Below are 60,948 nucleotides of genomic sequence, written 5' to 3' on the forward strand. Positions count from 1 at the left end.
TGTTGAGGGGATCCACAAGAAGGAAAAAAGCAGGGTGTTCCACCAGGATCTGCTTAGTCCCTTGGGAACTGGGGAAGAGAGGCCACACCAGGTAGTCTGCTACGGAGCTGAGCATGAGACTGGGGGATTGGATTTGGAGGACAGGAGGGGGAGGTGAAGATCTCACGCTGGCCTACTTGCTTCTCTGGCAGGCTCCGCTGGTGTTGGGCACTGGGATAAAGCTTGAGTAGGAGGAAGGAAATTTGGAAGATCTGTGTGAGCCACTGAAGATGGGGGTCGGGACAGGAAGAGCAGAGCTGGTAGTCTCTAGAGAGCTGGGGGTGAGAGTGGGGAAATTGATTTGGAGGAGCAGGGGGAGAGGTGAGTCTGTGCAGTAAGCCTACCTGCTTCCCTGGCTTGAGTGGCTAGTGGGTTCCCAGGGAATGCATAGAGACCTGTTTTTAAAATGTGATTAGATACACAAACCACACGGCAAATGGTTACATTTTCGAATGAAGAGGTAAAATCAGAAACAGGATATTGGGCATTGTGATACACACCTATAATCCCAGTGCTTGGGAGCCAAAGGCAGGAGGAGCTGGAACTTGAAGCCAGCTTCAGTTACAAGTGAGTTCAAGACCAGCCTGGGCTACTTGAGTCCTGGTCTTAACAAACCAAGAGGGGGGGGAGGAAAAACAATGAAACTTACTGTATTCTCCAACTCAGTATATAAATGTATGGACTTGTCAAAGAATCGATCAGTCAATCAATCAGCCAGTAAAGGAACTCCAGCAGCCATTCCCTGGGAACCCACTAGCCACTCAAGCCAGGGAAGCAGGTAGGCTTACTGCACAGACTCACCTCTCCCCCTGCTCCTCCAAATCAATTTCCCCACTCTCACCCCCAGCTCTCTAGAGACTACTAGCTCTGCTCATCCTGTCCCTACCCCCATCTTCAGGGGCTCACACAGAAAAGAGGCAGACTCCCTTGGTTAAGTACTGAGCTGAACTCAAGAAAGCCAGTAACAGAGAGGGAGGACTGATGATCAAAGGGATTAAGACTGGGCTGGTTTAACCCCCAGAAACAGCTGACCAGACAAAGGTTAACTCTTGAATCCCAGGCCTCAGCCTGGGAATCCAGCAGGGGACTGATTAAGACCCCCTGAATCTGGGTGTCAGTGAGGAGGCCTAGGTAATCAATTGAGCCTTGGGCAGCAGATCAGTACCCATCCCAAGTATACACACGGACTTTGGACTCCCATAGAACAATGTGAGGTGCACTCTCACCCTGAACTCTTGGGGAAGGGTCTAAGCCCTGCCCTATATGAAATGACAGACTATGGACACCCCCATGGAGGGCCTCACCCTCCCTCCTTTTCTGTGTGTGTGTGTGTGTGTGTGTGTGTGTTTGTGCGCGTGCGCGTATGTGATTCCTCCATCCCAAAGGGCAGAGACCCTCTCTAAGCCCTGCCCTACCACTTCCTGTGTCTGTCAGTCCTCCAAAACCTCTATGGTGAATTTTGGTCAGTTAGTAGCTACCTCGGCCCTCTGATTCAAAACAGATTGTATTGGCAGCCTCAGGATCATCAGAATGCAATCAGAACACCACACAACATTTTCCCCGACAAAAGGGTTCAATTATGCATCTCAATTGAGGAGTCTTCTCCATCTATTTAGCCTGTGGGACATTTTCTAAACTTCGAATTGATGTAAGAGGGGCCGGCCCACTGTGCATGGTGCCATCCCTGGGCAGGAGAGCGTGGGCTTTAAGAAAGGTATCTAAGCACCTCTGGAAACAAAGCCATAAGCAGCCTTCCTCTGTCGGTGTTAAGCTCCTGCCTGAGGTTCTGCCTTTCGCTTGCATGGTCTTTGTCATAGTAACAGAGAAGCAGACTGGGACAGACCTCCACATTTGGTTTTCCTTCTTAGAAATTGTTTACATGAAAGCAAAAATTTTTATTGAAACTGAGAAGCCAAAGGGAGAGCCAGGCGGTGGTGGCACACACCTTTAATCCTATCACTTTGGAGGCAGAGGCAGGCAGACCTCTGTGGGTTCAAGGCCAGCTTGGTCTACAAAGCTACACAGAGAAACCCTGTATCAAAAAACAAAACAAGCCGGGCGGTGGTGGTGCACACCTTTAATCCCAGCACTCAGGAGGCAGAGGCAGGCAGATCTCTGTGAGTTCGAGGCCGGGCTGGAACGATAGCCTCCACAACAATACAGAGAAACCCTGTCTCGTAAAAACCAACCAACCAACCAAACAAACAAACAAAAAACACCAAAGGGAGGCAATCTACCTGTAAGTCCACTGGTGATCTTGGGCAAAATGTAATGTAACAGAGTAGAAAGGGACTGTTTTAGTTAGGGTTACTATTACTATGATGAAACACCACGACCCAAGCAACTTAGGGAGGAAAGGGTTTATTCGGCTCACACTTTCATACTACTGGAAATCGCTCTCTTCTCTGTGGCCTTTTATTATCTAGACCAATTAAGAACTCCATTACATATATGGACCCAATCTCTTAAGCAGAAGATTGAAACCTTCACCTGTGCCTTCTGACCATTGCCCAGGGTGCACACTGAGGCTCAGGGCCTGTCCAGCCCTGGTGGCAGTATATTTTGCCAAGAAACATTTCTGAAGCTCCTCTTGTATAAAAACTTTGCTTTTGCATTTTATTACTAAGGTTTTACTCATTTATTTAAAAAGCCAACTAACCTCTTCAAGAGTGTACGAGAGGAGAGACCCCTCCCGATTTCTTCCTTCTTGGCTTGACATTTATACCTTCAAAAGAGATGTCACAAGAACCCAATCACTAATCCAGAAAGAGCATGCATTTGCCAGGTGGTGGTGGCACACCCCTTTAATCTCAGCACTTGGGAGGCAAAGGCAGGGAGTGAATCTCTGTGAGCTTGAGGCCAGCTTGTTCTGCAGAAGGAGTTCCAGGACAGCCAGGGCTGTTACACAGAGAAACTCGGTGTTGAGAAACTAAAAAGAAAAAAAAATGTTCCTTTCTGTCACTTTATGGTCCGCCTTTTTTTTTTTTTTTTCTTTTTCGAGACAGGGTTTCTCTGTGGCTTTGGAGGCTGTCCTGGAACTCGCTTGGTAGTTCAGGCTGGTCTCAAACTCACAGAGATCCGCCTGCCTCTGCCTCCCGAGTGCTGGGATTAAAGGCATGCACCACCAACGCCCGGCCACAAGTCCCTTGCTTACTGAATAAGTCCTAACTTTCTTGCTTAAGGTCTGTCATGGGAAGCTTCCTTTTTTTGTCCTACATCAACCTTGAAGAACAAATCAAAACATACTCAAATCCCTTCAAAGGAAAATGTGCCTTTCAAATATTTATAAGCAATGCCCATTTTGCTGGAGAGTTTGTAAGGGAGCCAAGGAAGGACTGTAAACCACCCCACCCTCACACAACACCCTTGAGGATGCCTGCAACTTGTCTTTCCCTGGTTCTAGCAGAGGGGTGGGGCCCGTAGACAGTTTCCCACGGAGGGAGACTCTAGAGTTCTACTCTCTCCCAGTCACCCCTGGTCTCTCCTGTCTTCGCTGCAAACTACAGGCTCCTGGCCTGGGGCCAGCGCCTCTCCACCATCACAGCAGCCCATGTGGTCCTAAAGCTAGCAGATATTTGAACATATCATCACATAAGTTTGATATGGCCAGAAGTGGTGGCATACGCCTGTAATTACGGCATTCTGGAAGCCTGAGGAATGTCGATTGCTGGGAGCTCAAAGTCAGCATGGGAAACATAGCAAAACCTTGTTGAGAGAGAGAGAGACAGACATGAAACAGAGAGAGAGAGAGAGAGATTGGTTTGCTTGGGCTAGGGTTACAATTCAATGATAGAGCATTTGTTTGACGTGTTTGAGGCCCTGGGTTCTGTTTCTCTCTTACACACACACACAATTCTGTGCACATATCAGATATGGACAAAGACTGGAAAAGGACTAGAAATGGCTGAAAGTATTATGGTGTATGAGAAACATGAACTCTTAGGTGAGAAAATGAAGCATGGGCTTAAACTAGAGTTGCATTCAGAGGGAGTTTTGTATTTTTTTTTCTAGCATAAAAAATAAATTGAATCCAGGTGTTAGTGGCGCACGCCTTTAATCCCAGCACTCAGGAGGCAGAGGCAGGCGGATGTCTGTGAGTTCGAGGCCAGCCTGGACTACAGAGTGAGTTCCAGGACAGCCTCCAAAACAATACAGAGAAACCCTGTCTCAAAAAACCAAAAAATAAATTAATTAATTAAAAAAATAAATTGAAAGTTAAGAGAAGCAGAGAGCTGGGCATGAGAGCAGATGCCCATCATCCCAACATTTGATATGCAGAAACAAGAGGGTCTTAAGTTCAAGACCTTGTCCAAAATAAATAAATAGATAAATCCTATTTTAAAAGGTAGAAAAAATGGAGAACTCATAACTCATGCAGTAATGTGCATTGTTTAATTAGTCAGTTTGTTATAGTCTTTATCCAGATAAGATACCTCAACAAATACATGCGAAGTTCTAACCGTTCAACAGATTAATTAATTCAGTCAATATTTGTTGAATGTGTGTTACGTAGCAACAGCATTCCAGATGCTTGGGATTCATGAGTGAAGAAAACAAAGACCATTGGCCCTTGAGGGTGAATTGTTAATGGAGGAGACAGACTTACCTAAAGTGTAATAAGTAAGCCATCTAGTGATGCTATGGGGAAAATGAACACAGCGGGGAGCGCTAGGGATCCTGGGATATGGCAGGGCTGCGTGTGGCTTCAGATAAGGCTCACTGACAGAGCAACATTTGAGCGAAGGCTTTCATGAAGATAAGACCATTAGCTGAGCCGGTTTCTTGGGCAAAGACATTCCAAGCAGAGGGCAGAGGTCTCTGAGCTGACTGTACCTGGTGTGGTTAAGAAAAAGAAGCATGGGACTAGGTGGAAGGAGTGGGAGCCTGTGAGGCTTTGCGGGGGCCTTAAACGGGTTCTGGCATTTAGCTGAGCAAAACGGGAAGCCACTTAAGGAATTTAAGGTGAGAAGTGGCCTGAAGTGACAAATTTTAGGAGGTGCCCTTCGGCTGCTACATTGATAAAATTCTGCTGGTGCACGCCGTTAGTCCCAGCATTCAAGGAGCAGAGGCAGGCGGGTCTCTGAACTTGGGGCTCCTGTGCTCTACACAGTGACTTCCAGGAAGGCCAGGGCTACATAGTGAGTGCCCATCACCAGCAAAGGGTGCTGCCTAGAGCAGGTCTAGAAGGGAGGGAAAGGGGTTATTTAAATCATTTTGTCCGGAGACCACTGTGGCTTTGCCTGGGTGGTACTACAGGGCTGGAAAGAAGATGTCAGATTCTGAATATGTTTGTAGGAAAGAAAAAGAGGAACCAAGAGGAACTTGGTGCTGGGGCTTTTGCATAATCAAAGAGACCAGGGAAGCGGTTGCCTATGGTTACGGGAAAATCCTCACTCCAGAAGCAGCAGGAACACAGATGTGGACTCTCTGAGTACCTCGGAGATTAAATCTGGAAGCTAGGGTGCCAGGCAGGCACAGTCACCAAGGTACCTTGAACCAGTGGCTTCTAGGTCACTTGTCTCATGCCCAACAAGAATAAGGAAAGGCACACAAGTCAGAACTGAGGGAGACCGTTAAAGAAAAGCAAGAAGGAAGGACAGGCTCCAAGAGAGAAACAGTGTCAGCCACCCTGCTCGGTTGTCATTGACGGGTTTGACGGTGGGAGCAAAGTGGAGACTGAGGTCATCTATATTAGGATTGTTCATGTTTCAGGGAGAATCGCAGACCCAGCTGGGAAGGAGTCCATAAGCCTCAGGCAAGTTCTCTCAGCACCAGAGAGTTATTCATCCTTCAAGGGAGAGGTCACATGTGCTATATGACTAGCTCATGATCCACCTGGGGCCCCGCCCTGACTGCCTAAGGGGAGCTAGCTCCTGTCTCAACATCACAGGGTAGAGTTTACAAGAGATTATATAATGGAACAGACTATCTCTTTAAATCTCACCGCCTGCCCTAAATGTGTATGTGAGCGTATCTGTTTTTTGTTTTGTTTTGTTTTGTTTGTTTGTTTTGAGACAGGGTCTCATGTAGTCCAGTCTGGCCTTTGACTTACTGTATAGCCAAGGTTGACTTTGAACTTCTGATTCTCTTGGCTCTCCTTCCTAAGTGCTGGGATTACAGGCCTCTGTCACCACGCCAGGTTAAGCAATGCTGGGGTTGGAACCCTTTCTTGCTGTATACATACAAAACAAGAGAGGTATCCCAGCAACTGCAGCCCCAGCCCCAGGCTCTCCATTTTGTCACCAATCAAGTATATAGGTCGGAGGACAATTTGCAAGAGTCATTTCTGCTACCATGCGGCTTTCCAGCCTTGAACTCAGGCTGTCAGGCTTGGCAGCAAACACTTGTCCATGCTGAGCCATCTGGATGCCCCTGTTTGGGTTTTTGAAGCAGGGTCTCATGTGTAGGCCATGCTGGCCTTTCACTAACTACTTAGGAGCAGATGACCTTGATCCTGAGCCTCTTGATTTCCTGTTCTAAATGATGAGATTACCTTTAAAAATTTTTTTTACTGGGCGGTAGAGACCAGCCTGGTCTACACTGTTCCAGGACAGACTCCAACGCTACACAGAGAAACCCTGTCTCAAAAAACAAACAAACAAACAAACAACTAAAACAACAGCAGAAAAAAAATTTAGATAGGTATGGTGGCTCATGTCCATAAACCCAGAATTTGGGGTGCTGATGTGGGAGGATTGCCAGGAATTTGAGGTTAGCTTGGACGGCAAGTCAGCTGCTTACAGAATAAGACCTTGTCTGAAGAAAACAAAACAAAACAAAAAAGAAAGAAAGAAAAACAAAAGGGGGTGGGGGGCCTAGGGTGAAACACCCTGTGGGTAGAAGTAACTGCCACCCATTAGTGGAAGCCTAGCAACCCAATTTCTGTCTCCAGAACTCACATCAAAGTGGAGGAAGTAAACCACGATTCCACAAAGCTGAACTCTGACTTCTTCATGGACACGCATACACACGTATAAATACACAGCGACAATAAATAGCAGAAGTGAGGAGGAGGAGGAGGAGGAGGAAGAGGAGGGAAAACCTGCGCAGTGATTTACAAGGGTTAAGATATTCCTGCTGCCTCAAGGCGGGACACACACACACACAGACACACAGACACACAGACACACACACACACACACACACACACACACACACCATCATCATCATCATCATCACCCTCACCATGATGAAGGCAGTCATAAAACCAAGCCAAAAAGGGTGGTGAGCCGGGCGTTGGTGGCGCACGCCTTTAATCCCAGCACTCGGGAGGCAGAGGCAGGTGGATCTCTGTGAGTTCGAGACCAGCCTGGACTACCAAGCGAGTTCCAGGACAGCCTCCAAAGCCACAGAGAAACCCTGTCTCGAAAAACCAAAAAAAAAAAAAAAAGGGTGGTGTGTGTGTGAGTGTGTGAGTGTGTGTGTGAGTGTGTGTGTGTGAGTGTGTGTGTGAGTGTGTGTGAGTGTGTGTGTGTCTGTGTGTGTGTGTGAGTGTGTGTGTGTGTGTGTGATTGCCTGGACCCAAAGTGTTTTCTTTTCTACTTTTTCCCCCTCTCAATGCTAGTGATGGAAACCAAGATGCCTGGCACCCTAAGCAAGTGCTCTAATCCAGCCCTAGGTTCTGAAGACTGCCATTTGCTAGGTTCCTTGTGTTAGGATTTCCAAACTTCGTTCAGGGAAGGACACACGTGGAGATAAATCCCTGTGCTTTCCCCCTCTACAAATTGCCCCCGTTTCCATCCCACCACAGCAAGCCTACTTTATCTTTTTAGAATTGGAGTCCATGCCAGATTGAATTTGAAAATAGAAACGGCTGGGTGGTGGCGCGGCACAAGCCTTTAATCTCAGCATCTGGGAGGCGGAGGCAGAGGCAGGTGAATCTCTGTGAGTTTGAGGCCAGCCTGGTCTGCACAGCCAGTTCCAGGACAGCCAGGGCTGTTACACAGTGAAACCCTGTCTCGAAAAACCAAAATAAGTAAATACAATTTTAGGAAAAAGAAAAAAAAGACACTCAGAAGAAAATGAAGTAAAACAACTACTTTCATTTGGAGTAAAAAAATCACTGTGCACCTGGGAACTGTTTACGTTCTAGTATTTTCAGTCCCTCACGAAGGCCCTCTGTTTGGCCGACCCGCTTTCAACTCCCTCCCAGTCGTCATTCATTACTGTAAAATCAACTTTTAGCAAATAGCTCTACCAAGTCATTTTGGCCAGAACTCTTTGTCCTTGACACCTGGTTATCTCTAGCTCACAACTGGCTTTCTCATCTGCCCCCATCCCCTAGGCTGATGTCTGGCTGATACCTGTCTTCAGCAAGAATGCTGTTGGGTCAGTATAGCCAGAGTCCTCCCTTACCCCTGAGCTTTTCTCTGAGGAATTTTCCATCCTCTGATCTTCACCCTCCTATGTATTCCCACTCGCCCGGGGCTGCCAGTTTGGAACTGAGCCCACCCTCTGTCCCCTTGCTGCAAGGTGCCATTGCAGTGGTCCTTAGCACCTCCTGTGAAGTCTGCCTCACTATGCTGCAGTAAAAAAAATAAAACAAAAAACTACTGTTTGAGGCTGGCAAAATGGCTCTGCTGGTAAAGGCTCTTGTCACTGAGACTGATAACCAGAGTTCAGTCCTCCCTGGAATCCACATAGCAGAAGGAAAGAATGGACTCCTCCACCTTGTGGCATGCACACTTCTATGTATCTATCTCTCCACCTACTTATCTAGATACAGATTCAGGTAAATGTGTGTGTGTGTGTGTTTTGAGACACAGTTTCTCTGTGTAGTCCTACCCATCCTGGAACTCACTCTGTACATCAGGCTGGCCTCGGACTCACAGAGATCCACCTCCCTCTGCCTCCCGAGTGCTGGGATCAAAGGAATGTGTCATCACGCCCAGTTATATTTTTTAGAAGTATTGATTTCTTTTCCGTTACAGAATTACCCATGAGGTTTTATTGTTTTTGTTTGTTTGTTTTTAAAGAAGATTCTTATTCAGTGATTGGGAGCAGGACCTAAGATTATACATTTCCAGTAAAAGTCTTGGTGCCAAAGCAACTGAGTGTTTTTTGAGTAGCAAGAAACGGAAGGTTCTCCAAGGTTCTCAGAACTCTATTAGCTTTTCTATACACCCAACAGACTTCTGTTACCTGGGCTACACCTGGACCCAAAGTTTTGCTCTGTAGTTCATGTTGGCCATGGTCATCCCTCCCCTTGGCCTCCCATTATGAATAGGATTACGAGTGTGAGCCACCACATCCAACCAATTGTGTGATGCGTGTTTGTGTTTATGTGTGTACATACATGTGTGCTCATGGAGGCTGGAGGCATTGGATACCCCTGGAGCTGGAGCTGCAGTCAGTTAGGAGTCACCTGGCAGGATTCTGAGAATGGAATTTGGGTCCTCTGCAAGAGCAGCAAATGCTCTTCACCACTGAACCATCACTCCAGGCCCCTGAACAGACATTTGAATGAAATATTTCCCCCACAATGATGTTATGTCAAAAAAAAACTGATGAATTTATATTGTATCCCCCACTCTCAAGTCTTAGGCTTTCTTTACATCTGTTTGTCTCACTGTCTTTGTCTATCTCTGTCCCTCCAAGTAATATTTCAACTTTGGGCATTTAAGAACACTTCATGTAAGGCAAACCTTGTGCCTTGTCCAGTCCATCTTAGCAAAAGCCAACCACAGAGGTATTGCAAAATTTGCCATGAGTACATTATTTAAAGGTGGTTAAGGCGACAGGTTCCTCTAATATTAGCATCTTGATGAATATCTCCACGTTAGACCCTTCTACACTTTGTGTAAAATCTCAATTCTCACTTGAGATATTCTTCTTCCCCATGTTAGGACTTTTGAACAGCGCCTCTCTCAGAGCTGAGACTGCCCAGCCGACTTCCCCGAGTCTTTAAGTGTGTCCATTCATACCTCCACATTCAACTACCCTGAGGCAGGACTCAGCCAACTTGTATTGCAAAGGTCTAGGTAACCATTTTCGTCTGTGGTTTCTTTGTTGCAGTTACCCAGCTATGTCTCTGTAATATGCAAATAGCCTTAGACAACATGCAAATACATAAGCACAATGATGATCCATTAAAGTAATAGTTCCCAACCTTCCTAATGCTGTGACCCTTTAATACAGTTCCTCATGTTGTAGTGGCCCCCATAAAATCATTCTGTTGCTTCGTTGTAACTGTAATTATATTACTGTTATGAATCATAATGGAAATATCTGGTATTCAGGATATCTGATAGGAGACGCCTCTGAAAGGGTCATTCAACCCCCAAAGGGGTTGCAACCCACAGGTTGAGAACCGCTGCATTGAAGTTTCATTTGTAGTCCAGGGAGATGGCTCCGTGCATATAGACACTTGCTGCCAAGCCTGATGACTAACGAGAGTGTGGTCCTGGGGACTCACATCACAGAAGAGAGCTGACTTTTGCACTTACGAGTTGTTCCTTCGCTTCCATACTTGTACTGTGGCACATGCCTCCTCACCCCCACCCCAAGCAAATTTAAAAACATGTAAAAACTTTTGTAACTTAATTTACAGGAAACAGGCCAGGTGTAGCTATCAGGGCCTTTGTAAGTACTTAGATGTACAGCGGACTGATTGCAACTCCGGGTGGGCTGTGAGACCCAGCCAGGTAAGCAATGACTGGCAGACTGGCTAGGTAAGCTCGGTAGAAATGGAATGCCGAAGCTGGTATTGAGGGCAGCTCTATTAGGCCACGTGGAAGCTGATGGTGGGCAAAGACACCCGTCTGCAAGAGGGAAGCCAGCTCACAAAGAAATGTTAAGACTAACGGGATGAGGAAGGAGAAGAGAGAGAGAGGCAAGTTCTTGCAACTTTAGCTGAGCTTCCCGGGCTGACTCTCACATAATCCCTGCCTATTTTTGTACCAAATAGCTCTCTCAGAGCCAATTGGCTTGCATCTCTGTTTCTTGCCACCCGATAACTTGAGCAACCTTTTCTGTGCGACTTTGCAAATGACTGGCTGTTCTCCGCTGTAAGCTGCCGGGTACCCACACCGTTGGGTTTTGCTAGGTGTGGTTCCTTCGCGATTCTACTTTGCAGCCTCCAACCCTACCCCCATAGCCCCCACCCCACCCCATTTGTTTCCAATGGTTCTTTCTCTCTTTCCCTTTTTGTTTCTTTAAGAAGTATATTCGGAGATCTCATCAAGAGATATTTTTGTGTATGCTGAAGCATGAAGGTTAAGAGAAAAAGAGATGATTGGAAGACAGCAAGATGGAGCTGGAGGGGTTAAGAGCACTGGCTGCTCTCCCAGGGACCTGAGTTTGATTCCCAGCACCTCCAAGGTGGCTCACAGCTGTCTGTAACTCCAGTTTCAGGGTTCCAATGCCCATTTCTATTCTCTATGGACCCCAGGTACTCACACAGTGCACATACACAAAGACAAAGCACCCACATGCATAAAATTTAAAAAATGTATTAAAAATTAACACATATTTCCAATACCTGTCTCTATACCTGAATATGCTCTATTTTACATTACTGCAGCTATTATAGATTTGCTTTTCTGCTCTCTTTTCTATTGCTTTTTTTTTTTTTTTTTTTTTTTTTTTTTTTTTGAGACAGAGTTTCTCTGTGTTGCCCTAGCTGTCTGGAACTCTCTCTGTAGACCAGGCTGGTCTTGAACTCACAGAGATCCGCCTGCCTCTGCCTCCCGAGTGAGTGCTGGGGTTACAGGCCTGCACCACCACCACCACCTGGCAGATTTTGTTTTTTAAATACAAGACTTCCTGTGTTGTAGACCAGGCTAGCCTCAAACTTTTTGTTGTTGTTGTTTGTCTTTTGAGACAAGGTTTCTCTGTGTAGCCTTGGCTATGCTGGAACTGTCTCTGAGCATCAGCTGGCATAACTGTAATCCTCCTACTTTGGAGGCAGAGGCAGGAGGATGGAGAGTTCAAGGTTATCCTTGGCTATACAGAGAGTTCAGCTACACAGACCATGATGAGCAAACAAGACAAGAACTTTAGAAAAAGTGCATTGAGAAACATTCATTGACAATTCTAACATCTTAGCCCAAGTGCATTCCAGTCTCACGGGGGGGGGGTGTGGAGGGGTGGGGGTGTTGCTTTTATTCAAGTGCTATTGCTCACTATCTCTGAAACATATGCTGCTCTAAGAAACTGGATCACAATAATGAAAAAGATGAAGTTGAGGTCCTTGTTACTAAAAGTTATAAGGTCTACATCTTCTGTCAAAAACCTTTTAGAATCATTCGTCCTCGATTACAAAGACTTTTGTGGAATCCATGTAGTAACATGCTGATGAACACACCTTGGACAGAAATACCTATATTTCTATTTCTCCTACTCTTCAGCATAAATGTGAGGGTACATTTGTCATTTATTTAAAACATTGTATAAATGTTTGTCTGCATGTGTACTGTGTGTGCACCTCATGCTCTTGGAGATTGGATGACGTCAGCTCTCTTAGAACTGGAGTTACATGTGGTTGTGAGTCACCATGTGGGTGCTGGGAACTGAAACCAGGTCCTCTGCAAGATCAGCAAATGCTCTTATAACCACTGAGCCACCTCTCCAGCCTCTCATTTTATTTTACTGTTTTTTTTTCTTTTCCAGATAGTATCCCTCTATGTAGCCATTGGCTAGCCTGAACCTCGCCATGCAAACCAAGTCAGCCTTTTAAATTCATAGACATCTGCCTGCCTCTGCTCCCAAGTGCTGGGACTACAGGTATTACACCACCATGCTTGGTGCCTCTATTTATTTGATAATTTATTTATCCTTATTTTATGCACATTGGTGTTTTGTCTGCATGTGAGGGTGTCGGATCCCCTGGAACTGGAGTTACAGACAGCTGGTAGCTGCCATGTGGGTGCTGGGAACTGAGCCTGGTCCTGTCTTTATCTACATTTTGCCTTGGGGCTTTTTAGCTTTTCTTTCTGTATGTCCTGCTTTATTTCTGCTGACTGACAACTGCCTGGCTACCCCCACCCCCACCCCAGGGCACCTCCCTTTCTTTCTCCCTCATTTCCCTCCTCTCTTCTGTTTATTTTCTCTGCCAGCCAGCCCTGCCTATCCCTCTTCTGCCTAGCTACTGGCCATTCAGCTTTTTATTAGAGCAATTGGGTGCCTCAGGCAGGCAAGGTGAAACAATATCACAGCTTTTCATAATTAAAGGAACACAGCATAAACAAATTCAATACATACACAGTTAAGCAAATGTAGCACACCTTTACAGTTACAGTAATATCCCACAACATAAACAAATGTAGCACATCTTTGTATAGGTAAGTATTCCATGACACACTGCCCTACCTGAGGTGGGTGGTCCCAGGAGTCCAGACTTAGCACCTCAGCTGCCACCCAGGCCCACAGACGGCCTTGGGTTGGCCCACCCTAACTTCCTAAGTTCTACACCATCTAGGATCTGCTGGAGCTCATGAAGGGACTGGTCCCGTAAAACAATGCCTGAAATAGCTCCATGACTGGGGCAGCTGTGGGATTTCCCAGAGGAATTTCAGTGAGGATTCAGTGACAATGGTGGACCAGAAACCAGAGGCCTTGGACCAGGACAGTGACTCTTTGCAACATTTGTTAGTAAAACTGTCTGGACAAAAGGGTATACTATGTAACACACCACTTCCAATGCCACCAGGATGAATGAAGAGGTGTTAGGCAGAAAAGAAGGAGAAGCAAACAGGGTTTTGTTTTGTTTTTTTCCGAGACAGGGTTTCTCTGTGGCTTTGGAGGCTGTCCTGGAACTTGGCTGGTCTCAATCTCACAGAGATCCGCCTGCCTCGGCCTCCCGAGTGCTGGGATTGAAGGCGTGCGTGCGCTGCTGCCGCCGCCGCTGCCGCCGCCACCACCCTGTGCAAACAGGGTTTTTTGTTTGTTTTGTTCTTGTTTTTGCTTGTTGCTTGCTGGTTTGATTTTTAAAGATTTTCTTTTCTGGGGGAGCACGGCAGGGGCGTGGGGATGATATGAGGGACCAGGAGGTGAGTGGAATTAGGTGGGGATGCGAAATTCCCAAAGACTCAGTAAAGAAATTATGTTTAAAAAATGCACAGGAAAAAAATGTATTCTGGAGAAAGACTAAAGCTCCACAAATCTTGAGGCCCAGGGCTCTTTTTTTTGTAAAGAGTTAAAGTGCTGTTCTTTCAGACTGCTTATTTTGGTGAACTCAAGGGAAAAGCTGTTCCCTCTGGATCATCATTATCTTTAATCAGGGCTTTTCCTTGGTGAGTGTTCAAAGTCCTCTCAATTAGCCTCTCCATATACAAGCCTCCCCGGACTTTGAGCTGAGTGTAGCAGATTGTAACTGTCTTGAGCTTTCTGGCTGGGGTTGTGTAGATGTGCCAGCCTTCCTGGGTGGGACCAGTCCCTCCCTGCAGAGGACCAGCAGGAGGGCTTCATGGATAATGACGCACAAGATACATTACTTGACCTTGGACAAGGTGTATACTTTTGGGGGGGGCTTATTCTACAGTAGACTGACTTCTAGGATGATTTTTCTCTGATCTATCTTCTAGCTTTCAAATTCTATTTCAAATAGCTCCTAGCTTTCAAATTCAGGAAGAGTGTTTGGCTATGTGAGTTTAAAACAGGCACAGGAATGAATGAAAACAAAAAAACAACTAAAATTCATTCTATATATCAAATACCATATTAGTCCCTATTTGTCAGGGGCAGACCACCATGACTGAGGCACTGAAGTTGTGACTTTTTTTGTTTGTTTGTTTTGGTTTTTCGAGATAGGGTTTCTCTGTATTGTTTTGGAGGCTGTCCTGGAACTTGCTCTGCAGACCAGGCTGGCCTCGAACAGCCCTGGCTGTCAGGGAACTCACTCTGTTAGAAGGCTGGCCTCGAACTCAAAGAGATCCTCCTGCCTCTGCCTGCCAAGTGCTGGGGTTCAAGGCGTGCGCCACCACCGCTGGCTGAAGCTGTGGCTTTTAAAAAGGCACCTTTCCCAGCCTTCCCTTCCTTCTTCCCTATGTTTTCTCTCTTCTTTTTCCAGGGACTTCTCCCAGTGTGTCCACATGAGGGGGCAGCAGCGATGGCTATGAAAGGTTTGCAGTAAACGTTGCTCCAGCTGAAGCACATTTTACATTTGCCTTGTGGCTCATCTGAAAAAACCTGGGTCTCTCCAGGACACTGTAAGGGGTAGCGGGGGAGGAACTGGTAGATGACTCTAATCATACGAGGGAATGGAGGGGGGGTGTCAAATACTCCCGTTTTTGTTTTTCTGTATCAGGATGCCTGTATTTCTTCTGTTTCTCTGTCCACCCCACAGCTGCACATAAATGCGAAGCCTGAGACTCACTGAATATCTATCTAGTCAACATTCATTCATCGGGAACCAAGTGAAGTTCTATTGAGCATACACAGGCAGGCAATGTCTCCGTTTCTGATACTTTTTCTCTTCCACCACTGAGTATCTGCGTGAAATGGGAATCAGTAGTGAAGTTTTTGAAGAAGCAGATATTGAAATTGATCGATTTAATTCCCAGGTTCATAATAACAGTAAGTTGAAGTCACAGTTTTGCTTCTTCTTTTTTGTTTTTCGGGACAGGTTTTCTCTGCATAGCTTTGAAGTCTCTCCTATCACTGCTCTGTAGACCAGGTTAGCTGCGAACTCAGGGAGATATGCCTGCCTCTGCCTCCCAAGTGCGGGGATCAATAGCGTGCACCACCACCGTTCAGCTAGTTTTGCTGCTTTTTATTAAGGCATATATTTGACGTTAAATTTTTTCTTAAAAAAAAACAAAACCTTAGTTCTGTATAGATGGCCTTAAACATCTGACTATCCTATGTCCACCTTCCAAATTGTGGGATTACAGGTGTGAGGCACTATACACGGTTTTCTCTTTGAGGCAGAAGCTCCATCTGAAGCCCAGGCTGATCTGGAAATCATGGCAATCCTCCGGCCTCACCAGACCCCGGTACTGGAGTATAAAACTGCGCCTCCACGGGTGATTTGATAGGATACTTTTCTAGGCTTCAGTTTCCTTCTGTGTAAGTAGAATTCCTTACAAGTATAGAGTTGGCAGATTCACCAAAGATCCGAAACAACCAGGAAGTATATTCCAAAGTGAATGTCCTTAATGTTAAAAGTTATCCTACCGTTGTGTGAAATTCGGATTTAACTGAGCACTCCCATTTCACCTCACAGCACCGGACCCGTAAAGGCAACACATATACTATACAAGTTAAGTCCTCATTACGATCCAAAGCAATTAGTGAGGACTCTAAATTTTTTGCTTTGCTTTTTGTTACCGTTTCCTTATTATTTGCGAGACACGGCCCATAATAATGTTACCTTGGTAAGATTTGGATTAGATTCCAATGCCCAGGTTCCCCCTTCCCAAAACAAACAAACAAACACGCGCTCCAAGAGTTTGCACTGCGTTTCGGGCAGACGACGGTAGCGCTATCTCCAATAAAGCTTTACGGTCCCCGCAAGACTTTCAAAGCCCGGCCAATGGTGGCAAGCCTTCGGGGGATGGAACGATCCCAGGGCCGCGCTGGCCGTCGCGGCAGCCCCGGCACACGCCTCGCGGGAGGACACTCCGGCTCGTCCCGCGCCAGCTCGTCCACTCAGCAGCCGCGCCGCGCCTCCGCCGCCCTCCCATAGGTCCTTCCGGGGACAGGCGAGGGCTTTTCATTTTCCCGCCTGCTCGGCTGGGCTCCGAGGCCCTCGGCGTTCCCCCCCCCACACCCGGCCTTCCGAGCCCGCCCCGCCCTTCCGGACGCCACCTTCCCCCACCCGCCTCCGGGACAGCCCGGAGGGAGCGGCCGCCGCCCTGCGAGCCGGCGGGAGGGAGGCCTGGGCGAGCCGCGGGAGGCGGGGCGGAAGGAGGGGGCGGGGCCCAGCGCCTTGGCGCCGCGTTGCCATGGCAGCGGGGCGGGGAGGAGGAGGAGGAGGAGGAGGGAGGAAGCGGGCGAGCGGGAGGGGGATGTGGTGCTGCGGCGGCCGCCACCGCAGCTGCCGCTGCCTGCTCGCGGCTGGGTGTCCCGGAGGCGGCTGCTGGGAGCCGCGGGAGCAGCTGCGGTGCTCTGCCATATTGTGTGTGGCCCGGCTCCGGGCCCGGCCCTCGCCTCCCCTTCGCGGCGGCTGGAGCTGACGGTGAGTTCCCCGGGGCCGAGCGGCGCGGGCGCGGAGGGAGGCAGCGCGTGGGGCCGGCGGCGCAGGGAGGCGGCTGTCCCGTGACGCGGCGGGACATTTTTTTAAATTTTTTTTTTGTCCCGTGAAGAACTGCCTGGCTTCCCGGCGCGCGGCTCGGGCGGAGCGTGGGTTCCCCGGGGGTGTGGAACTGAGAGGCGAGCACGGCCCCCGTGAGGAGTTAGGAGTTTCTCCCGAGGTAATGACCGTCCCGAGGGGGCGTCGCGCGGCCCGAGCCTCGGTGGGCACGGCCCGGGGCGAGCTCGGCTGGAACCTGCGACCGGAGAGTTGCTCTTAAGCGCCCGGGGAGCCCGCGCCACGTCGCCGTTCGGGCTCCGATCCGAGCGGGACGCGCGTGGCGTGGAGTCCGGGTCCGGTCGGGTCCGGCCCCGGGCGAGCGGGGCGGGACGGCTGGGCCCGGAGAAGTAGTGCCCCGGAGGCGCCGCGCGCGACCCGCGGGAACTTCGGGCGCGGGGCCTGGATGTGGGGTGGTGGCCGACCCCGGCCCCGCTGCTCGCCGCTCCTCCGGCCGGCGCCCCCCGAGGGGAGCGGGCCACCGGCTGGGTTGGGACTCGGACTGCTTGCTGGAGCGTTGCAATATGGACACTTCCTGTTCGCCTTCTCCTCCGGGGCCGAGGCTGCTTCTGTCTGCCCCTGCCCTCGGGTCGTCGGCCCCGCCGGGAGGGGTCCGCGGTGGTCGACCGCCTTGAGCTTGGGAGCTGGCCCTTGCGCAGCGGCCGGCGGCCTGCAGCCCCGCGCCGGGTGGGAGTGGGGGGGGGAGGTAGTCCATGTGCGAGGTGCTCGCTCTTCACTCCAAACTCCGCCCCCGGCTACCCTCTTGCAAAAAAAAAAAAGCCACTGTCGCCACTGCACCTCACGCGACTTGGGGTGCTGTTTCCTTGGGGAGCCGCACTCCGCTTGCACTTCGTTTCTACTTTAAAACCTTCCTTTTCATCTAATAGGTGGGGCGGGGTGGGGCGCGGGGAGTCCCAGGTGCGGAGAAATGACAGACTTTTTTTTTTCTTCCCCCTACTCGAAACTCCGATGAGAGCGGTTAATTATTTCCAGGTTAGTTGGTGCTCTTTCTCCTGTCTTCTGATTGTGACAGCCACGTGGCCGGCTGAATGCAATAGAGTGCTCTAGCGGCCAGAGGACGGGAGGCTTCTCAGGTAGCCGGGGCTTTTAATGGTTTAGTCTTGGGTTCTGCTACAGGCAGACTTCTCTCTGACACGGGGTAGTGGAAAAAGCCGAACCGATCGAGTCTAGGAGTTTCACCTGAATCGTCTAGGGGCTTTGCTTGCGTTTTCTCTGGTAAGGTGTGTATTAACATTTCTGCCGTTCTCTGCAGCTCAGATGATTCGTCTTAAAATGTTAGTTAGGTATCATCAAAGAGTGATGGGGAGTTGGTAGAGCGGTGCCTTTATGGAATTACCTGACTCTCAAGTTGTTTGAATTTCAGAACCATTAGCTGGAGATTCTAATGAACGTGAAATGATCACATTCCGGTGTTTTGAGTTCGTGAAAAGACTCATTTTTCTTCTTTTTACACAGAGATTAGCGATGGAATACCTTTTTAGGGGTAAATACCAGTCTGCTTTGTATACAGTCAGATTTGAGATGTCAGTTAGTAGGAAAATAATTCATCTTGAGTGGAAAATTGCCTTTTAGAATGAATAAAGGTGAAAGGGAAAGTAAAGATAAAAAACTTTTGGAGAGTAAAACTTTAGAATGTCTACATTTCTAGATACCAATGAGTCAGTTTTGGATTGCTTTGACAGTTTGATTTGCTTCTGTAATACCTTTCTTTTATACTTAGTTTTACTTGATTGCTGAGCCATAGGAAGGAAACACCTTAGATTTGTGCAGGATTGTGGGGGGAAATCATTACAACTCCGCATACTGGAATTTCGATTATCCTGTAATGTTTGTACAAAGTGAAGTTAATGAAGGTATTGAAGAGGTTCTGTAGGGCTTGCTACTGTAGAAAAAATAGAATTGAAAACTGAATGTGTGCTGGCCTCTGAGAGCAGTGCTTAGTTTGAGAAAGAAAAGTAAATGAACTAAAGAGATGTAAAGCCAGAAGACCAAAAACATATGCTGCAAGATAGAACTTATGTCATTTGTAATGCGATCTAATAACAAACTGAAACTTAAAAGTATTTCTCAAACTGGAAGTGATCTGTGTGCGTGTGTTTTGAAAAGACTTGACTATATGGTCCGGTGTGGCTTTGAATTTGGAGTGACCCTCCTGCTTCTGCATCTTTTGTGTTGTTCTGAGACATGGTCTCAGTATGTGGCTCTGGCTGCCCTGGAACTTGCTATGTAGATCAGGCTGACACTCCACTTGCAGAGATCCATCTGCCTCTGTGTCTTGAATGCTGGGATTAATAGTGGGCACCACCAAGGATGGCTGCCTGTGGTTTTGTTTTGATTGTTTGAGACAGGATCTTATATAGCCCAGGCTAGCCTCAAGCCTGGTGTGTGGATGAGGATGACTTTAAACTCCCAGTCCACCTGCCTCTGTCTCCCCAGAGCTGCTATTACAGGTGTACACTACCACACTTGGCTTGTATGTGTTTTGTTGCTGTTTGTTTTGGCAATTAAAAAGAATAGTTATTTTTGAAATAATATTTTTATTCTTTAAGAATTTCATACAAGAAACCCCCCAAATCCAACCTCACCTCTATACATACCCAAATTCACATACTTTTTTTTTTTAACCCAAGAATGGTTTTAGGTTTGTCCGTTTTGGTTTCTCAGTGTCTAACTCAGAGTTCTGTCTCTGCCTCCAGAGTGCTGGGATTAAAGGCATGTGCCACCACATCCAGCAAGAATTTTTGCATGCTTGTTTTTTGTTTTTCAAGACAGGGTTTCTCTGTGGCTTTGGAGGCTGTCCTGGAACTCACTTTGTAGACCAGGCTGGTTTCGAACTCACAAAGATCCTCCTGCCTCTGCCTACGAATTTTTTTCTAATGTCTGTTTTGTTGTTGCTTTTAGATTGTGTAATTTAATAACTGGGTTTTATGTAAATGCAAAGGTCTTCCAAAAATAGCTTTGAGAGCTCAGGACTTTACTGATGTAGGGAAGAAAAAGATATAGATCTAATCTTTTTCTTGGGTTGAAATTGAACACAAGAGAGAAGTTGACAGCTGAGACAATGTAGGAGCTAAACTGGGTGTAAAGGTACAAGCTGTGAGAGGTGAGTGGAGAGGGAACTGTAGAAGGCTTGGGTGGGTAGGAGAGGCTTCCTGGAGAAGGAAGGCTGTGTCTTTTTAAAGGGGAACTTCATCTCCATAATCTTCCTGTAGATAATGCCACCCAAATGGCCACACCCCTTTTAAAAATCAACCATGAGTCTTTTCTTTCACACTTTGGTTCCAGTCTTTTTCCATCTTAGTCTTCCACTATGCTGTAGAAACGGTTAGTTCTTTACACCTCAGCACTGCAGTTTATGCTGTGCCTGTGTTGACAACACCTGTTTATCTGTTGGAAATATACTTGGACATTGGAGCTTTGGGCCTTGTTGAAACACTGATTGCTCAGTGCAATCACAGACTTTTAGGCTCACCTTTACTTTCAACTGTAGTTTCTTCTCCTTCCATGAGAGCATGTAATTCCATAGGTGGTGGCATTCTCTACTGCCTCGTGACTAAACAGAATAAATAAATACCAAGCACTTAGCCATGTGCCAGCCTGTGTTATAGGAGCAGCGTATAGTATTGAACAAGAGGAATTCCTTTGTATTTTACCACCCTAGTTAGAGTATATGCTTTGACCACTTATTCGGGCCTTATTTTAGATCTCTACTCTCTGCCCAGTTTGAATGAAGAAAAAGTAGGATTTGGGTGTGAGATGTGAAGATAAATAGATCTGTCTGTCTTATAAGTAAAGGTGGGAAAAGAACCACTTGTGAATTTCCTGCAGAAGGTTATGAAACCCTCCTGAGAAGGTTCATTTCACTGCAGTGTGGTGCAGCGCTCAGAGGAAATGGGAGGAGCTGGGAAGAGCATTATTGAAGGAAAAAGTAACAGTCAAGTTAGGGAGGGTGTTTATTGACAGAGAGCTCAAAGTAGAGGAGCAGGAGGTAGATGTCAGGGTGGACATGACCTGTAGGATGACGGTAGGGTGCGGGTAATGCAGAGGTGGCAGCTAGTGGTGGGTGAAGTGTTGAGGACTGTAATGGGCTTTGCACTGGTGACATGGAGGTCTGTAATGAGTACTGTCTCAAGACTTGTAAACTCCTATGGTACTACTTCACAGATACCTTCAGCTCCACTAGAACAGAGGCCAAAAGAACATTCATCCTCTTTAGTTTTTATTCAAACAGACTTTGTTTTAGAATAGTTTTTTGGTGGTTTTTGTTTTGTTCGGTTTTTCCGAGACAGTTTCTCTGTAGCTTTGGAGCCTGTCCTGGAACTCACAGAGATCCACCTGTCTGTCTCTCTGCCTCCCAAGTGCTGGGATTAAAGGCGGGCCCCACCAACGCCTGACCTTCTTAATTTATTTATTTATTTTCATAGAATAATATGTGCAGAAAACATGCAGAAACCTCACCCAGTTTCCCTGATTGTGTGTCTTCCTTACTCTGGTGCAGTGTCATAATTAAAGAAGCAGGATTCCTATATGACTGTTAAACTGTCATTCAGATTTCTCTAATTTTTCTCTGATGTCCCCTTTTATCCCAAAACTACAGTTTTTCAGACATTGATGACATGAGAGCTTCCAGGTCTAATCAGAAATTTTATAAAATGTCCCTCAGTTGAGATTTACCCGGTGTCTTTCTCATGATGAGACCTGGCTTGTAGGTCTAGGGAGGAAGGTAAAAGATAAAGTGTCTTCAGGTATATTAAGGGTACATGCCGACATACCATACAACAGATAACCTTCACCGTTGTGAATCTGTCTTGCCAGAGATATATATATATATATATATATATATATATATATATATATCTTATACACTTCTCCATACCAGATCTACTTTGGAAGAAAAGTATTAAGTACAGCTCATGGTCACAGGCATTGATCCAATTTTGATTGATTTATTTTTTAATTCCTTCAACCTAATTTTCTTTTAAAGCTTAAAAATTAAACCTACTGAATTTAGGGTTTTGAGCAAGAAAGACATTGTTCTGCCCCAGGAATAGTCCTGATTACTTCAGAAAGTAGGATCTGCTGCCTTACTGTGTGTTCTGATTTCATTAGCGTTTATAAATACAAAGTTACCGAAGCTGTAAAAGTCTAAATAAAGCTCTTTAAGTGGCCGTTTGTAAACTACTGTGCCATAAAAATAGCTGCCCTTTTGCTATCAGCAGGGCTTGCGATTCTTCCCAAGTAGTTACATTGCTGATAGGTTAGCAGAAACTATCCTGTTTCACAGCTTTGTTGTATGTGTTTGTAGTTTTGAAAAGGCTCTCACTGTGTGGTTCTGGCTGGCTTTGAAATTGGAGTGACCCGACTGTCTCTGCATCTTTTGTTGATGTTTTGAGACAAGGTGTCCCTGTGTAGCTCTGGCTGGAATTTGATATGTAGATCAGGCTGGCCTGGAACTCCTGGAGATCCTTTTTGTGTGGCTGAGATTGGCCTTGGGCTCCTGATCCTCCTGCCTCTGTATGCTAAGATTACAGGTGTATGTGCTACCATGCTAGATTAGAGTTTTCAGGTGTTAAAGAAGGTATAGTCTCGTGCCTTTTGAAATTGTATAAGATTTTATTGTGTATGTGTGTGTGTGTGTCTCCATGTCTGTGTCTGATCGTATGTGTGCACAGCACTTGTGTACAAGTGCCTGGGGAGGCCAGAAGAGGGTGTCAGATCACCTGGACCTGGAGTTAGAAGTAGTTGTGAGGTGCCCAATGTGGTTGCTGGTAATCGAAGCCTGCTCTTCTCTGCAAGAGTAGCAGACACTTTTAACCACTGAACCATCTCTCCAGCACCTCTTGCCTTCCTGGTAGATATTTCCTGGTATTATGCATTGGGTTCTTTTTGTCCCCAGAAGCCTGTTTGGTTTGTTTGAGAAGCACTTCTAAACGATGTGTGAAAATACAAGTCTAGGAAATCACTTTGGAAAGGACAGGAGCACATGTGTAGACGGAGGTCAGAGGACAACCTGTGGGAGTGGTTTTCAGTACTCAAACTCAGGGTACCAGGGTTAGATGGAGGGCAGAGGACAACCGGTGGGAGTGGGTTTTCAATACTCAAACTCAGGTTACCGGGCTGTGGCAGGCAGGTGCTTTAACACGATGAGCTGTCTTGCCGGCCCTCTTGATTTCTTAGGGCAAGATCTAGCTGTGACCAAACTGGCCTCAAATTTACTGTTTAGCTCTGGTCTCAAACTATTGGTTCTTGTCCTTCGGCCTTCTGAGTGTTGGGATCACAGGGGTGTAGCATCACAACCAGCTTGGAAGTTCTTTCTTCAAGCTGTGGATGTTGTTAAAATGTCTAGGTTTACCCAGTAACGAGTTACAAATTGTTAGTCAACGATCCCATGTGGAGTTTTATTGGTGGACAGGGAAGGGGTGGGGAGTGGGGGGTGTGTGAGGGATAACTAACCCATGCAGAGCTGAAAGAGAGAGAGAGGGAGAGGGAGAGAGGATGAGAGTAAGACAAGAGTAAAAGAGAGCAGGCAGGGGCCAGCCCTTAAGTTAAAGGGGTCCTTTGCACCTGCGTGGTTCTCACAGAACTCTGGGCTGGCCAGAGTGCTGCCTGAGTGCATCCTGCCAGGATAACAGGGCAGGCCAGCGTAATGTCTGAACCTTTCAGTGGATTCATTGAGTTGAATTTAGTCTTGGATTTTGCTGTGGTACAGTGCTAAAAGAGATTTACCCCACCCCGTCCCTGAGACAGGCTTTCTCTGCATAGCCCTGACTGTCCAGATTTTTGTTGTTTTGCTTTTGAGACAGGGTCTTACTGTAACTCTCTCTGGCCTGGAATTCTACCTTTACCTCCTAGGTACTAAGAGTAAAGGTGTGTGTTACCATGGGTGTCTAATATGGTTATTTTGAATTTCATACATAACCTTAGAGGTAAGGAATTTAGGAAACCGATAAAAACATACCTTTGTGGTTTATTTTAAAAGAATAAATAAAAATGGAAGAGGTTTCTTTTAAATTAAGATTTTACTGTAGTGTGGCTTTGTTTCATCTTAAAACGTTCACTTGAATGATATCTCCCAACCCTGACACGCACACACATTAAATCAGAATGTGAATGAATAGTCTGGGTCTGAATGAGCCACCTAACATGGGAATTGAACTTGTGTCATCTGGAAGAGAAGTATAAGCTCTTAACTACTGACTATCTCTCTCCAGTCTAAATGCTCCTTTATGCTGGTTGGACATTTATTAATAATCATAGCAAGGATTTCTACCTCGTATTAGTTGTCTGCTGTGTCCTGGTATGGTGTTATGCTACTAGACACATAAATATATAATTCTTAGCAACAACCCTGCAGAGAGCATTGTATTTTTGCATATGTAAGAAACAAATAATGAGAGATTAAGTAAATGTAGTGCTGGGTATTTGAACACAAATCTGTCATAGTAAAAATCCATGGTTTCTTTGTATTACAATCTGAAGTCTTCCAAGAAAATGGGTTATTTGTCAGAATGAAATGCTTACATATCGATCTGTTGCAAGCAGGAGCAGTAAAGAGTGCTTGCTACAGAAACTTTTTTACATGCCTGTTCTGGCTGGAATACTGCCCTTCTCTTGTTCCTGTGCGAATAATGGGCGCTGCTCCCTGGGATTCAGGTCTGTGCAACTATCTGTCAGGCAGTGTGGGTGAGTTGGTGGCTGGTGCGTTTGCTTGACTCCAGATCTCACTGTCCATTTAACTAGCACGACATTCTGCTTATAATTTTTTAATGTTTGCTCACTCTATGTTACAGTTTTTGATAGAGCATAAAAATGAATGCATTGTATCTTGCCTACAGTGATTTATAGCCTGATGTCTTGTCTGCCTGTCCACACACACTTCTCCCTCCCAGGTTCTGTATTTTTTGAGGGGAGGTGTCATGTAGCCCAGGCTGGCCTTGAAGTAGCCATGCAGGGAAGGGCTGACCTTATACTTGTGTTTTTCAGGTATTGCCTTGCACATGGTGTGATTCTAACATGAGACACACTCCCAGCCTCAGTTGCTGCCTCTATGTGATGACTGAAGAGTCAGAAATTTTCTGCACTGGGTGCTATCTTGTGATAGTTCTCTGGGATCATTTAACTTTTGGAATGATCACATCATTTTATCCCAAAATCTTAGTGAATCCTTTTTCCCTAAAATTATTACCGCTTAATTTTTTTTGCAGTAATTATATATATTTTAAAAAGCCCCAAATTGATTACTTTTCTGTTTCTTAGTGGAGAGAGCATTTGAGAATCTAGTAAAGGGTTCTTTGGAGAGTGACTCTAGGATTATTTCTTGTTTCAGATGTTCTCTTGACTGCCCTAGTTCTTTTTCTGTTTGTCTGTCCTGCTGTCCTGTAGCTCATGGTGGCTCCAAACTCTGCCTGCCTCCTGAGTGCTGGGGTTAAAGGTGTGCACCATTACTGCCCTGCTGCCCTAGCTATTCAGTAGCTAACCCTCATGGTATAGAGCTTGGCACATTCTAAACTTACACAGAAATAATTATATTTAAATAGCTCAATATAGATGGGGTAGTGTTTGAGGAACTTGTTGGATTTTATTTATTTGGAGATTATTTGATTTGTACATGCTTGGACATCCTCTTAATATTTGAGATGCTGAGGCAGGAAGATCACTTAAGTCCAACAGGTGGAGGCTAGCCAGAGCAGCACATTGAGACCCTATCTTAAAATGACTAGGGGCTGAGATAACTCAGTCATTAAGACCACTTACTGCTCTTGCAAAGGACCAAAGTTTGATTCCCAGCATCGACCTCAGGTGGCCCACAACTATCTGTAACTCCAGCATCCAAGGGTGTGATACTTGTGGCCTACATGGATCCCAGCACACATACACATAACTCATACACAGACACATAATTTAAAATGAGATAGATCCTTAAGGATAAATAGTAGCTTAAAAATGTAAATTAAATGATCAGAAAACTAATGGATAATTTTTTGATCTTCTCTTTGTGTAACTCTGGCTGTCTTGGAACTCTCTGTAGACCAGGCTGGCTTTTGAGCTCAGTGATCTGCCTGCCTCTGCCTCCCGAGTCCTAGGATTAAAGGTATGAACCATCACTGCCAGGTTGAGAAATGTAATTTAAAAAGAAAAAAATTCTTGCCTGGCAATGGTGACACACACCTTTAATCCCAGAATTCAGAGGCAGAGGTAGAGAAGTTGAGAACAACCTGGTATACAAGATGAGTTCCAGGACAGCCAGGGTTGTCACACAGAGAACAAATTATTTTTTGTGTGTGTGCACATGTCTGTGGGTACCTGCAGAAGCCAGAAGAGGAAGCTGGAGTCGTAGGTGTTGGTGAGCTACTTGATGTGGATGCTGGGAGCCACTCCTAAGAGCAGCATGTGCTCTTAACCATGGGATTGCCTTTCTAACCCAATGGAGAGTTCTTCTGTTCAGAAGAACATAGAGGTTAAATTGTGTACACATTACCTAACATGGCAGATGCTTGCTGTAGATTAGGAATGAGTTGCATGAAAGCAATTGTAGCATAAAACAGTCTCTGTACTCCATCCCCAGCACCACAATGGAAAAGGGTGAGCATAGATTCATGGTTACAGAGGGAATGTGGGGAGTAGGGTTTGGCTTTCCTCAGGAGGTAAAGGGATCTACTAACTCAAACCATGTGGCTTGGGGAAAAGTGCCCTTACCCCCTGAGCCATCTTGGGAGAACCCAGTTCTATTTGAAAATATGTTCCAATCAGTCGTCTACCTGTCTGCCTGCCTGCCCGGCTGCCCCCCCCATATGATTTTCTAAGTGTTACTTAGTAGTGCAGTGCAGTGCTGTGGTAGAGCACTTGAGTCGACAAGAAACCTTGACCAGAATTCCTCTTAAAGGAGAAGAGAAATTTAGCATGTGCCATCACAAAGCAGAATGGGGAGCAGTGCCAAGCATAATGTCCTGTACTTGGACGGCAAATTGCTCAGTAAATGTAGAGACTGTTTCAGCCTTGACTTTTGTTTCACAGTTTGATTAATATATCACCTTAGTTTAGCCGGAATAAAAGATAAAGTGACATAATCTGGGTATGCCTTTCCCTTTGTGCGTCTCATCTGGTTTGACAGCAAGTTAAGGCAGGTTACTCTTGAGGAATGTGCTTCGGGATGTTGAGTCTATTGTTTTCCGTTTTCTTTCTCTGGTTAGCAATTTGTCTGACTTTATCTGAATTAAGTACCTTGTAGTCATAGAGCTTAACTTTTTTATAAAACAACCCAGTGTCCGTTGTTTCTTTTGAACTACTTACACTAACAACTTGTAGGAGAATGGAAGAGATCTGTCATAGAAGTTGAGGTAGGGATTATAAGGAGGAGTTGTCATCGTTAGCTGCTGTGACGTACACATGTGTGTACTGGGCTCTACATCCAAAGGCCAAAGGAGGGCGTTGGGTATCTTGTTCTATCATTTCGTCCGTATTATTGTGAATCATCCTGGAACTAAGCTGGTAGCCAGAGAACCCTGTTGATTCTCTTGCCCCTTACAGTTCTGGGATTGTAGGTGTGTGTGTCCATACCAGCCTTTCTTTACAAGAAAGCTAGGGATTTGAACTCAGGCCATCATGTTTGCATCAAGAGTGATCACTCTTACCAATTGAGCTATCTCCCCGGAACCATGTCTCATGTTGCTCAGGCTGGTCTTGAACTACTAATCCTCCTGCCTCTACTTGAGTGCTGGATTACAGGTATGTGCCATAATGCCCAACTGTTAGGCTGGAGCGTTGAAGATGGTAGGGAAAGTGAACAACCCAGGTGTTAAAAGTTGCAGTCACAACCTTACAGAGAAGTGTAATATATACTTTGAATTTACTTCAGGAAGAGAGGAGCATTATCCTAAGGATGTAGATACTGAGTTGGTTATGTTGATGACAGCATGCACCTTTCCCAGCCTTTTGCACTGGCAGAGTAGTGAAGGCAGGACGGCCCCTAAAACGGAGTGGAGCACAGGCTCTGTGGTAGCACTTCAGTTCCACACTGCTTAATTGCCCTGTGTGTCTCCACCTGGAAGGCAGAGCCCAGTAATAGTTGCCTCTAGTAAGGTTGTCACAAAGCTCCTGAGGCTTTTGGGTTTGTTTGTTTGGTTTTTTCCTGAGACAGGGTTTCTCTGTGGCTTTGGAGGCTGTCCTGGAACTTGAACTCATAGAGATCCTCCTGCCTCTGCCTCCCAAGTACTGGGATTAAAGGCGTGCGCCACCAACGCCCGGAGTTTTAGTAAAGATTTTTAAATGATAACTGTTATTAATGAGCATCTATAAGTGTTCTTTATTCTCTCTCGTAGTACATACACATGTGTACATTTATCTACAGGAAAGTCAGTTGATACTTGAATTTGGGTGTGTGTTTAAAGACATCTTGCTTTGTTGTATAGGCCTGCTCTAAACTCTTATGTTCCCGTCTCTTTAAGTGCTGCAATAAAAGGTAGCATGTACCACCTGAATTTGTTTTTATTATTGTTCTAGAAAATTCATACCATTTCTCAGATATCAAAGTAACAAAATAGCAGAACTGTTGGAAAAATGTCTGTTAGACCATTTGGGTGTGGCAGGGTGTGTGTGTGTGTGTGTGTGTGTGTGTGTGTGTGTGTGTGTGTGTGTGTGTGTGTGTGTGTGTGTGTGTTGGGAGGTGTGTGAAGGGTCTTTTCCAAGTCTGGGAATTAGAATGTTCTCACAGTTTTTGCAGTGACATGTGAGTTTGAGGCCAGTCTGGTCTACAAGAGCAAGTTCCAGGACAGCCTCCAAAGCCACAGAGAAACCCTGTCTCGAAAAACAAAAAAAAGAAGATAAGGCTAGAGTTGGGTGTGTGTGCTGTGAACAGTTTAGAGCACAGAAATGCAGGGAAACTTAGTTTAGGGACGTTATCTCAGTTCCTGTGTATTGGAGTTTTCATTTAAATAGACTACATTTTTAATATCGGTCTAGGTAATAAACACTTAAATTACACATGCATTCAGGTGGTTGTGAGCTGCCATGTGGGTGTAGTGACCCAAACCCAGTCTTCAGCAAGAGCAGTAAATTCTCTTAACAACTGACCTGTCTCTCCCAGCACTAAGTTTGGTTGTTTTGGAATGGGCACTTTTTGTAATTGAGAACCTTAAAGAATATAAATCTGTAGGAAAAGTTGGGACATCTTGTAGTCCCTGTCTTAATCACCGTCCTGTTGCTGTGAAGAGACATCATGGCCAAGGCAACTATTACAAGAGAAAGCATTAATTGGGGGCTTAATTGGTTGTTTATCATCACTGTGGGGATCGTGGCTGCAGGCGGGCAGGGTGCTGGTTTAGAGTAGTTTAGAGCTACATCTTGATGCCCAGCAGAGAGAGCTAGCTTGAACTCACAGAAATCCTCCTGCCTCTGCCTTTTGAGTGCTGGGATTAAAGGTGTGCGCCACCACTACCTGGCTTTAAGTATCTTGATAATAGATGTGTAGTTGGTTGATTTTTTTTCTCTTTACTCTTTTGGGGATCCACCACCCAGCTCCTAAATACATCACACACAGAGGCTTATAAATTCTTAGGAATGCCTGGCCTTAGCTTGATTTATTTCTAGCCAGCTTTTCTTAAATTATCCCATCTACCTTTTGCCTATGGGCTTTTTCCTTTTCTTACTTCTGTAATCTTTAACATGTGGATGGATGGATGGATGGATGGATGGATGGATGGATGGATGGATGGATGGATGGATGGATGGATGGCCCCTAGTGTCCTCTTGTCCTTGTTCCCTTGCTCCATGAGCCCCCCCAACATTTCTCCTATTTGTTCTCTCTGCCTTCCAGCCCTGCCTATCTCTTCTCCTGCCTTGCTATTGGCCATTCAGTTCTTTATTAGATCAATCAGGTGTTTTAGACAGTCAAACTTACACAGCTTCACAAAGAAGAACAAATGCAAAATAAAAGAATACAACACATTTTTACATCGTTAAACAAGTGTTCTACAACATAAACAAATGTAACACAACTTAATATAGTATTTCATATTCTTTAATCCCAGCACTTGGGAGGCAGAGGCAGGTGGATTTCTGTGAGTTCGAGGCCAGCCTGGTCTACAGAGTTCCAGAACAGGCTTCAAAACTACACAGAGAAACTAAACAACTAAAAAAGCTCCACAACATAAATGGAATTTTATACTTGACACAAATTCAGAAAGAGGACAGTAGATTCTGAGTTGAATATGAATGACTAAAATTCTACACATTTTTATATGGCTGTTTTCATTATACCATCTATTGTATTTGTTGCTGTATCTTCTGAGATGTGCGCGTGTGTACACCTGTAGCTGGAGCTACCGGTGGTTGTGAGCCACCATGTATTTTCTAGAAACTAAACCTGATCTTCTGAAAAAGAAAAAACAGCAAGTGCTCTTCACCACTGAGCTGTCTCTCGAGCCTCTTTTTAAAAAATTCTTTTATGCTTGAGAGCGTTGACATTGGGCAGAGCTGTTAAGACATTGATAACAAAATACTGAAATTCTGAGATTTAAATTATTTTAAATTGCTTTATTCCTAGCGATCAGAAGGAGGATTCTGTTAAGTGATAGGATTGGCAGAGTCCAATCAAGAGCAGTAAATGAGACAAACAGAATCAGGAAGTTAATGTTGCATTATGAGGAAGATGGGGAAACAGTTGTTGCCGAACTCTCCTGAAAAGTCTTGTGGTCATGGCTGCCATGCCCAGTGGGGTCTGAGGGAGAGGCATACTTAGATGAATCTTTTTTAAAATTTCAAAACAAAAAAAAATCATCTATCAGTTGTGAACTAATTCATGTTATAGAAAAGCTTTGTGATAGAATAGACTAATCATGTAAGAGGTAGCTTTTGTTTTGTCCTTGAGTTTTGTGATAAGACCTTGAACTGACCCTGTGTGTGTGATGTAACTACTAAAAGTAAAAATAATCTAGCACAGCATTTTCCTCAAGAACTTTGAGCTTAAGTTTAAACAACAAAGATAGATACATTAAAGAAAAACTGGAAAGACCAACAAAGGCCAATACAAATTGTAATGTAAACAGTTTTTAAAGTGTCTCTCCAGTTTTTGTTAAGCTCTTTTGTTTATTTCAGTTATTATTTTAGACAGTCAGTTTTAGTGTCTACTGAATAGTAGACTGAATAGGTAACTTTGCAGTTTCTTTATTGCAGGATACACAGTAGTTTTCCAGTCTTTAATGATTCTTTGGATATTTGTGGGGAAGGAGGAGGGAGAAGGAAGGTTGTAGAAGGGTTATAGTTGTACATGATTTTATATATTTTGTGGCAGAAATAAATGTTGATTTTTAAAATTACAACATCTATGTTTACACATGCAGTGGATTCCACATAATATGACATTAGACTGTTTTCATTCCCTCGATTGTTAATGAAATTGAATATTTTCTCACGTATTTTTGCTATTGACACGTATCTGCTGTGGTAGACTTAGGGTAGAGAGTGTTGAGTACATAAATGACAGCTTACAATGACTGCCAACCTTGAAGAAAATGCCAGTCCTCAGTGCCGTCCGTGCCTCTTCTGCTTTGCGCAGCATTCTTCCTGTGCTGCTCTCCCGTATTTGCTGCCATGTAGACTCCATTCCAGGGTAAGGGTCCATGTGGTAATATGCCAGCACTGTAACAAGTCTGAGGGACACACATGTCACAACACAGACCCAGCTAACAGCAGCACACGGAGTTCTTTTCTGCTTGCCAACCTTCGCTCTCAGGTGAAGACTGGTTGATTGTGGTGGAGGAAAGGGTTTCAGGGAGATGAGACATGGGGTGTCACAGCTTATACCCCCTGAGTTTGATAAAAAAGTTCATTCAATACTAAGATAAGTGGGGTGAGGAAGAGCCAGTCAACTATCCCAAAACTTCTTGAAAGAGTCAACTTTTAGGTGTCTTTACAGTGCCTGTTCAGACGATCCCATGGCTCAAATGATGTAGTTTACAGTAAGGTTTAAAGATTAATCAACGTTCAGACTTGAGGCTTAAATATTGAGTAGAAAGTATGAGCTGATTTACTTTCTTTCAGAATTTTCTTTGTGAATGAAATTGTAAGTTGATTTTATCTTGTTCATGGGTACAGTTTTAAGAGTGAGAGCGTGACTTGGGGATGTGACTGGAGTGCCTGCCTTGGCTACCTAAAGCTCTGGACTAGTCTCCAGCTCCTCACAAGCTAGGCTTTACCACAGGCATAGATAAGCCTGTGAATTCCAGCACTCTCAGGTTGAGGCTGCATGTTCTAGCCTTGAGTGAGCAGAGTTCATTTAGTACTGTTAGCACTCTTGTTTGAGATGTTTGTAGGAAAACTTCCCATTCTCTCTATGTAAGTTTGGCTTTATTGGTTGTATTGAAATTTTTTTGGGGGGGGGTTTCGAGACAGGGTTTCTCTGTATTGCTTTGGACGCTGTCCTGGAACTCGCTCTGTAGATCAGGCTGACCTCAAACTCAGAGAGATCTTGCCTGCCTCTGCCTCCTGAGTGCTGGGATTAGAGGTGTAAGCCACCAACACCAGGCTTGTATTGAAATTTCTTAACTCTTGAGTCAGCTGGAAAGGCAAACTAGATACCAGGGTGAGAGAATTGGTACCCACAGGAGATGTTTATTTTCTGTTACATGGTACATTGTGGTTGGAGTTTTGGTTCTGAGTTTGCCTGCATGGGCATTAACTTTTTCCCACATTAACCAGAATGCTTAGCCCGAGCCCTTTTCCTCATCTACAAAGTAAGTTCACAATTGTCTCAACATTAATTGGTGGCTAGCTGACATGTAGTATGCAAGGTGTTTAGAATAACGTTTGGCCCCGAAAGTATCAGCTGGTATTATCACTAATGGAGGAATTTAGTAGCAGCTCCCTGGATTCAAACAGACAAGTTGTGTAATTCACTAGCCCGCCGACCGCTCTAAGCAGAATGAGCTCTGCACGTTGTTATCATCCCAGTCTCAGTTAACCAAGCATGAGTCAGTCGGATAGGTAATAGACTTCATTGGCTTTAAAAATAAGACCTCCCTGTGTACACTGAAGATGATTTAAACAGCACAGTAAGTAGTTCGTTTACTAACATCTGGTCATTTGTCCTTTGGGAGGAATAATCTTTTAAGTATATTTAAAAAGCAAAACAAAAAGTCATTTGAGGAACTAGAAATAAATGCAAGAGGATAGTTGAGAAGCAGCTTCATTAATCAATATAGTGGCAGTTCTAATTTCCTATGAGAGATGATGGGTAAGATGATTTGGAATGGAGAGTTAAAATACTGGAGATAGAAGAAGCCGCAAATGTTTACAAAATTTGACTTAGCTGATAGTGAATAAGAAATGTTATTCTGTTGAACTTGTAGAAGGAAATAAGTGGTTATCAGGTATTGTAGCGGGAAGGGGCAGGAATATCAGTCAGAAGGTGAAGAGTTGCAGTTACACAGGTTCTCTGTTATGCAGCGTTGTGACTATAGTTGACAAAAATGTCTCAAAACTCAAAATTGCTAAACCAGTAGTAAGTGTTAAATATGTTCTTACCATGGAGAGGAAGTACGTCAGGTGATTATTTATTGGGGGGGTATTTTGTGGCAGGGTTTTATTACATAGTCCTGGCTGTCTTAGTGACCATGGCAGATCTTATAAAGGAAAACATTTAATTGGAGTGGCGGCTCACTTACAGTTCAGAGGTCCAGTCCTTATCTTGGCGGGACATGGAGGCACGCAGGCAGACATGGTGCTGGAAAGGTAACTGAGAGTTCATGTCTTCTGCAGGCCACAGGAAGTGGTCTGAGATACCAGGCATGGCTTTAGCATGTATGAGATGCCAAAGCCTGCCTCCACAGTAACACATTTCCTCCAATAAGGCCATACCTACTCCAACAAAGCCACACTTCCTAATAGTACCACTCCCTGTGACCTTATGGGAACCAATTACATTTAAACTAACCACACTGGCTGATCTAGAACTTGCTATATAGACCAAGTTGTTCTTGAACCTGGAGTTATTGTCCTCCTACCTTCTGAATGGTGAGATTATGGGGATGTGCCACCATGCTCAACCAATTAGCCTATTTTGATCTTTCCATAATGTATACATATACAAATTATGTAATTATTCTTTGTCTATTAAAATAATTTGAAAAGAATTTTTTCTTTGTGATATATAAAAAGAAAACTAGTTTTTTAAATTTTACATGTTTTGCTTGAATGTATGCGTGTGTGTACCACAAGTGTTCTTATACGAAGCCATCTCTCTAGTTCTAGAAATACTTATTTTTTATGATAAATATTTAAGACTTGTGGATTTACTTGGAATTATTGTTTAAACATTGTTTAAGCAGTATGTATGGACTATTACAGTAAAGTATAGATACTTAGGATAAATTATGAAGTCATGATATAGTCTGTACATTACATTTATTGTGTATTGGAACAGCTGCATAACACTTGCACTGTATGCCTGTAGAGGGCCAAAGACAACTCATAGGCATTGGTTCTCTTCTCCCTGATGGGTTGCTTCTCAGAGTTGAACTCAGGTTGCCAGGCTCGGAGTAAACACTCTTTATCTACCAAGCTATCTTACCAGCCCCATTATGTTTAATAGTAGCTACTACTGGTTGTGGTCTGGAAACTTTACTATTCAAGCTATATTGTTTAATTTTTTCATTATCTGTTATTTCAAATAATGGAATGCAGCTACTTTATATGCATTATAACTGTCAAAACTATTTTATATTTAAATATTATATGGGGATCTGGGCGTGGTGGTATTCCCAGTACATAGGAGGCAAAGGCAGGAGAATCTCCGAATTTGAGGACAGTCAGAACTACAAAGAGAGACCCTGCCTCAATAAATGGATGGATGTGTGTATTGTTTGTATGGCATAGTCAGTTGCAAATTTGTTTTGATTTGGATGTGTATATGTAAATGTTTGTTTGCTTTTTCCAGAGTTTAAGATTTAATTGATAATTTTTTTTTAATTTTTATTTCTTATTGCAGAACTATACGAATAAATGGGTCCAGTAATTGGAATGACTCCAGATAAGAGAGCTGAGACCCCGGGAGCTGAGAAGGTTGCAGGACTAAGTCAGATTTACAAAATGGGAAGCTTGCCTGAAGTTGGGGATGCTGCAAGGCCAAAGGCCACCCTGGTGGGCAGTGACTCAGCAGATGATGAACTAACGAATTTGAACTGGCTTCATGAAAGCAGTAATCTTCTGACAAACTTCAGGCTTGGAAGTGAAGGTCTTCCCATGGTTAGTCCGCTGTATGACATAGAGGGAGATGACATGCCTGCCTTTGGACCATCCTGCTTCCAGAGCCCAGAAAAGAAGTCAGCAACTTCAAAGCCCCCATACTCCTTTAGTCTTCTCATCTATATGGCTATTGAACACTCTCCCAATAAATGTTTGCCTGTGAAAGAAATTTATAGCTGGATTCTGGACCGCTTCCCATACTTTGCCACCGCACCCACCGGCTGGAAGAATTCTGTTCGGCATAATCTGTCCCTGAATAAATGTTTTCAGAAAGTGGAAAGGAGCCATGGCAAGGTCAGTGTTTATAAACATTGCTCTGTGTGGTGGGGGATTAGAGCAGGTCCTTAAGATGCTGGGTAACCAGGGGAGCAAAGCCAAGTCAGATTAGTTTGAGACTAATTATGTTCATCATTTGCTTTACTTTATGATGCTTTAAAATTCCTTAGTGTTGAGGGAAACTTACTAGAGTTACATTCTGTCTGCCCTTGTCACCTGGATTATTCTTCCTGATGTTCCTTCCTCACCCTGACCAGGTTAGGCAAGCATTCCAGTGCACTGTATCTCCAGACCACATAAAGTGTTTCTTTCTATTTTGAGGGTGTGTGTTGTGTGTCTCATTTAAAAAGAAAGAGGATTGTATCTACTTCTATCTATCAGTCATCTATTTTGGTTGTTTTTGAGTCAGGCTTTCTCTCTGTAACAGCCCTGGCTGTCCTGGAACTCACTGGGTAGACCAGACTGACCTCAGACTTATGGAGATTCACCTGCCTCTGCCTCCCAAGTGCTGGGGTAAAAGGTGTGTGTTACCACCACCGGGAAGATTTTATTTATTTTTAATTGTGCAGGTGCTTCTGGGTTTGCATATGAGTACAGTATCACAATAGGATGTTGAATTCTCTAGAGCTAATGTGGGTGCTAGGAACTGAACTTGGGTTCTCTATAAGGGGCAATGCGTGCTTTTAACCACAGACCCATCTCTCTAGTCCTATGGAGTGGATTCCCACACTGAAGAATGTGACAGGAATTCTTTTTAGGTTGCCTTTTCTCTGTACTTTTTAAATGTGCTTTAACAATATGTTTCCTGTAGATACAGAAGGTATATAAAGGCTTGTGTATGGGTTAGAAATGGAGGCAGGCAGGGCGGAAAGGAACAATGCATGTAAAGGCTGGTGAGCCCATCATAATGAGTTACTTAGGGTTCAGTTCTGAGGTCCAAACTGGGTTATAATCATTTGTGACACGTGCATTGTTGTCCAACACATGTCTGGACTCCCTTAGTACCTAGTACTGCACGTGGATACAGTTCCATAAAGACAGGTTTGCACAGTCTAGTACCTGTCTGAGTCTGCTGACTTGTTTCGACGTTGTGTTGTAAGGTAAGAATAGCTTTAGGAATTTCATTTTTCTTGATTTATAGACTACATAATACTGTGTTCATACTTGCCTGGATTGGTTTTTCTTTACCGTTAACTTCTTAAACATTTTTTAAAAGTTTTCACTGTCATCTTTCTTGGTCAGTGTTTCCTTGGGTCATGTCATCCATTTTCATTTCCAGGGCTTCACTTAGTATCTAGATGCTAATGACTCTCAAGTTGGTCTCCTAAAAGCCAGACCTCATTTGCAGCTAACTGTTTAATCTAGAGTTATGTCTGATAAAGTTTATATGAGTTGGACTTTATCTCCTTCTAGGATCCAAGAGTCTAAGCTTGATGTTTGTTCTTTATGATGCCTAGTTACTTGAATATAAAATTTCAAAGGAGTTTATGTGTTATCCTGATAAACTCTTATTTCATAACCAGGATAATGAGACTCAGATAGGTAAAGTTATTGGACTATGGCCTGCAGAAACCAGGGTTAGAATATAGGAAATAAAATACTTATAAATTCTCAAGGATCCTAGTTTACATCTTCATCTCTCATCAATTAAAATGTACGTGTGTGTGTATATACACTTCACATATATATCTATATGTGTGTATAGAAATGGTGAGAATAGCTTTAGAAATTTGTTTTTCCTGGATTTGCATAATATATAATATCATGTTGATACTTGCCTGGATTTGTTCTTTTTACTATTAACTTTTTTTGGGAGGGGGCATTAAATACCAGGATTCTGTGTAGCAGTAGCTGTCCTTACAACTCATATAGATCCACCCGCTTCTGGCACCCAAGTGATGGGATTAAGGGCACCACCACACCACTGCCTGGCAACCATTAACTTTTACTCTTTTTTTCATTTTTGTCTTACTAGTGTAGCATTTTGGGTAATCTCATATGTATTGTGGTCTTTATCTTATCCCATCTGTAGTGTTTTCCTATTCTCTATGGAGAAACCACTTCCTCAAAGCTTTGTGGTATAGCTCTGCTCTGGGCTTCTGTGACCTTTTGTTGTTTGTTGTTTCTGTATACATACTGAAGGGACCAACTTCTCAGCACAAAGGAGATTTGCCCCAGAGGACAAAGGGCAGGGATTAAAAGACAAAGACAGGTGATAGAGGATTGAGGAGAAGAGGAAGAGAATGAGGCTGGGGTATTTGTCCTGGAGGGACAGACTGCTCTGGACAGAGGGGAGACAGACATGGCCCATAGGAAAATGACAGCTTATGAAGTTAAAAAGGGGAACCCGGTGTTAGGATGAGGTGTTTCATTTTAATATGTGAGGGGCTCTGGCCAGCCTGAGCATGGCAAACATGGCTCTGGCAGGCCTTGTGCTGCTCCCGTTCCCTTTGCCTTGCTAAACCTATAGACTATATTCCTAAAGCTAACCTTACTTGGCCTCTTCCTCCTCCGGAGACTGACTACCAAGGTCCATCTAGCAAAGTACTGAAGTCGCACAATCAAAAGCCCCCCTTTCAGCTGGGAGGTGGTGGTGCACACCTTTAATCCCAGCACTCGGGAGGCAGAGGCAGGCGGATCTCTGTGAGTTCGAGACCAGCCTGGACTACCAAGCGAGTTTCCAGGACAGCCTCCAAAGCCACAGAGAAACCCTGTCTTGGGAAAAAAAAAAAAAAACCATGACCAAGACAGTTTACAGGAGAAAGTGTATCGAGGGGTTTACAGTTGCAGAGGGTGATTCCATAACCACCTTAGTAGGGAATGACAGTGGACAGAGAGCTGTGACGCTGAAGTCATAGCTGAGAGCTTGCATCTTGAGACACAAGCATGAGGCAGAGAGGGAGCTGAGAATGGCATGAGCCTTTGAAACTTCAAAACACCCCCCAGTGACACATTTCTTCCAACAGACTACAATTCCTAATCCTTCCTGAAAAAATTCACCACTGGGAACCATGTATTTAAAGATAGGAGCTTGTTGTGAAAGCTATTCTCTTTCAGATCATCACAATGGCATGGAAGTCATTAAAGATTTCATTTTATTTTTTTCAACTTTTGAAGCAATGTTTCAAAATTTAAATTTAAATCATGGTTGGCCTTGAACTCACTATGTAGACCAGACTGGCCTGGAACTCAGAGATCTGCCTGCCTCTGCCTCCTGGGTGTGCCATCACTGCCCAGACTGTTTTGTTTTATGCGTATGTCAATAAATGTGTGTGTGTGTGCACTATGTACATGTAGGAGTGTGCAGAGGCCAGAGGGCATTAAATACTTGGAACTGGAGTTAAAGTGGTTCTAAGCCACCATGCAGGTGCTGGGAAGTGAACTGAGTTCCTCTGCAAGAGCAGCCAGTGCTCTTAACCTCTGCACCAACTCTCCAGGCCCAGGCTTGAATTCTTGCTATTGATCTGCCTGCCTGTTTCATTAAATGCAGTGTTTCAGGTCTGTACTGGCACACTTGCTAATCTGAGCAATTACAGTGTTCAGAGAAAGAAGTAAGGAGGTGAGTGGTAGAGAATGGGAAAGAATATTGTGTTAAGTTTAGGTAGAATTTGAGAAAACGAATCACCTGTCCATGAAAAAAATAAGGTAGAAATTGTAACACTGGAGCAAAAATTGGCCAGCTGTCACAAGTAAGGATAAGAGAGAAGAAGCTATGAGTACAGATACCACCGAAGTCCAACTTGGTGAACCACTGATTTTATTTGAATGTTTGAGGGGTTCTAACAGGAGTCAAAATGAGTCAAAGACAGCTGCATCACCAAAGCCCATCCCAGCACAGGTGACAGCTCACAACGCTGGGAGCATGGAGCATACTGCCCCAGCCTGCAGGCCGCTCAGCAGGTCAGAGAATGTGCTTTCCAGGTAGCTCAGTTGGTCTCTGCTTCTTCCAGACATGGGGCTTTGGAACTCTTCTTGGCTAAGGAGAGTGACTCAGAATTCTTTGTTTGCCCTGTATGTTTCATGGGCTTCCTGAAGCTGTTTGGAGTTGTTTACTTTCTGCTTGAGCTTCCCTGCAGGATGGAGTGTTTGAACCCCAGAGGAACTTTTCCCTTGTTTCGGGAACACTAGTAGAACTCTGTGCTTAATAGTTTGAGATTTAAGCCAGGCCTCAGTGGCCCACACCTTTAATCTCAGCACTCAGGAGGCAGAGGCAGGCGGATCTTTGTGAGTTCGAGGCTCACCTGGTCTACAGAGCGAGTTCCAGGACAACCTCCAAAGCTACAGAGAAAAACAAACAACAACAAAAAAATAGTTTGAGATTTAGGGGGATTGTTAATCCGGGGCCAGAGGAAAAGCACTATGGCTTTGTTCCCTTGAGCAGACCTTACTGTATGTAGCTCAGGCTGGCCTCCAGTGGGGCTTGATTGAAATGCTGCTAAGGTGTTCCTGCCGCACCTCTCAAGAGATAGAATTAGCTTTACCACCTCACCTCAGTGGACTTTCGTTTTGTTTGAATTTATGAAATTTTTTTTGAGTCATTGTCTCAGCTTGTTTTGGATTGGGTCCCTGAGTGAATGTCATCTAGAGATGGCAATTCTCCCTGCAGAAGGCAAGGTCTATACTCTGTCCCTTTGTATGCTCTATAGCCCTTCAAAAAAAGTCAGATCTAAAGGGAGAAGTCTTTTTCTCCTCCAGGTCTGGGGACCAAACTCACGGCCATTGCACATGGTTGACAAACATCTCACTGAGTCACACTCTCAGTCAACACCCAGTCTTACATTTCTCTGAATTTTTATTAAATATGTGAGTGTTATGACTGAGATTTTAGTCTGTAAACATAGAATTAAATTTTGTCTAGTTTTAATGTTTTGTCATTTGGTAATTCTACAGATACATGAAGAGATTAGACAAGAAGAAGAACTCTTAAAATGTATAAGGCAAGAACATAACATTTTCGAAGTAGTAATATTGTATCTTCTCTGAATTTATTAAGACTTTTATTAAGATAAATCTTTGCAATTTAGCCCCTTAATACATTCCTTTCTACAAAACCTTCAGTCGGTTTTTCTGCCATTCTTAGTTTTAAAATTCATGATAGTAAATGAGAGAATATGTATTTTCTGTTTTCCAGTCAGTGTTCAGGCACTTTTTCTCTTATAGGCAATTTTCATTTTAGAGCAGTATTTCTAAAACTTATCATTTGTGCTTCATCAATTAAGCAAATTGTAAGTGGCATTTAGTTCATCTTTCTTCAGAATCTAAACTATAGATAAGCAAGTTGATGGTTTCTTGTTCCTGGTAGCTCCTGAACAGACCAGCGGAAGGAAGTGCTGCCATGGCAACCTAAGCCAGGAAACAGTACTGAAACTGCAAGTCCTCAGCTTTTACAATTTGCTGTTTCAAGGAAATAGCTTTTTCTCCTGTGATGAAAAACAATTTTCAGACTTCCTGCTATAGAATTTGAAAACAAGTCTTGAAACAGTAGGAGCTATCCCTGGAATGCCAAGGTAGAACTTGGGTAGTTATTGGCAGAACTGTTCTGGCCAGTGTATGAAAAATTACTTGTATGTGTATATGAAACCTAATTGGAACAAAAGATGTGTGTGTTGACAGTTTTATTTCCCAATTGTCAAAACACATCTATCATTTGTGTGGTTTTTATCACTTAATCTAAAAATACATTTGTAAATCTTAACATTTCTTGGGAAAACTTGTCAGTTACTTGGGTTTTTTAGTTATTTTTGTTTTTGAGACAGGGTGAGTGCACGTGTGTGTGTGTGTGTGTGTGTGTGTGTGTGTGTGTGTGTGTGTGTGTTATACAGTGCATGCTGGGGCAGAATTCACTATGTAGACAAAACTGGCCTCGAACTTAAGACAGTCCTCCTGCCTCTGCCTCCCAAGTACTTAGATCATACCACACTGGCCCTAATGCTTACTATTCTTTCTGTGGTGCCTTACCACTGAATTCCAGAGAGATGTCTCCCCTGATATCTCTGCCCAGTCCTCCCTATGTGACTGTGTAAGAGACATGCTTGATTTTCCTTTTTCTGCATGTCTCACCAGTTGCCAACATGTTCAAAATTATTCTGTTCTTAGTGGGTGGACTTTTTTTAAAATTACTTATTATGTGTGCGAGTGTGTATTATTCCTGTGTGACATCAACAGAGGTCAAAAAGGGTGGCATACCCCCTGAACTGTGTTATATGTGGTTATGAGCCTCAAACTTGGTCTTCTGCAAGTGCAGTAGAGTGCACTATTAACTGCTGAACCGTCTCTCCAAACCCGGGTCTTAGTTCCAAACTTGTGGAACAATATTTTTTCATTATGCCACTTTATAAAAATGAAACCGTATTCAAAGATAAAAGATCTCAATAATGGACTAATATTGTGTGACAAAGAATCTAGGAAATGGAAGCAATGTGGAGATAATTACATTAAACAAGATTTTATACCAGGAAGGAGCATGAGAAAAGGAAATAGTAAATTATAAAAAGCCTAGGATCGTTGAGATGGCTTAGAAGGAAAAGGCACTTCCTGCCGAGTCTGGAGGACCTGACTCTGAGTTCTGAGATCTATTCAGTACAAGGAGAGGACCGATTCCTTTTTCCTTCAACCTGTCCCACGCCACGGGGTGGGGGGTGGGGTGGGTGTAAATAAACTTAAGTGTTATATGCTATATAAACCTGGGTATAAATAAGTTTGAACCTCTCTCCCCTTGTGGTTAGACAAGTTTTCTGTGTTTCCCGGTGCTGCAGTCAGTCATGTATAGCAGACTCACTTCCACTTTGGGGGGATTGGGGAAGCAGGTGTGGGTTTTGCAGCAGGCACTGTAGCCCTGTGCTGCTCCAGCCTTCACTTCAGCCTGTGGGGGGGAGGGGCGAGGTGTTCCCCATATACTCACTCAGAGCAGTCTGACAGATTGTGATACATAAAAGTTCCAAGCTATTATTCTTGTACTTCCCTCCCCCAGGTTAATGGAAAAGGGTCCTTATGGTGTGTTGATCCAGAATATAAGCCCAACCTTATGCAGGCCTTGAAGAAGCAACCTTTTTCCTCTCCACAAAGGTAAGGACCCTCTGTGTGATTTAGATATATTGTCTGTAAGATGGAGAAAACAAAGTTGTAGTACCTTGTTTTATTTGTGTGTTTATTTAATTTCGTAGAGAAGCATTGACAGCTTTCTTTAACCAAAGGTATTTTCCTCTTGGTTAAGTTTTTTGGTTTTTCAAGACAGGGTTTCCTCTGTATTGTTTTGGAGGCTGTCCTGGAACTGGCTCTGTAGACCAGTCTGGCCTCGAACTCACAGAGATCTGACTGCCTCTGCCTCCTGAGTGCTGGGATTGAAGGTGTGTGCCACCAACACCCGGCTTAATTTCTCTTTTTCTAGAAAATAAAATGTTGTGAGATATTTGATTACACTGTGTAAAGCTAGGTCACTGTGATTGGTTTAATAAAAAACTAAATGATGAATAGCTAGGCAGGACACTAAGAGCTTTGTAAAGAAGAAAGGGGAATCACCAGCCAGATGCCTCTGAGGAACATGCAGGAGGAGAGGTGACAGCCACGAGCCATGTGGTAGAACATAAATTAACAGAAATGAGTTAATTTAGGTTATAAGATCTAATTAGAAACAAGCCTAAGCTATCGACTGAGCTTTCATAATTAACAAGAAGTCTCCGTGTTGTTATTTGGGAGCTGGCTGCTGCAACAAGAGAAAGACTCATTATACCTGGTGCCCACCAAGGGGCACTGGATGTACCCAATATATGTTCCAGTATAATAAAAACTTAGGAGTCAGAAATTGAGATAAAGATCTGGTAAATCAAAGGACATCAGAGAGTAGATTGACTGACCCTCCAGAAATCCCCTAGAAATCCTTCTTCCCTCTTCCTGTTCTTTCCAGCAGATCTCCGAAAGCTTCTAAGAACTCTGTGGCTAATCTCAGTCAGCCAGTTGCTGACTCTGTCCTTTGATTCAGGGTGGCTTTATTGGCACAGTGGAATGGCTGTATGAATAATTATCCCACAGCAATAAGATGCTGGATGGTTGAATATAAATTCTCAGAAATAAAGTCAGTACAGTATAAATAAGCTAAATAAATTATATAACTTGAGTTGCAAAAGTACTAACTCATTTTAATTGTTTGCATGCTAATAATGACTTATACAATAAATTAAATGCATATTAAATTAAAATATAATGATTCACAGTTTGTAATGATACCATTTTTGATACACCGTTTAAGGTTTCTTTTTCTATTTGTTATGTTTTGCTTTGTTTCATCTTGGTGAGATGTGTCTCTTTCTGACTTAGTTATTGTTCTATTGCTATGAAGAGACACCTTGACCAAGGCAGCTCTTGTCAAAGAAAACATTTAATTTGGGAATTGCTTATACTTTCTGAGGGTTAATACATTATCATCATGGCAGGAAGTATTGCACTGGAGTCGTAGCTGAGATCTTTATGCCCTCATCCACGGGCAGCAGACACAGAAAAAGACTGGGCCTGGAATGGGCTTTTGAACATTAAAGCCCACTCCTAGTGACACTCCTCCTTTCAACAAGCCCCCTAAGGGGGCCAAAAACCACCACACACCCAGGCCAGCCTGAAGCTCATTGCAACCCTGTCTAACTGTCCCAGATTCAGAAGTCACTTGCATTGAACCACCATGCTTGCCTGCCCTTCTGTATTTTAAGTTGATAAACTCTTTGAAAACACTATTTGAAAGTTAAATTCAAGATTAAAATTGTAAATGTTTGTCCAGTAAAATAATGCCTTGAGGTTTTATGTTGTTGTTTTCTGGAAAACATTGTCATTGTGTATTTCCTTACAGCTTCCCCTGGCTTTATGTTTCTCATTCTGTTAAATCTAGACATTAGATGATCCCTCCAAATCTGGTTTTAATTCTTTTTCCTAAGGAAACCTTAAGAATCTTAAATTTTTATTACATATATTCATTTGTGTTAGAATTTGCCTTATTAAGATAAATTTAAGGGTAGTCTTTGATGCTTACTTTGTTTTTCAAAAAGTCTGAAAGGAAATGAGAAAAAATAAAATCTCACTGCAAAAAATTCAGAATTTCCCATTGTAGTTCATTTGAATTCTTGACTCATTATTATATGAATGTAGTTAATGACCAGGAGAGTAAGGCTGAAATGTCAGTAGTATTGTCCTTTTTGGACATTATATCAGTCATTGTAAAAGGAACCAGTAGGTAATGTATCCTTATGAGACAAAATTTTAAAAGGAATGATCGATTGCAGCCAGGTGTAGTGTTGTACCTTAATCCCAGAACTGAGGACACAGAGGGAGGCGGGGATCTGTGAGAAAGAACAAAAAAGAAAGTTGATTTCTTAGTTAATATTGGTGCTTATGAGGATGAGATACTCTACTTAAATACTAATTGAGAGATAAAGGAAATATCTGTAACATTTACTTGTGTGACTTGTTTGGCTATGCTCTTAATTAAGGATGGAGTGGGGATGGCACTGCCTTGTAAGCCCTCACAAAGCGCATTTCACTATCTTCATGCTATTCATTTACATTTGTGTGTGTCTTTAGGCTTACCATAACTTTAGGGTTAGAAGTGATTTTGCAGGTTTTTTTGGTTTTTTGGTTTTTGGTTTTTAAGAGTAAATAATAGCATGGGAGTTATCAGTTGTTGGCTTTAAAACTAATAACATGAAAACATTTTGTTTCATTTTGTTGACTCCTTCTGGCATGTTTTAATGTAACCCTCCTATAATTCATAAGTCTGGGAAAAAGAATGAAGAATATATAAAAATTGGATAGGAAATAAACTTTTAATTTCATTTTAAAAGATTTTTCCTAGTCTCACAAATATAATCCCTCCCTCCCAAAAAAGGTTGACTTCTTGTGCTTAAAAAGACCTGAAAACCCAAGTCTGTGGCATTATTATATGAAATTTTCCTTAAAATACTTATTTTGATAAATTCTTAGTGTTAAACTAATAGCTATTAGTATTTTATCAAATTTAAATAATTCTTAAATATTGTTCAAGACATTTAAAATACATTATGTGACTGGTACAAAATACTATATGAGAAATGTGATTGTTTCTGTCTTACAAGTGAAGAAATTAAGAGACAAATTATTTTTAACAATAATTATTTTAATTATCTTGACCCCTGCTCACTTTCTACTTTGGCAGCTCTTTCTAACCTGAGTGCTATTAGCAAAGACAGCAAGGTAAACTACATTTGTTAGGGTTTTGTGGTACATGCTACAGATGTGCTTGTGGCTGGGGTCTATAGAAATGGATTCTGTAAGTGTCTGTCTTCCCTCCCTTTTTTAGTGGTTCCTTACCGCCTCACTACCTGAGCTCTGTTCTCAAGCAAAGTCAAGTGCAAACTCTTAAAGGTATGTATGAAGACCGTTCTGCTGAATCATGATCTCCTCTCTAAAGAGAAAGTCATCATCTACCATTGGTGTGATTGGTGTGATGTATATGTACATTGGTGACATATATGTGTGACGTATATGTACATGTTTTTCTTTAGTGACTTGTAGGCATTTTATGTTCCTCTTCATTGCTCTGTGCGTTGTTAATTCCTCTTTTTGTGTATCCTTCCTTGAAAATCTAATTTTTTAGTAATAGCATTGGAGTTACTTTTGCCTATTATTATGTGACCCATGATAACTTTATACTTATGAAATGGAGAAAAAAAACTAACAATATTTTGAGACATGGTGTCTGCTGCATAGCAGTAGGATCCGCTACAGCAGTGACTACAATCTCTCCTTTGGTTTTGCTCATGGCCCTTTGCTAAAGAATTTTGCCATCCCTTAGATTAGGATGTAGTTCAGAGTATTTTTATAGGTTATTTCTGTCTGAAAGGCTTACTTTAGACGAAGTAACTTCACTTCTTTTAAAGGAATTTTTGTATTTTTGCCTCCTCCCCTTAATCTTTATGGCATTTTCATACTTGTGTTCTTTTTTAAATTTTTCTTCCCTTACCCATCCTATCTGCTTTTGTCCCCATCTACTTAAACCCTTCCATTCTCAGTGTTCCCCTTTTCTTCTGCTTGTTTTTTGTTTGCTTGTGTTTGTTTTTCAAGACAGAATCTCTCTATGTGGCCCTGGCTGGCCTGGAACTCATTGAGACCCAGCAGCTTCTTCTGCCTCCCCAGTGCTGGGATTTAAGGCTGTCACCATACCCTCCCTGCTCCTCCACCTTTTATGTCCATATCATGTGTTTGGTACTTTCTCCATCATTCTCTCTTACAGCCGCTGTCTCCTTCTGGGACCTTTCCGGTGTCCAGGCATCTACATACACTCTGATTTTCACACAGGTACACATAGATGAAAAATACAGGCTAAGCTCCATATATGCGGGTGAACATGCTCTGTGTCATCCTTCTCAGCCTCAGTTAATACATACAGAATACACCACTTCATCCATTTCCCTCAAGTTGCATCATTTGGTTTTCCTTCACTGCTGACTTGTATATATATGTACCACATTTTCATTGTCCATTCATCAGCTAGATGTCTAGCTGATTCTGTTTCTGCCATTGTGAATGCAACAGCAGTGACATAGATGTACAGGTATTTCAGTAGTAAAATTTGGGGTCCTTTGGGTATATACCCAGGGTATGATAGCTGGGTCATACAAATTTCTCTCTTTAGTCTTTTGGGAAATTTCCAACTGATCTCCATAGTAGCTGCAGGAATTCATACACTTAACTAACAACAATGAATGATGGTTATACTTTCTCCTTGTCCACCAACATCAGTTTCTGATCCTTCTACTTCTGCCTCCAAAGTGCTGGGATGACAGCCATGCACCACCTTGCCAAGTTTATTTTGTTCTTAGGTTCAAATCCAGGGCTTCAATGCTGCTAGGGTAAATACTGTGCCAGTTGAACTAGATTCCCAGCCTTCCCGGCTCATTTTCTGATTTGGTTGTTTGTTACTTAATTTCTTTTAGTTCTTTGCATATACTAGGAATGACTTCTGTCACGCATAACTGGGAAAGGTCCTCTTCCATCCCGTAGGCTGTCGTCAGTTGCCTTACCTGCTGTGCATGGGGGCGTTGCTGTGTACTGATTGCTGGTCTCCTCCCCTTGGCTGAGCTCCTGTTGACACAGTCCACAGCTGTGCTCGCATCTCTGGGTGTGTGTTGCCCTAGTGTCTCCTCCAGCAGCTTCAGGGTTGTTAATTTCTGAAAGTGCTGAGGACTAAAGCCTTGTGCGTGTTGGCCAGCTCCATACCTGAGTAACATCCCCACCTTCAACTCTTAAGTGGTGGATTTCCTCCCTGCTCATAATTGAGTTTCTGTAGTGTTGTAATTCTTAAACATTTCCATGTGCTTCAAACATGAAAACCTCACAGTAAAGCCTTGCGCTTGTCAGATATTTTGCCTCCTTGAAGCTTACAAAGCTGTGCTTCCTACAAAAATAAGGGAGGGAGAAGCTTCAGGGAAAACTTTGCAGGGAAATGTAGTGGAAGGGAATAATTTCTGATGATCCTCTGCCTCCAGGAAAGCCAGAATGCTTCCTGCTACATTCTTGGGAAGATGGGCTCTCCCTTACCTTTAGGCCTTGCTGAGATACTTGTCTTTCTGTATCCCAAGTAACTTCTGAATCTTACCCTTGAGCTCACTTCCTGTAGATTTGGAGACATGCTCTGTGAGTTCTGAGATTTCTTCGACTCTCTTCTTGCTCTTACTTCATTGCTTCCAGATTTGGTTGCTTCCTATGGAGATGTTCCCTAGTTGCAGCCTGTTTTCTGTTCCTTCCTGTGATTGATGCCCGCTTACCATGTGTCATCCCTTGCCACCATCACTTGTATTTATCCTTGCTCAGGGATATGAGGCCTGTTCCCCTAGCCAGGGTGAGTTAGGTGAGGGGGGCCAGTATTCCAGATGAACACGGTTCTAGGCCTGCTCTGGACTTTAACACAAAATTCTCCTGAATTTTAGGAGGCAAAACATAAGAACTTTTAAAAGTTTAAGAAAATTCTTATTTAAATTTGGTTGGTTAGGGCTTATTTATAGACTGAGAAAAAATTTGTTTCCCCCCCCCAAATTGCTTCTGGAGAGGTTGAAAAATAACCAAATAGGTGAAACAATGATCACAAGTAATTATTGAATTCCTACATTGTGCCGGTGCCATCTATGGTGCCTTGAGATCTGCGAAGGTGAGATTCAGGCTGACCTGATATGTTTCTCCAGAGATGTTGCTTAGTGTTTGCTTCGTATGGAAAGAGCCCCAAAAAGGAGGAAAAAAAGAAGTAGGTGAACTGAAGAAGGTTCACTTTTGGGATTATGCAGCAGTAGGAGGCAGTGAGTATGATACTAATCTGGGCAGAAAGGCTCTTTAAGAAAGACATGAGTGTGTGGTGATGGTGCGAGCCTTTAATCCCAGCACTCAGGAGGCAGAGGCAGGCGGATCTCTGTGAGTTCCAGGCCAGGCTGGTCTACAGAGAGCCATGTCCCAAACAAGGGAAGAAATGAGTGAACCTGTGCTCGAATGGTGCACAGTCTCATCACATGTTCCATCTTCAGAAAGGAACTGATGCTTGAGCTGCTGAGCCTCACACATAGCAAGGTTGCTGAATCTCTGAGGATGGGTCAGTGCAGGGCACGCAGAGTTACAGGACAGGATGCTAGCTAGCATTAAGAAAGTTGTCTGGTCGTTGCTAGGCATCTGGCAAGCATGCTGAAGAGTGGCTGCAGCCTCGGTGTAGGAGAGGACCATGCAGACACCGTGTTTGTCTCTCATGTGGGCAAGGCAAAGGGAAGCAGAGGCATCAGACGGGCGTGGGGACAGCTGGTTTCAGTGCTCACTGCGGTGCCTGCAGCATTCTCATGCAACCCTCTGAGATGTTTCTACACTTTAAAAAGCAAACAGATAAGGGGAGTAAACTTTGGAGAGATTTAAAGTGGTAAGTGGCATAGAGGGATTCAGATCCAAGGTTAGAAGCGTGTAGCCTGTGCTTTTTCTTTCCAGCTGGAAGGCACAGAAGCTGCTGAAGGGTTCAAACAATGAGGTTAAAATACTAGTTTTGTTTTACAAAATCACTTATACATCCTATTGGGCCTAGAATTAAAACACATTCATCTGTCCCTTCATGGAATCACTTTCCTGACTGATATATTAAGCTACCACTAGACACATAAGAGCAGAGGTTAGTTATGGGAACCAGCAAAACTGGGATAGCTTGGTGAAAAGCACTGCTGAGCTACACACAGGCAGTGAGGAAAATAGAAATGAACTCATTCTGGTCACCAAGTTTCCGTGTTTATTTTACTGAAACCCTTAGGGGGCCACCTGTAAGTCTGTGATTTGACAGTTGGTGGTGAGGTTAAAGGTTAAATTAAGTGCACATCTAATCACACATTGATGATTGCAGAGTAGCATTTTTTTAAGGTTAAATGAACTTTGGACAAGGTGGATTAAAATATTGGTAGTTCTAGTGAGTTTGCTACCTTGCTTAAAGAATTCTAAGAGAGCCGGCCGTTGGTGGCGCATGCCTTTAATCCCAGCACTCGGGAGGCAGAGGCAGGCGGATCTCTGTGAGTTCCAGGACAGCCTCCAAAGCCACAGAGAAACCCTGTCTCAAAAAAAAAAAAAAAAAAAAAAAAAAAGAATTCTAAGAGGCAGCTTCTCCTTCTGGATAACTTATAAGTGTATGTGTTCATTTAGATAGAGTAGGTAACTTCTGTAATTATTACTAAGCTAAACCATTTAAATATGGTTTGATTATTCTCATATTTATTCCTTAAGCATATGGACTGAGAATCAGATAATAGAAACATCTTTGTCTCTTTCATGGGATTAAAATTGGTACCCTAGCCCCACCCGCTAATAGTTTCCCAAGATGAAGACTATTAAAGCATAACTCAAGAGGTAGAAGTTAGCAGTGTGACCAGGCAAAGTGTTGTAATCTCATCAGTTGGAAGCCTGAGGCAGGAGGATTGCTGAAAAGCTTGTTAGCTTAGGCTGTACAGTCAGACTGTTTTGGAAGTCATAAAGAAAGGGGCAGGGATAGAGGAAGGAAATGAACTGTTTTGATGGGTCACTGTTTGACCCAGTTATGAAATCAGTAGTATGTCTCGACTATAAGTGATTTGAACATCAAATTGTGGTTTACAAATGAGCTAGACATGCTGTTGTATAATGTAGCTAATGGCATTGCAGTGTTTCAGAAACACCACCTCTAAAGCAGTGTAAGCACTCTGAAGGAAAAAATAGCAAAGTATTTCAGTCATCACAAACATATATTCTGTTTAACACCAAAACTGACTAATCGTATCACCAATAAAAGTTGTCTGTAGTTACTACCAAGAGGATTTTTGTTGGTTTTGTTAAAAGAAGTTCAACTCTGGGCAGATCCCTGTTAATTGTGTTCTTGGATTCCATGTTTTGAACTTTTGATGTTGAAATTAAAAAATTGTTTGAGAATTGTCATAATATGACAGGAAACCCTTTTCTTAAAGAGTGCTTGCTGCTCTTTCGTGGACCCAAGTTTAGTTTGCATCAGCCATCAGGTAGCTCACGATCACCTGAAGCTCCAGCGCAAAGGATCCAACACCTTCATGTGCTTTCAGCAGGCATACATAAATGAAAATAAATTTTAAAAAAGAAATGCAAATATATATGAACTTTAAATGAGAAGCATTTTAGGTGTCTTCTTTATAGATGTTAAAATCCCTGTAATTTTCCTCTCACTTTTAAATAAAATTGGAAACAAGATTAGATCCTCTCTTATGGAGAGAAATTACTTATGGAAAGTAGTCCTGCTAAGTTACGACTTGTGCCAGGACACTTGGTGGGATGAGCGGAGTTTGAAATCCAACCCACCTACCCGTCTTTGAGCTGTTCTCCACAAGTTGGGAACATTCACTTGGAAAAGTGCTTCCCTTTTTCCATTTTACAGCGTGACAATATGTAGTAGTTGCATTTTCCCCCCAAGAGCGTGTTGAACTCTATCACATTGCCTTAAGTCTCAAGAGGCGGGAACTGGAGACCTGTTTTGCCCATCATCTCTCTGTTGTGACCCGTGGCCTGTTGGCTCACATTCTGTGCTTTGCTTTGGACATTCCCCAACCTCCCTGAGTTCTTCATCTAACTCCTACCTTCTCCACTTCTCCTCCCTTGTACTTGTCACTGCTGAAATGTTTTAGTTGTTGTTTCTCTGTTCTAAGAGGTGACAGCTTGTTTCTTTTGTCTGCTGTATTTTCAGTCTGGAATAATGGACTTACAGTAGGGCAGTCAACTTACTTGATGAGTAACAGAAGGAGACTTACATTGTATTCCGGTTATTTTCTACAATTTCTACTGTAATCATGAACACTTATTGAGGAGGAGTGCTAATCCTTGAACACTTGTATTTCAGGGGCCCATCCATCGCTGAAACAAACCTCACCTGACATTTAGGGAGCCCCTCTATTTATTTGTTTATTTATTTTTGAGGCAAGGTCTCTATGGGTGGCCAGGCTGACCTAGAATTGCAGGCAGGCACTATAGTTTCTGACATGTGAGATATACATGAACTTGTTACTAAAACCCAATGTGGTCTTATAGGCCAGGTCTGGTGGTTCATTTCTTTAATCCCCGGTACTCAGGAAGTTGAGGCTGGAGGAACACTAGTGCAAGGCCAGCCTGGCATTTATATATAGACTTTTGTCTCCCAAAACAAGTATGAGCAGACACCAGTAACATTGCAGCATGTTAGGGAGAAAACAAGTCTATATCTGCAATGTTCATTGTCTATAGTAACAGAAAGTCAGTTAAAGCAAGGAAGTAGGAAAGCTCTCTAGTGTAAACATTTCGATTTTAAGATATAATGGATGGAGACTTCATATTTAGATCATGTCCAACCCTAGGTTAGTTTTGAATTCATAGCACCATGATCTGCCTCTGCTTCCTAAATGCTGGGATGGAAGGTGTCTGTCATGATTCTAGGCCACCTAAGTCCTACTGCTGACATTTTTGACACTAATGCTACCTCTCTTCTCTGTTTTCAGAATCTGATATTGATGCTGCCACTGCAATGATACTTCTAAATACTTCAATAGAACAAGAGATTTTAGAATGTAAGCAATCATTATAAGTCTATTTCCAAGCTAATGATTTCAAATACAAGATGGCTAATGTCGTAGCAGAATTACTTCTTTTCCGCTAAATGGTGTTTTAATGTGAATGACTCGGTTTCTATTGTATTGTATTTCTATTGGTATAATCATTTGAAAAAAATGAAGGCACTGCTGTGGAAGATTGCTGTGTTGATCAAGCTACAGACTCACTGTAGGAAAGGGCATTTATCATTTGGGCTGGTGGGATAGCTCTGTGGGTAAACATACTTGCCACCAAGCCAAATCCCAGTCCAGTTCCTGGGATTCTCAGGGGTTGTCCTCTGACTTCCATACACAGGTCAGAGTGCACAAGATACACACACAAAATAATTTTTAAAGGATATTTAGAGTTTGGAATAGGAAAAGTGTTAAGCTACAAATTGCAAACTCCATAAGGAAAATTTCTTTGGTGCTGTACTCCTGTAATCTCAGCACCTGGGATGTAGGGCAAGAAGACCAGGAGTTCAGGGTCATCGTTGGCTACATATAGCAAGTTTGAGACCAGCCTGGGATACATACCATCTTGTTTGAAAACAATGTGGTAAATAGGAGACTGGGAGGCTGGGGACTTCAGTTTGCCTCGCATGTGCAAGGCTCTGGGCAAGTTTGACCTTAAGTACTACAAAAAATTAAGAGAAGTGATGCAGAATACTGGGGGAACTGTGTATAAGAGATAAAAGATAAATATCATGTCTGTAAAAGGTCTAACAAGTAAGACGCAAACAGGACCCACAGCTGCCACACAGTCAGGGACTCCAGGATCTGAAGGGAAGAGAGAGCAGAGAGTCTGAGCCAGAGGTAGTGGGAAGGCAGTGGTTTTCAGGTAACAGTATTGATACAGACATGAACTTAACAGACTGGCAACATGCTTGACTGTACTGGTTCAGAACAGACAGAATCCCAGCACCAAGGGCAAGAGGGCCCAGAGCACCTAACTGAGAAGCTATTGGCACTTGGTACTTGCTGGACAAGGAAAAGCTGTTTCTTCCGATCGTAGGCCCCATATCTAGGAGTAGTGCTTTGCTTTTTTTTACTTTTTTACTTTAATTTTTTCTTACTGGGTTGATGAAAGATGTCATTCTGTAAATCTGTGTCTTATTGGTTTTTGAATAAAGCACTGTTGACCAATAGGAAAGCAAGATAGGTAGGACTAGGAGTTGAGGATTCTGGGAAAGACAGGACAGAGCCACAATGTAGGACACGGGAGAAGCAACATGTGGACCCTTCTCCCCCGTAAGTGAAGACCACATGGAAATACTCAGATTAGCAACTATGGGTTACATACTTAAGTCAGAGCTAGTCAGTAAGAAACCAAACCAACAGCTTATAATTAATATAGCTTCCTGTGTGTTATTTGGGGGTTCAGACAGCTTGGCAGGGTCCAGGTAGCTGGCAGGAAGACTACACATTACACTGGGTTTGTTTGGTTTAGTTAGTCCATTTTGATTTCAGTTTTTGTATTTTGTTTTTATTGTTTGAGAGAGAAAGAAAGAATTTAAGGCTGGGGTGGGTAGGTGGGTGGATAGGAGTTAGGAGAAGAAAAGAATGTGATAAATGTGTATTGTACAAAAATATTTAAATAAATACATTTCAAAGAATGGGAAAGCAGAAAAGTTGGCAAAATGCATGAAAGTGACTCTCAGAAGAAATATGGGAGATGCAAAGTAAGTAAGATACTGCCTTTAGTTTAGGAAACAAAAAAATGTAAATGGTAGCTAATGTAGTGTAAAAGTGTGAAAATAGGTCAATTGTTACCTACTGTCGGCCAGTTGTTCCGGCCCCCAGGGGTAACTGAGCATGCTTGAATTCAAAATAGATTTACCTTTTTACTCAAGCCTTTATTTTTTTTTTTTTTTTTTTTTTGCCAATCCAGAGAGAGAGAGGAGAGAGGGGAAGGCATGCATGCATGCATGCAACATTGCAGCATTACTTGGACCACTACAAACTTGGGAACAATGTAAATGCCCACAAGGAAATTGTCAAGCAGTCTGCAGGCATACTGAGACATTCTTGGCAAATAGTGCAGAGTAACTTAAGTTCTATGGAAAGGACAGGCTATCTTTCAAATGGTTTTTATACTACTCGAAAGTGAGAATTGGGAGGTAATCTGCCTTTGCAGTCAAATGCCTCTGACTTACTGATAGGAGTTCTGTTTCCCACAGGCGATAAGCCTCTGCCTCTTAAATCGTCACTGCAGAAGAAGCGGGGTTACAGCAGTGCATTCGGTGCCCCCGGCGCTGTGCGGCTGCAGGAGAGCCATTCTCCAGCGGCCAACATCGACCCGAAAGCCGACCACAATTACAGCGCCAATAGCATGGCAGCTCAACGCTGTGCATCCAGGGCCAGCGTCTCTTCCCTGTCTTCTGTGGATGAGGTGTATGAGTTCATCCCAAAGAGCAGCCACGTGGGGAGTGATGGCAGCGAGGGCTTCCACAGTGAAGAAGACACAGACGCTGATGCTGATGAGGAGGACGATCCTCTTGGAGACAGCGGCTATGCACCGCAAGCTCACGAAGACAGTGCTCCAAAAGGACAGCCAGGCAAAAAGATGCGAAAACAGGCGTGTCCAGAGATTGATGAGGAACTCAAAGAAGCAGCTGGGTCGCTTCTCCACCTTGCTGGAATCCGTACCTGCCTTGGTTCCCTAATAAGTACTGCAAAGGCACAAAGTCACAAACCCCGGGAAAAGTAGAAACACTTACTAGTGTGAAGTTCCTTACATGTGGCAATACTCTTCTTCTTAGCTCTTTACAAGGGATGCCAGAGCCATAGAGGACCTCTTTAGCTTCACGGTGGGTAGGGGAGGAGTGCCACTTATTTCCTCTTAAATACTTTTTGGTTGCTTCTCTTTCTGTTTTTGTTTTGTTACAGTTGCTCTTAGGATCATGCCTAATTGTAAATCTGATACAAAGACCCGCAAAACATAAATTCTGAATAAGCGTCTCTCAAATTTGGAAAATGTTGTATAAGAAAATTCTCAACCTCTGTCTTAAACTTGTAGGGAAAAAAAGATGAACCTCTTGCTAATTGGTCAAAAATTTAGAAATTGTAACTCAGTGTTTTCAGTTTTCTCCCCATCCTGTAATTACCTGCAGTTGCTCATGTAGCTAAGCATATGCTGGCATCTTTCTCATGTGTCCCTCTCCTGACACAATCCAGAGGTGAAATGCACATCTGTCTTATTCTTGTTTTAAATTATTCTTTGTTGCAGCATGAGCTTTGCCAAATATACATGGGAAAGATGCCTAGAAAGTTCTCTGGTTTGCAGTGAATACAGCTGTAAGGTTTAGGAAAGGCCATTTGGGGGTGTGGCTCATCTCAAGACTCCAATTCCTGTTGCAACAGTATCTTTGAGATGTTTTTACCTCACAGTTAATGCATAGCATCGCTGGGGCCTTTTCCAGTGTACTTTGTAAGTGTTTAAGCTTTAGTGGCTAGCTGTCTCAGTTAAGTAAAGATTGTCCAGTGAGAGGACAGAGTCAGTGTGTTGTGGGATAACATCCACCTTTACACTTTTACATAATAATGACATAAGTAAAAGTAGGTCATTGAGGACAAAACTTTCCAAGCTTTGTATAAGTTAAAATTATATGTGTAATGAATTAGATTTAAAACATTTAATAGACAACTGTAGAGATCAATATCTTCAGGGATTTCAAAATATGTATAAAAATTAGATCTTGTACAAATCTTTTTGAGAGGCATTGTAATACCTATATGTGCCGTTAATCCATGCGAAAAGATTTTATATTACTATTGCAAAAGTGCATTGGCTAAGATATTAAGTATTTAAATAAAACTGCTTATAGGAGACAGTTTTCATATCACAGTTTGACTATAGTGTTCAGAACAGAAATACTAATACTGTAACTCGAAAATATATTTTTTTACAGTAATGGGAGAAACTTTTGGAAAGTTTAGTCTTATTTCCTGATACAACCTGTATCCTAGGCAGTGAGCTTTTATGCATTTTTCTAATTTATATGCATATATACACTTGCTGTATGCACACATACACAGGCTCAGGTCAGTTTCCTGTTTTCAAGTGTTTTTATGACTATAAAGCATTTTCTTGAACTTTTTTTTTAAGAGACAAATGTTTTATTTTTTTTTATTTGGGCAAAACTGTCAAATGAGAAGAAAAATAAAAGCATGTTTCTTAATTGACCACTCTTTAAGCTATAACAGCATTGATACTCTCCTGTTTCCATGTTAGTTGTAATTAAATCTAGATAGCTGCATTAATGGAATGGGTGCTACTAAAATATTGACATTTTTCTTTTATTGATAGTGCAGGATGAGGAATTTGAAATTTTTCTAACTCATAAATGTTATCTCTCCAAAAAAACAGTGAAGCTAGTCTCTTACTGCAGTGAATAAGACACCAAATAAAAGTATGGTTTTACCATGGTGTGTATTATAAAGAGCTTATAAAGCTCGGTTGGATAGCACAGTATTTTGAAGCTAATCACCATGGCCCTCTGGATTGGCCTTGCACAGTATCCAGGACCAGGCCATTGCACTCTGCTCTGGAATTTTCTACCACAAGTGTTTCTCTAAGTTCTATTAGCTGTTCTGGATCTGCAATGATCTGAAGTAGGAGGAAAGTTATTCTTAGCTCTAAGAAATCCCTTCAGATGCCTATTAGTAACTTACTCTTCTTTTCCCTCTTCAGTGGACTTTTATGTAAAGCTATAGCCATAAGCAAGGATGATACCTGGCCTGTACACCAACAGCAGAGCTCCTAACATTTTGCACTTAGTTCTTGTATAGAATTTGGTGCCTGGCTTTCCACGTGCTCTTGTGTCTGGGCATCCATTTCAAGGGGAGAGCCTTCATTCTGGCCCCTTGCGATGTCCTTGGGGACCATGCTCCTGCTTGAAGTGCTCTGATGGGAGATGTAGCTGGAAGCTTCCAGTTAAGGAAGTCCTTCCAAACCTCATGGGCTGGAAATTTCCAATAATTAACACACTTTGTTTAGTAAACATGACCTAGAAACCCAGGGACAACATACATGTTTCAGCATATTAAACTTGTTTTAGCTAAGGTATACTTTGTTTTACATCAAAATAAGAATTTTGTTGCAACCTGTTCCAGTTTTAATGGGTCTCCCGTAAAAGCTGTGTCTTGGCACTATTATCTTTATTTTCCACATCGCCAAGAGAATCAGTGTTTCTTGAATACATCTTTGAAATTTGTGCAATATGTTACTAAATTAGTTGATCTTTTGCTTTTTAATTCAGCATGAGAACATTGCCTAGATGAATAGAAAAGCAAAGGTGTATCACTCCCTTCCCACCTGAGACCCTTGCCTGTCCTCAGAGCCAGCGTGACTTCTCAGATTCCTTTGTATAGTGTAAGGTCAGCACATGGGTTTATTGTTGGTGTTTTGGGTTTTGTTTTTTTGTTTGTTTGTTTTTCGAGACAGGGTTTCTCTATTGTTTTGAAGGCTGTCCTGGAACTAACTCACTCTGTAGACCAGGCTGGCCTCCAACTCACAGAGATCCACCTGCCTCTGCCTCCCAAATGCTGGGATTAAAGGCATGTGCCACCAATGCCTGGCTCAGCACATGTTTTTTGTTTTGTTTTCCACTGTTTTCTGAGGCATTTGTAAAGGGTTCACACTAGACGGTCAGTTTAAACACACGTTAGCGCAGTTGAAAGCTAGAGCAAGTGTTAAGGGAAGGTTGTGTCTTTGTAGACTGGGGGTGTTTAAGAACAACTCCGGCTGCAGGTGGGAGTGTTCCACAGAGCCGCAAGACTGTTAGCCAAAATCGAAGACTACTTTTACCCTTTGAAAACTAGAATTTTCTAAAGCAACTTTTGAGGCTTTCTGGTTTACATACATGTCATAGAGTTTTTTTTTTCCTCCTTTGAAATGTGTAACTTTTGATTAAAGTTTATTCCAGTGTGTTAATGATGTAGTCAAATATTTATTGAAAGGCAAAAATAGAGTATTTTAATGTTATACCTGCCATTTTTCAAGAACATTCTTTGCATCTAACTGCCAGTGCCATTGTCAAACTTGTTTTCAGAATCGTACTTTTTATTAAACAGAGTGCTTACTTTTAAAAGTATTATGTGGCCATCATATAGTGTATAAAATGTATAATTGCCAATTCATTGTAACTTATTTATTTTTAAACAAAAGTATAAGAATACTTTTTGATTAATTAAAGAAATTTGTTATTAAATTGTTTCCTCTTTTCTGATGTAGCATAAAAACTTCTGAGTTTAACTGCCAATAGATGACCAGACACAAGTGAACCTCTTCTCAGTTGCCAGTCTTTGCTCTTAGTCTTTAAACTTACAAATGTTTAGTTTTTGTATCTAATCTCTGACTATTAATGTCTATAAAGTTTATTTTTACCAAAGAGATGCAATTCATTATGATAAAGTTGCAGAGTAAACGTCATTTTGTAACATTTTTTTTGGTGCTTTCTCTGTTCTTTTGAGGGGTGGTGTAGTGAAACTTACCATTTCAAGCATTTTTAAAATATTTTTTAAAAGAATTGTGTGTGTGTGTGGAATTATTGATGCTTGCTTGTATGAGGAAACTGGAGGTCTTGAGTAATTAATTCAAAATTGTTATAGCCACTTTTGAAAAGCAGTATGGACATTTCTCAAGAAATGTAAAATAAGGTTATTATAAGAATCAGAATTTCTCAACGGGCGGTGGTGGCATTCTCCTTTAATCCCAGCACTCGGGAGGCAGAGGCAGGCGGTCTGTGAGTTCCAGAGCAGCCTGGTCTACAAGAGCTAGTTCCAGGACAGCCTGCAAAGCCACAGAGAAACCCTGTCTCCATGAACAATAATAAATAAATAAATTAGAATTTCTCAAAATTATTGTACAGTCATGGTGGAGATGAAAGATGCCCATCACTAGCCTGACCAATTCCATTTTTCCCTTCTCTGGTTCTTCTTCATTGACTGCCTCTTCTAAAGTTACTTAGTTCTGCTTGACAAGCATCTTCATGGCCAGGGAATCACCAAGCCTAACAGGGCAAATCACCCCCAAATGGGAACACTCACCCTATGTGCTGCCCTCAGAGCAAGAGTTGTCTTATGGTGATTGGTCCCCTTGGTGATACCAGCTTTGCCAGATCACTTTGCAGAAGCATACCCACGATGGTGGGTCAGAACACTGTTCTGGGCAAGAGCGATGTCCACCAGGGATGCCTGCTCCCTTTGTCTCCCTTTCCTATGAAATCTCTGCTTCTGTTAGCACAGAATGGGGATGTCACTAAACCCCTTTACCTGTTTTTCCTAACCTGGACACAGTGTGCTCTTCACTGCTACTCATGGCTGATGAAGACTGGGACAAGTATCTAGAACTCAACCTGTTGAGACCAGAAGAGCCAGGACTTCTGTCCTGAGACACGGGTAACATTGGCAGCAACATTATTCACCAGAGCCAAAGCTAGATAGCGACAGATTAATAAATAGGGGAAATAGGAAACATTCAGTTAAACATTCTTTTTTTTTTAAAAGATTTATTTATTTATTATGAATAGCACAATTATGAATACATCCTTCCTCCATGTATATCTGCACATACCAGAAGAGGGAACCAGATCTCATGACAGATGGTTGTGAGCCACCATGTGGTTGCTGGGAATTGAACTCAGGACCTCTGGAAGAGCAGTCAGTGCTCTTAACCTCTGAGCCATCTCTCCAGCCCCAGTTAAACATTCTTAAGGTAGGAAATGTGACTCTTTGCCACTTAGAGAGTTCATGCCAAATTGAACATGCAAGCTAATACATAAAATACTGAATAATTCCACCTGGATGATATATCTATAGTAGTAATGGTTGCTAAGTGCTTGGGGAGGGGGATGGAATTGTTTAATATGCACAGAGCTTGAGTTTTGCAAGCTGAGAATAGTTTGGGAAATTACTCAACACTGAATGTTTCTAACACTAGTGAGTAAATTAGCAAATTTTACATACAATTTCACCACAATTTTTTTAATGCAATAGTAGGCCCTGAGGAAAAACGAATGTAAAAGAAACCAATGTGAACCATGCTGTGGTTGTGCACACTTT

The 60,948-nt window shown here is 43.0% G+C and overlaps 1 protein-coding gene across 5 annotated transcripts; it reads left to right on the plus strand.

The window, feature by feature from the left end:
- Positions 1-16,970: 16,970 nt before the first annotated feature.
- Foxn2 (forkhead box N2) lies at positions 16,971-59,329 on the plus strand. Of its 5 annotated transcripts, none has more exons than XM_005077279.4 (6): positions 16,971-17,155; positions 35,268-35,818; positions 42,771-42,865; positions 46,116-46,180; positions 52,795-52,863; positions 55,065-59,329. In XM_005077279.4, exons 2-6 carry the CDS (start codon positions 35,282-35,284, stop codon positions 55,592-55,594), a joined length of 1,296 nt encoding a protein of 431 aa, XP_005077336.1. In that variant the 5' UTR covers positions 16,971-17,155; positions 35,268-35,281; the 3' UTR covers positions 55,595-59,329. The 5 variants fall into 5 exon arrangements, with proteins under 5 accessions (XP_005077336.1, XP_021086980.1, XP_021086981.1 ...); XM_021231321.2 differs by lacking the exon at positions 16,971-17,155 and adding an exon at positions 17,286-17,390; XM_021231322.2 differs by lacking the exon at positions 16,971-17,155 and adding an exon at positions 18,184-18,259.
- The last annotated feature ends 1,619 nt before the right edge of the window (positions 59,330-60,948 follow it).

The sequence above is a fragment of the Mesocricetus auratus genome, unplaced genomic scaffold (assembly GCF_017639785.1).
Source record: "Mesocricetus auratus isolate SY011 unplaced genomic scaffold, BCM_Maur_2.0 Super-Scaffold_100676, whole genome shotgun sequence".
NCBI lineage: Eukaryota > Metazoa > Chordata > Mammalia > Rodentia > Cricetidae > Mesocricetus > Mesocricetus auratus.

Coding starts and splice junctions, on each gene's coding strand:
- Foxn2 (XM_005077279.4), top strand. CDS start 35,282: ATGGGTCCAGTAATTGGAATGACTCCAGATAAGAGAGCTGAGACCCCG. Junction 46,181..52,794: donor TCAAGTGCAAACTCTTAAAG/GTATGTATGAAG, acceptor CTCTGTTTTCAG/AATCTGATATTGATGCTGCC. Junction 52,864..55,064: donor AGAACAAGAGATTTTAGAAT/GTAAGCAATCAT, acceptor TGTTTCCCACAG/GCGATAAGCCTCTGCCTCTT.